General features: G+C 32.8%; 1 protein-coding gene across 2 annotated transcripts; it reads right to left on the reverse strand.

Moving 5' to 3' along the window:
* Nucleotides 1–6,509: 6,509 nt before the first annotated feature.
* Nucleotides 6,510–58,039, reverse strand: LOC143239179 (uncharacterized). 2 transcript variants are annotated; one of them, XM_076480044.1, is made up of 8 exons: nt 57,938–58,039; nt 34,101–34,306; nt 25,775–25,910; nt 24,636–24,769; nt 23,863–24,073; nt 19,250–19,395; nt 17,813–17,959; nt 6,510–8,783 (listed from the first exon to the last, which is right to left on the reverse strand). In XM_076480044.1, exons 1-8 carry the CDS (start codon nt 57,972–57,974, stop codon nt 8,736–8,738), a joined length of 1,065 nt encoding a protein of 354 aa, XP_076336159.1. In that variant the 5' UTR covers nt 57,975–58,039; the 3' UTR covers nt 6,510–8,735. The 2 variants fall into 2 exon arrangements, with proteins under 2 accessions (XP_076336159.1, XP_076336158.1); XM_076480043.1 differs by having other exon boundaries at nt 6,511–8,783; nt 17,728–17,959.
* Between the last annotated feature and the right edge of the window lie 2,909 nt (nt 58,040–60,948).

Genomic DNA, 60,948 nt, shown 5'->3' on the forward strand with positions numbered 1-60,948 from the left:
GTTTTTGTTCCTTAGCTGTTATTCACTTTTAAGTCATATACCTGTCACTTCTTAATGAAACCATCTGTTATTTCTGGTAATTTAAATTTCATCTCAGAATCTACACTGGTTACGTACAATGCATTATTTGTGTGTCATTCTTGTATTAAATAGATAATGAAGGTTATTATGACGGCTAGTGCAGATAGTCCTTGTGTAGCTTTACGTGAAATTCAAAACAAACAAACAAATAATAGTTTACTTAGTAGTGAGTTTATAATTAAACTTTTTACTAACAAAAGTAGATAGGTATTTAGTAGACGTTCCAAAGAATAATGAAATTTATTACATTTAGTCGTGACACAATTATAAAATTAATGACACTATTACTGTCTAAATCACAACTGATGAACTGGAATTATTGAGTTCCTACTAATAAGAACGAAGTCCGTGAAAGTTGTGATAAGTCTAATCTCTTTTTAAAACGTTCTCTACAGAAGATATTATACAGGGTCGTCCAAAATCGTATTCCCTATTTTATAATTTAATAATTAATTAAATAAGGAAATACAGCCATGTAGTTTTCAACTTCTTGCAGTCCAACGTAGTTTTTGTTTACATGTCAGTAGACTTTTTCATGTGCATGATTAGTGGGTCTCAGTACATTTAAGCGATATTCGAGTCCACTCCCCGTTTAGCTCCGATGTGCGATTTCCTTATCATATCCCTTTCTTCTTTTCTGTACTGATGTCTGTAATTATGCTGCACCTCTATTAATACCTTGGTTTCATCAAACCAAGCGGCATATTGAGCCTTTTATTGTACGGATGCCATTTTATAGAGTAACACCACTCATGGGAATGAAAACAACAACAACACATAACAATAAGAACTATTTGAGTTGGCTACAAGATGTTGAAAACTTTTAAAATTGTAAAATAGGGAAGGTTTTGTTGTTGTTTTTTAATTTTGCGGAAAGCTACTCGAGGGCTATCTGCGCTAGCCGTCCCTAATTTAGCAGTGTAAGACTAGAGGGAAGGCAGCTAGTCATCACCACCCACCGCCAACTCTTGGGCCACTCTTTTACCAACAAATAGTAGGATTGGTCGTCACATTATAACGCCCCCACGGCTGAAAGAGCGGCCATGTTTGGTGCGACCGGGATTCGAACCCGCGATCCTCGGATTACGAGTCGAACGCCTTAACACGCTAGGCCATGCCAGGCCAAATAGGAAAGATAAATATTTTGGACCACCCTGTATTGTTAAGATATAGTGGAAACTTGATAACTAAGATATTAATAGTACATGTCTCTAAATCATTAAAGAAGTGACAATGGCTAAGTTGAGTTAAATTTAATCCTGTACTTCACCATCTTAAAAATTATTAGATCTAAACGAAACTCCAATACAGTATAATATAAAGTGTTAGTAATGTAGCCGTTTATGTCCTTTACTTGAAAGAAAAGTTAAGAAGAAAATAGAAATAGGATTCTTGTTGATAGCAAAAAATAACAATAGCTTTCATTCTTTCTATATGAATAATTTATTATACATCGCTGAAAATATGAAGACTCATTATCTAACCGATTTAAAATCAATATTTGGCTTCTCCATCCTCTAAATCTAATGTAGACCCAGATAACGGCTTTATCGTATGGTCCTAGCAGAACACCTCTTTATGGAGATAACCTAAGAAAGTCGAAACGTTGTCCTGTACTTTGTTTTAATTAAAGTTTTAACACCCATACCAGCCGTCTTAGAACATACTTTTACTTCAAGTGAGTTTCTCGTCATCACGAATTACAAAGAAAAATTTTATTGCAGAGATTTTACATCGACAGTTTCCAAGTCACTCTTTTAGTTACCAAAATATCCACTTGGAAAATTCTTGTTTCTAGGATTCCAATAACCTTATCTTTCTTTCTAGCAGCTATTTTGATGTAATATTAATTATTCTTTACAGAGAAATTAATTGTCAATGGCGATTGAAGATTGGTTTGGTTTGTTTGTTTGTTTTGAATTTCGCGCAAAGCTCCACGAGGGCTATCTGCGCTAGCCGTCTCTAATTTAGCAGTATAAGGCTAAAGGGAAGGCAGCTAGCCATCACCACTCACCGCAGATTCTTGGGCTACTTTTTTACCAACGAATAGTGGGATTGACCGTTACATTATAGCGCCACACGGCTGAAAGGACGAGCGTGTTTGGTTAGACGGGGATTCGAACCCGCAACCCTCGAATTACGAGTATAGTGCCTTATCTACCTGGCCATGCCAAGCCAGGATAAAGATTGAGCAATCCTCCATTACCTAGCTAGAAATTAAGAATTAAGATTGTAGAAAAATTGTTCGATTTTAGCCGAATAGGCAGATATTATCAACATGGAAGGATAGTAGGCAAAAGTGAAGGCAAAGACAAAACAGTGGGGCAGGTTGTTGGAGAAGAAGCAAGTTAACGGGTGTAATTAGAGCCGGGCAGGAATCCATTCGTACATCTGGATGCCATGGCTGGGATCTATAGATACAATGACTGAGGATTTGGATGTGAGTGGAAACCGGAATACTCCGAGAAAACTCACTTTTACTAGTCGGGAACGAATGATGCCCAGCTATTGTCCGATTGAACTAGTAAAGGTTCGTTCGTTCGTTTAGGAATTTCGCACAAAGCTACTCGAGGGCTATCTGTGCTAGCCGTCCCTAATTTAGCAGTGTAAGACTAGAGGGAAGGCAGCTAGTCATCACTACCCACCGCCAACTCTTGGGCTACTCTTTTACCAAGGAAAAGTGGGATTGACCGTCACATTATAACGCCCTCACGGCTGGGAGGGCGAGCATGTTCGTAATCTGAGGGGCGCGAACCCGCGACCCTCAGATTACGAAGCGCACGCCTTAACGCGCTAGGCCATGCCAGGCCTACTAGTAAAGGTGCAAGAACCTGAAAAGAGTAAGTTAAGGTTATACATATAATACAGTAGATTAAAGTTAGGGATGAAGTGGTGTGTCAGTATTGTCATGTATCATGTTGAATGAGGATAGGTATTTACACCATGATTTAGGGATGGCAGCGATTTTATGAAAATTGGATGTTAGCGAATTTCGGTGGATGGACAGTATGTAGTTGCAAGTTTAATTAAGTATTTTTGCACTGTTTGTATAGTGGTGTGTTTTTCCAACATAACATGTAAGCGTAAAGTGCGGAAGGCGGTAATCTAAGCTTTTGATACGGTTTTTGTAATGTAGGGAATTGGTGTTGGTTTATATTGCATGTTATCATCAAACCATAATCTATTAAAGGTCCAATGAATTTTTTGTATCTATACGTTATTATTTGAGGTCTACATTCGTGAGCGTATTGGCTAATTTTATAAAGATAAGTCATCCTAGATTTGACTATATTTAAATTATTTCGAATGCGTATGCAGATTAGTTTTTGATTGATGTTTGTATCTGCAACTTTCGCCGTTTTAGAGAATGTGATAGCTGTAATATAGATACTCCATGATGCTATATTGTCAATGTCAAGCGTATTGTGAAGCGTGCGTGAGAGGCGTGGTTGTTTGTTAAGAAAAAGTCTGTATAGTATCAAGCTTAAAACAGACTCTATGGCACACCCGCGGTGTATATAATTGGTTGAGATAGTGGCGTGTTAATTTTAACTTTCGCTGATCTGTTTTCTAAAAAAAAAACTGAACATCCATTTAGTAAGTGTGATCGATATTTTATTAGTTTGTAAGTCAATGATGCCAAACTATGTCAAAGGCTTTTTGTGTGTTTTATTATGGCAAAGTCACATCGGGCTATCTGCTAAGCCCACCGAGGGGAATCGTACCCCTGATTTTAGCGTTGTAAATCCGCAGACATACCGCTGTACTAGCGGGGGGCGTCAAAGGTTTTTTTTTGTACATCTAGGAACGTAGCATTGGTGGTTAAATCCATTGTATGTGGCTTCTATTAGTCGCACAAGGTAGTCTACACTTTGTCTGTTTTTGCGCCCTGTCTTCTAAATGTGAGATAATGTATTGTTATTTTCTAGCATCCAGAGTAATCTCATATTTACTATTTTCTTTTGCAGGTATTCTGAAGCTAATTTAGGCCTGAAGTCGCCTTTGTGTTTAGAGTTTGAACTTCTTTTAAGGATTAGAGTGGTTATTGTAGATCTCCATGTGTCTGATAAACAGCTTTATTTTTGAGTTTTTAAGATGGGTTTCACTTCTGATGTGATGATAGGGGTTGATATGTCATGTGGTGAGTTGGGGGTTTGATAATGAAGTAAGTTCACTGGGAAGGAATTGGAAAAACTGAATGTTGTCTTTAATAAACGAATTTATTTTGTTTGTTTGTGTTTTCTTATAGCAAAGCCACATTAGGCTATTTGCTAAGCCCACCGAGAGGAATCGAACCTCTGATTTTAACGTTATAAGTCAGTAGACTTACCGCTGTACTAGCGGGATGCAGTTTATTTTGTCTTCGTGTTTGTTCTCGAAGCCAGTGTATTGTGGGATTACGAATTTTACGGAAATAATGTGCGAACAGGTTCGACTTTTGTTTATCAGTGGTAGCAACGGAGTTTTCATATAAAATCGCACCTGTGTTAATGTTTTCACGACAGATGCTTTAAATGATCTTCCATAAAATGGATGGGTCGGATTTCAGATCATCAAGTTTGATAATTTTAATTGAAAATAGAGTCTCGATTACACTGTTGTTGTTAAATGTATTTGAAGGATGGAACTTAACATAGCTTTGCACTACGATTAATTTTTATTTTATCATAGTCATAGCTATCAACATGAAGTAATACTTACTGTTAACATTTAATTATAAAATTTACATTGTAAAGTTTATTTGATGATTTGCTAAAGAAACATAATCGAGTTTGTTTTGGCCAGTGAATATGAGAGATAACTTTACTGCTAGAGACCTTCATCTACAAGGATTCGGTTGGGTAACAGGGCGTCAATATTACTTGAACCTTGATAGAAATATTGAAACAATTGTACTTTAATAATATGGTTTCAGAATAACGAATGACTGCAGTCATGGCTATTATTTGCAAAGTCTGGTTAATTTAGGTTCATGTGCGGCGTTTAATAGCATAACCGTTCTTGGCTAGTAATTCCGTTGACTCTGAGTCCATACATATATTAGCAATCACATTATACTTCAAATCACGAAACATTTATCTTATGGCATTAGTCGTACAAAGATAAAGACCTTTAATGCAATTATAATTGCTTTCAAGAATGACTAAGCATTATTCGTCGCTTACTGAGTAAGATTGAACGAAAGATCACTAAATAACGTTTTTGTTCAATTTATGAGTGATAAAACATGAAATAAATAGTGACTCTTTCAGCCGAGATATTTTTAAATCTGTTATTTAAACATAGTTTGACAAGGTCAGTAGAATATGTGTTTTGTATTAATCATAAAAACCAGCCACTTTTGAATGATGGACTCGCTTTCTTCAGGAACGAACTGAAAATGAGGAGAAACCGTTTTTATTCAAATAATTAACGTTTGAGGCATTTATAAGTTTCTTCATACGATATGGAACATTACCGATTTATAATTCTATTTTAAGTTTCTAGAGACATCATGAGAAGTTAACTTGTATACGAACCATTTGGTCTCTTAGTAAATGTTTTTCTTTGTCGCCAGTAAACGACTTTCATTACTGATAAAAAAAATTAAAACAATTACATCCAAATCAAACTGGTTCTTTAGTGTATTTTACTCGTTTCATTTTTACATATCTCTTTGCCTCGACCTTAAGGGTTTGCTTGTTGTTAAGCGTAAAGCCACACAATGAGCTCTGTGTGTTATTCCCAACGTGGGTTGAAACCTCGTTTCTTAGCGTTGTAAACCAATAGACTTACCGCTGTGTCACTGGGGATTGAGATAAAAAAGAATTAGTTGAATAAAATGTGTAACATACGTCCAAGAAATAACTGGAATTTCTAACTTTAAACATGAACAGCACCTTAAGTGGGATAAGAGCCAAACAAAATTACGTTTCTCTATATATATTATTTAAGAAATATATTAAGATTGTGTTGGATCTATCAAGACGAGCAACTGGAGTCAACCGTTTGTTTGTTTTCTTTTAATTTCGCGCAAACCTGTTCGAGGGCTATCTGCGCTAGCCGTCCCTAATTTAGAAGTGTAAGACTAGATGGTAGGTAGCTAGTCAACGCCACCCACGGCCAACTAGTAGGCTATTTCTTTACCAACAAATAGTGGGATTGACCGTAACATTATAACGTCCCCACGGCTCAAAGGGCAAGTATGGTTACTTGGTTAGTATGAAGGGGATTCTAACCCGCGTCCCTCAGATGAGGAGTTGAACGCCTTATCCCACCTGGCCATGCTGGGCCAGACTCAACGCTATATCACCAAATCATTTGTAATAACCAGTCAAACGCTTCTCCTTTATTTTAATTCCCAGAAGAAATACACACTACTATTGTTTATTTTATACTGTTTATTATATTCAGTAATTATTTTGTAATACTAAAAAGTAAAGTCCTTATTTAATTATAAATAAAATATACATACGTATAATATAATAATTGTTTTAAGTACTTTTAAATCGAAACTGATTACTAATTATAAATACACTGAGATTGCATTATAGTTATAAGATACACTACAATGTTAATATTTATTTGTTATAGAACGCCAAGGTGGGACAATACAGCGCTTTTCTCCAAGACTCACGTGCTACGTTTACACTTTTGTTAGATACCCAATAACATGAGCTAAGTTGAATTTTCGACTCTCCAAAATAACTTCTCATTTCAATAGAAATGTTCAAATGTTTGTTTCCAGTATCAACACATAACAAAACATGTAAAGCTTCAAAAAATAGCAACAAACAATATCACAAAACAAACGTTACTATTACTTCTCGGTAGTAATTATTTAATTTACTTTCAACCAAGTACATTGTGTTTAATTGTTTCTAAAGTTCCAAGACAACTCGCTCACAATAACCAATAAGTTATTCCCAACGTTATCTAGTAGCGAATAACCTCGTATAATATATAACTTATTTTTAAAAGTAATGACTTGTTTCGTTTCACGATTGTCATTTTATGTATTTTTTATTGTATAATCGATACAGAAATTTCATTTGTAACATGACTACGATATTTCTTTCTTTTGTACTTGTTTCTAGTGAGGGATATTATAATAGAAAATTTGAATAATTTACATTTCACTTTAAAAAGACATTCACAGTAACTATACGAGTACATTTATTGGGTAAAATAGCATAATTTTGCTAAAGGCAAATGAATAATAGTTTCTCCTTTGTTACGAGACTTAACTAGATTAAATCATGTGTTTTCACCTTTACTTTTTAATTTACTTTTACAACACAATTCTCTTCTCCATTAAAGAAAGTTAATATATTTTTTTAAAAATCCAATATTACTTGTCAATCACTGGTAAAATGACCTTTACACAATAATCAAAACAAAAAATATGTAATAATTCCTCATTTTTAACAACAAAAACAGTATAATACTTTTGTTATGGCCTATTCACGAAAGAGATCCTTTAAAAGTGGATATAAATTTAACCTGTTTTATAAATATACAATAAAATATTTATAGTAGTATAATATAAAACAACTTTTGTTAATACTGGAGCATGACATATAAAAACTTGGGATTTAGACTAATGTAAAATGTAGAAATAAAGTAATAAATAGGCATCGGAAATTTGTTATTTTCATTCTTACACAGGAGCGTCTCACGTTAGTCCAAACAAACACTCATGTATTCATAAAGATCACTCAAGAATGTAGAATTTTGTTCTACCACACACGCGAATGCTTAAGAAAATCGGTAACGAGCTTAAAATTAGTTCAAACAGATTCTTGAATACTTATGAAAACTGGTAACATGCATAAGAGTTATTTCAAATACACACTCACGAACGAAAACCAGTAATGAACACAACATTTAGTCCAAACATATTCACGCGCATCTTCGTGAGAAACGGAAATGAGCGTATAGTTTATATTATAATGGCTCCGGATGCCAAATTAATTTAACAAATTAGAATCTTGTACAAGTATTTTTGTCAAATCTTTCTTAGTATGTTACAAGATATTCATATAAATAAAACTTTGTCTTTATACCAGCAGCACCAAAATAAGTATGATATATTTGGATAGAACTGAAAAAAGATGCCTAAATAATTTTTTTCAATTCAGTGTGAGAGATTACGTAAAAACCTCACAACCTAATCGCTAGAGTAAAAAAGCGTTTAATTTAGATTTAATTAGAAATATAAATAAACGATGGTGTTCAGAACGTGAGCCTTGTCTTAGAACTGTCAGACATTGTGATGTTATTACACCATTTACAGTTAAGATTGGTTTGCCAAAAACAGCGACCTCTAATGTATTTCAGAATAACTTTATTTTTAAGCGAACATAAAAAAAAACGCCTCAAGAAGAACAGATGCATAATAATGTCAACTAGCAAAAGTTAATAGCAGGAAAATTCACATCGGACGAAATTCTATACCTGTGTTTCACACTTGTTTGTAGCCATGTAAATCCAGGTTATTGATTTCTAGGTATTCTATGCATTGTGGTACCTAGCAGAAACATCAAGCCGTAGAGCTCTCCACCACGGCAAAAAGTCCAGATATGTCTTCTTTAAAAGGACGTGAAATAATCTTTATTAAGTATATACTTTCAAGCTCAAGAAAGAATTTGCGATGCAAACCATAAGTAGACCAATTAAAGTCCCAGAAGACACAAATTCATCTTCTTCTCCATTGGTTGGTTCTGTAAAGATAAAACAGTAATTCTATTGCTAAGACTATCTAATCAAAAAGAGTTTGAAATTAATTATTAATTTGTTTTTAATTCTTTGAAAAAATTAATATTCTATATATCACAAACGTGGTTAAAAATTTTAACTTTTGTATTAGAAATATTTGGTTTTGATCTACATTCGTTGAAATAATAGAGAACCCTAAAATACAATCAGATGTGGTTTCAAAAAGTGTTACAAATTTTAAAATATAAAAGAATTTACAACATAGGTTTATCGGAGTTAACAACTCAAACACAAATTTAACTTGCCTGAATTTAAAATCACAAGTCAATCAAAAACATTAGCTTGCCTTGATTTAATAAACCAACCACAGTTTAAACTGACTAAGAATAAAATTATAAAGTAATCTAAGATAATAGGTTTGTCTTCCTCTAACACGTCAGTTGCAGATTAACATGTTTATGGTTAGTTACTTTTCACTAATTTTTTTTAAAATAGGATTATATATACAAATAATTTCTAAGCCTTTTTACGAAGCCGTACAGGCCTGGCATGGCCTGGTGGCTAGTGTGCTTGACTCGCAATCTGTGGGGTGTGGCTTAGAATCCATTCATTAAAAATGCTTGCCCCTTTTAGTGTTAGGTGTGTTATAATGTGACACACAGTCCTATTTTTCAAAAGTGAAGAGTAGTCCAAGTGTTGGTGATGTGTGGTATTGACTTGCTGTTTTCCTACTAGTCTATAACTTCAAAATTAGAGGTGGTTGGTGCAGACAGTACTCGAGAAGATTTGTGCGAAATTCAAAAAAACAAAGGAAAACGCCGATAATATCTGTAGTGGATAATCCGTGATGACGAGAAAACCCACTTGTAGAGAAAATTATGTATTTAAAAGCAGCTGGTATGGATAGAGAAGGCACTAATAGAGGAGCAAATAACGTTTTGACCTTCTTCAGTCAACGTCAGGTTCACAAAGAAAGAAAGGGTTACTGATCAGTAGCTGACCATCTGTTTGAAGGCGGTGGTGTAATTGATATTACATATTACATATTGGAATTTCACAGGTATTGTATTTATATCAATAAAACTATAATAGCTATATTTAATAAAAAAAATAGTGTGTTTTTTTATAGAAAAGCCACATCCGGCTCTCTGACGAGCCCACCGAGAAGAACCGAACCGCTGGTTGTAGTGTTGTAAATGCGTCGACTTAACGCTGTACTAGCGTTGGGCGATAAAAGTAGCTATTCTTGTGCTACCTTTAGTTACTAAATTTTCAATAGCATAATATTCAACCTTTCTAATTACATTAACTGTTTTTTAAATGCACGTAAGCTTTAATGGCAGTATAGTTTTCTGAAGAAAGATCACTGACATTTAAGATTATTTTCTGTATTATCATTTCCTAATAATGAATTATTTTCCAAATAGTGCAGTTTTCTCGAAGTTTCAATACCAAAAACATTAACTTTTAAATTAATATTATTAATTGACTCTTTCGAATTTCTTCCTAATTCACGTATGTTAGTTTCTAATGTTTTGTCTATTTCTTATTGACTGTGTCGATTTTCTTTTATCGATTTTTTATATTTTTATTTTCAGCAACAAAATTATCTTCATCTAAAAAAACAATCCTTTTGGTAAATATAAACCGTCTCTATTTCTATTAAGAATATTATTCATAAATTTGTCATCGATTTTGGTTTTACTATTAACATATTCTTCTACTAACGATAAATTAATAGCATTATTATGATCACTTGTTTCTTTAATATTTTTAATTGTTTATTTTTAATATAGTATTTAACTTCATCAGTTAATTTAAAATCGTTCCTAGATGGAACTGTAGGATTATGAGCTGCTTCTTTATATAGTTTACTACATGGAAGCCGACAACTTAATATTAATAAAAGGTTCTCGTAATTTTAAAACTTTTATTATAAATATTCATTATTTTTTCCTCTTTTCAACTAATAAGAAGTAAAATCTAGATTGCTTTGCTAAGATTTTTCTGAGTTGCCAGAAAAACTCAGTCTTCAGATTCGGCATATTATTCTAGGAAACCTGGTTCGAAATGTCTAAATAAATTATAGGATAGAATTTTTCATAATTGTTATAGCTTACTTAACATCCTGTTTCAATATTGATATTGTTTAACCCGGGTTCTAACAACCTTACTTGAGCTTGGCATGATTCTCCAGCTTTGAAAAAAAAATGTAATTTTTAGTGTGGCATTTATCATTAGTTCTAACTCAGGTTCTTAATATAAAGACTATCGAAAATTACAGTGTCTTCGTTTTGATTATTTTACTTATCATGAAACTTCGAAACAACATAAATGTTTCTGATTTTATAGCCTGTTATGTTTAAGATGTATTCTTCTTCTGAACGTTACTTTTAATACTTCTTAAACCACTCATATCGATTTCAAAATAAGCATGAAAATGTACAGTAAAATTACAATATTCATTTTGTTCGGGGCTGAGTTTAACATCAAGTAACCATAACGAAATGTCGCTTATAACAACTTTATAACTTTTATTAGATACATCAATATAAATTATATCATTACATCCATTTCTTCAGATAACATGTCTCACATCGATATTTGAAATAATTTTCTGTAATCATTAAAGAATTCAAAGTATTGATTACTCGATATTTACAATTTGATTTCATTACAAGTTCTTTTTTGTTAAAATTCATCATGCGGTAAAACCTTTATTCTAAGAAGCAATATGGTTAAATGTTGATATTAATTTAAGATATAAAATAATGTTTTAGAGAAAAATGAGACTTGTTGGTCCATCTCGGCTGTTCCATTCTCTTAACTTAATTAAAATAATTTCAAAAAATCTTAAAGTCAGCCTTTATCATTCATATACTTACCAAGCTTTTGCTTACAATTCTTTAAATTTACTGCCTCTACAACATTTGAAAAGCAACCCATTCCAAAGGCTAAAACTCATGTTAGAAAAATATGACTTCTACCCTGCCAAAATGTATATTTGTGTTCCCTAGTCCTACCATTCTCACTTTTAAGTATGGAAAAAATGGTGCATAAACACTATAATTTCCCTTTACAATCATAAACATCTGAATCAGATTCCTCGAATTCTTCTTTTTTCAAGAGAAAACACCTTGAGAGACTTGAGCTTATCTTTGTATGACAACCTCTCCTTTTCTTCTAGTAACCCTTCTCCAAATCCTTTTCAACAATTTATTGTTTTTCCTAGAGTAAGTAAATAAGACTAAACATAACATTCGAGATGTGGTCTAACCTGCAACCTGTACAATGAAATCATAACCTTTTTTAGACTGTATTCAATATTTCTGTAGATACAATCTCAAATCTTATTAGTCTTACCACTTGCAACAGCATACTGGTTGGATGGTTTTATAGACTTAATCGACTATTACACTAAGATTCCTTTCCTTCATAACACTGTTAATGTTTTTCTCATTCAAATTATACTTCTAATTCAATTTTTGATAACGCACATGCAATATCTTGCATTTATTTTAACTCATATGCTATTTATTTGCCTAACTAACTAAATGATATAAACCATTTTCTAAATCAACAGCATCCTCTTCATAGCTGGCAACACTCAAGACCTTAATATCATCAGCAAATTTAAATAATTTATTGACTATTCCTTAATCTCTGTCACTGATGTAAATCAGAAAGAGCAAAGTTCTTGAGGTACCCCTTTCTTATAATGATCAGTTTAACTGAACTCCATTTGTAATAACTCTGCTTTTCCCATCTACACACTCTTCTATACAATTTGCTTACTTATCCCCACACCTATAGATATATATATTTTACAAGACTTATGTGGCATCTTATCAAATGCTTCCTGAAAATCCAGATATATAAAATGTACAACCTGGTCTCCATCTGTATAAGCAGTAACCTTTTCAAAAAATGTCAAAAATTTCAAAGGCAACATTTGCCTTTAGTAAAACCATGTTGACTACTCAATAAAATTCAAAAATTTGTTAAATGACTTCGCACAGTATTTGTTATCAGACTTTCCAAATTTTTTCCCACAATTGACGTAAGAATAATGACGCTAAAATTATTGGAAGAATTTTTATCATCTCCTCTGAAAAGATGTGTTACATTAGCTAACTTCCAGTCCTCTGGTACCTGCCTATTATTTGAGGACTGTCAAAAATAGTAGTAAGTGGCTCACATATCCAATCATTAACCTCCTTCAAAACCTTCGATAAAATATAATCTGTCCAAGGACCCTTATCTTTGTTTTAACTTCCAATTGTTTTAACCAGCTTTGAATTAATGCAGCCATTTTGTTTGATCTCATTTCCATCTATCAACTGTTCAAGATGTGGAATATTGCTTAAATCTTTAGTAAAAACCGAAAAAAAGCAAAATTTAATAACTCAGCTATTTGATAATTATCAGAAAGTGGACTTTCTTTATCAATCCTCAAGGATCTTACCATCCATTTAAAATTTATTTATCCTTAATGCATTTAAATAAATCCTTACTGTTAATTTTAATTTTTTCATCCAAATTTTTCTCATACATTCTTTTTAACGTCCTAATTTCCTGTTTCACCAAACTTTGTGATCACCTATACTATTTTTCTATTCACGTTTCACCAATAAGAAATGCGACTCTCATACAAATATTTTCTGTTTTAATGGGTATTACAATATTTGTTCCAACTGAGCAATCACCTTATTTTGTAATTTTAAATTCTGGAAAATATAACAATTGAAATATAGTATGTCATTGTTTATACTTTGTTGTTGAAATCATATTTAGCTGATTGTTTATCATCGATATTGTTTGTATTCAAAACGTTTTGTAGTTTAAAAAATAATTTATGTTGAAATAAAATGACTAGCTGAACGTGATATGATTTTAATACTTGAGAAATATATTCGTGTAGATATTAGTTCAGTGTTGATCTATTACAACAGTAAATTATGGAGTGGCTTCAAGAAATAGGAATTTAACTAAAATTCCAACATCTAGACATCCATTACGACTTTTTCCAAATTTAGTCCACTTTTAACTTCATTTTATTCTGGATAAAAGAAAAACCCTTTTCTTAAGTTTTGCAACAAATATATATTTCATTAAACTCCTAATGTTTCAATCTTCCTGTTTTTCTAACAAAAGGTACACAATAGGATATTTAATGTTTAATTTTACATTAAAATACGTACTTTTTGCATGTTTGAAACGACATTTTCTTCCCATCAAAATTATCAAATGTATTTATTTAGATTATGAAGATGCTAATAATCTATATCGCTGGGCAATGTGTCATTATTTACCCTACGGAGGATTTAAATGAAGTGATACAAAAATTGATGTAATGAAAGCAACAAGATTCTAAAATAAAATAAGATTTTGAAGTAGGTTTGGACTATTCAAATGAATTACATGACTGTCAATCAAATAAATTTCTAACCAGAGAACAAAACAGCAACCAAAAAGTGTGATGAGAAAAGTTATGTAACTCTCTATAGAAATCATAAACAACATCTATCACTAAGAATAAAAATAAGTAAGATTCATACAGTGTTGCATAGTTCAAACAATGTGATTGGCTTAAAATATATTGACCTAGATTAACAAATAAAAACTAAAGCCAGTAATGTAGTTGTTTCCAAACTGTATATCCTGGAAAGTTGCTAGAGGTGTCGCGAGACAGTTTCACCAAACGAAGAAAAATTAGATACATAAAATATCTTTACACAAAATATTGCATATGGCAGCAGGAGTGTCGCGCAAATCAATGTATGTGGGTTAAGACGTCGTCAATAGTAAAAGGTTTGCAAACTACAGCTCAATACCTTTGAAAAAGGTTTCATCACAAATTGCTAAACAATTTTTTATTTGGAAATTTTAAGGAAAATACTAGTAAACGAGTCTATATAAGTTGTGTTATAACGTAAATAAAGTTGAAAAATTAACAAATTAAACTTCAAGGAGAGATGAATATTTACAGAAGGGTTATCTGTGACTCATAAGAATAAAATTAAAGTTGTATTCAATAAACTAATTTACGTTGACATGCATTCTAGATCTTCCGAAAACATTATGATTTCCCTCTATGGATTCGCGAAACCAAAATATGGTAATGAATTAAAATTATTATAGAAATATGCAGATTCTTAAATTTACGAGACAAAAACAGATGACCTCTAAAATGGTATAAATAAAACAATAATTTATTCGATACTTCATAAGACTATCCAAAAGACAATTCCTATTATGTTCTATTAGAAAACAAAAGTTTAAGTAAAACGAAAGACGAGAACAACGGAAAAAGGACGGAACGTGTAAGGCATAAGTCTTAAGACAATACTTTAAGATCGCAAGATGATAAAACTTGTAGGAACTCTAAAGGTGTTAAAATCTTGTTATTAAACATATAATTACATTGGATAAATAACAAATACTGTTTGTTTAACCAAAAATAAATATAGAAAACTATAAATCTAATAAGAAATAGAAAAGAATGAAATATTGACAAGTTAACAAGAAAGCATTAAGGATGAATGATAGCAAAATATATACATATTACCAGATGGTACTGATACTTTAGCTTGGCGTCATTTTACTTCGATATAACTGGAAGTAATAAACGGTTAACTCAATAGATCACTTCAGCATACTAAAGCTCGTAACTGGAATGAACTGAATCCAGGAGCTAAATTAAATTAAAATGAATTAAAACTCAGTTTGTTGATAGAATTATAGCTGTTATAATAAATGCAAATTTGAAGTAATTCCAAATATTTTTACCTAATTGATTTAATAAAATGTTAACTGAGAAAGATATTAAGGTAATGAAGAAGATATAATATCTTACCCTTGTTTATAACGGGATGAAAGACTGTGGATATAATGAAAATGATCTGTTAATTACATTTGAGATTCAACGTTAACCTTCGCGAGCATTTTATACTAATGTTGGGATATTTTGTAGTATTTTAATAGTTCTTAATATTTTAACAACTTTCATGTTTTATTTCTTATAATTTTCCACTCTTATAAATTTAAATGGATGTCGACATTGCAGATATCAAAAGTTCCTCTTTCAGATCGGTCTGTTATGTTAAACAAAATGTTTATATTTTTTACTCCTCCAAAGGAGTAGAATGAAGACAAACCCCAATGGCGCAGAATCCTCTTACTCCTCACACGACACAAAAACCCCAAACTTTTAATGGGTAGGCAAAATTTGAGACCTCGAAGGCAGGGCAACAAAAAGCAAACAAACAAATGATGATTGTCATTTTCGATATTTTTAAATATGTTACAATATTTTATGATGAGTTGTCTGTTTTTGATGATTTTTGGTTACTTTTAATTATTTTGGCCAATCTTTGGAGTTTTGGGGATATGACCAATGGCGTTGTTGCGTTGTGCTTCAGTTAGTCTTGGCGTAACTGTATTGCGTGTCGGTGGCTTAACACTGAGCTATGGAAACCGAGAACCCGTCACTTTTATAGGGATTTTGCACATGTTGCACTTGCAGAACATGCAGATCTCTCAAACAAATTTATTGGACACGCATGCGTTTTGGCGAAAAATCCGATGTTTTCCTCCGTTTTCAAAGTGCACAACTTTTATTGTCATTTTGGTCTGACAATCAGTGCCTTAACACGTGAAACATCACATACTCTGAGCTTGTTACGTTAGTACATATGTTTATCTTTAAAATAACAAAAATATTCCTTTTGCGTTTCTTTTTTTGAAGAGTATATCTCTAACGTCCGGACGCATTTCAAGATTACAGCTGAACGATGTTACTGATTGCATAATGATTGACATTTCATGCTTTGGATTCCTCATAATATTGTAGTTATTGTTACTTGTTTGTTTGCATTAAAAACAACAACAACATAGTTTTCTTACAAAACTACACAATAAGTGTTCATATTTATATTCTGTACTTACAGCAGAGTTACTAAGGCTAATTACCACCGTCCCATATGTTGCACTACTGACTACAAATACGCAGTCAGTTACAAGCATCTACCATCCATGCCAAAGGATTGATTATCACTCTTATAACGCACAAGAGCTTAAAGCTTGGGTGATATATTGTGATGTCTCAAATATTAAAACCTTGTTCGCTAGTATCGAAATCTTGAGCACTATCTCAGTGGTAACCCGAACCATGAAAAGGAAGTATCTTTCCTTATTGTTGAACTGATATATTGGAGGGAAAGCAATAGCACCGAGTGGTAGCTGACTGCCATTAAAATATAACACCCACGATCCCAAACAGCAAAGCGAAATTTGGCGACAACGGAGCAAGTCGTTGTCTTACACACATATATTTCTGTGAGGTGTTCCTTTACTTGTGTGTAACGTCATTTGTCCACGAGAAATACCCACTTCTGTGTGTGATTGCTGCATTACTAGGGTATTAAAACATTTTTTTTTCACATGTGATATCAGCAATGTCTGATAAGAAGTAAAACTAAGAGTTTTTGCTCACGCTGAAAGCTGTGCCTCTCGAGATTAAGTCGTATGTTAAATGTGATACGATAAATTAGTTAATTGCGCAAATGTGATGATAATAAAATATGTTTGTTTTGTCTTTTGAATTTCGCGCAAACCTACACGAAGGCTATCAGCACTATCTGTCCCTAATTTAGCAATGTAAGACTAGAGGGAATGCAAGTAGTCCTCACCACTCACCGCCAACTCTTGGGCTACTCTTTTACCAACGAATAGTGAAATTGACTGTCACATTATAATGCCCCCACCAATGAAAGGGCGAGCATGTTTGATGTTACGAGGATTCAAACCTGCGACCCTCTGATTACGAATCGAACGCCTTAACCCAGTTGGCCATGCCGGGTGAAAAAAAAAACTGTAACATTGTTATTTCAATAAAACAAAATAGTAACAATGTAGTGAATTACTGCTATGAAGAGAAGCACACATTACCTGCTTCCAAGTTCCCTATTTCATGAAGGCCAGAAGTTTGTTGATAACCTCCAATGAATACTTCTTTACTATTTGTATCAATTACCTTAGCAACCGTAGCAGTGCATCTGATTTTAAGGCCATCACCATGTAAGTGCTTCTGGGTGATAGTGAATCTCAGGCCCAGTTGAGAAAACAAAGTTCCATCTTCATGATGAATGTTCGGATGTATGATAAGATATGAGGTGTTGACCTTTGAGAAAGAAAGAATACGAAAGAATTCAATATGTCAAAGATGGCGATATTAATTTATATTAGAATATTTAAACTGAAATACTTTGTGTCATCCAACAAATTAACACTTTGAGCAAAACATTTCTTAGTCTTGTTTTGGTATATGATTGGAAACATTTTCGTTTTAATAATTGTATAATTTAACAGAACGAGAAGAGGTAGATACGTGAATGTTGTGTTCCTGGAACGTTCATCTGGCATGTGTAAAAATTCCTAAACTTATGTCGAGAAATATAAATCACATATTTTAAATATGTTTTTTCCGTATACATTTTAAAGATATTAAAAGATTTCAAGAATTATGCATCACAAAATAATTGAAGTTTCGGTCTAGGTAACTTTTAATGCAAAGTTTTGTAGTTTTTGTGTTTCTGAGGAGTAAATTTCCTACTGATTGGATAAGTTATATTATGGACAGTTTCTTTAAACTTGCCAACGCTTACAGTACTGTAATATAATCTGTTACTCATGTTATATATTAATCTCTTTTGTATCGTTTAAAAACAGAAAAAAATCTGAAGTTCACAGTAATAAAAAATAAGTATTTGGTGCAGAGAAAAGGTCTATGAAATTTTATCGAACTATTATAAAATACTTTAAAGTTATGAGTCTAATATTGTGTTTAGGTTTTGCCTAATTTATAAAGGGACTGTGGACAATGAAAAGATTTAAAACTTAATAAACCTATTCAGAAGCCACTGCAATGTTTATATAATTTCAGTATGTTTATGAACTCTTCAAATGAAATTGAAAAAATCTTATAAAAATGGATATCTTAGTGTAAGATATTGTGAAACTGTAAACTTAGTGTTAAAAATTGTATGTTTATTAATTTCATAAAACTTATATTTGCTAAGTAAAGCAAACGAACACATATCAGTATTATAACATGTCAATTATTTTAAATTTATAAATTAACAGTTAGGAGATCCAAAAAACTAGGCTCAGCATTTTCAGGTGGTTAAGACACTCGACTTGTAATTTGAAGGTCGCGGGTTCGAATCCATGTCACACCAAACATGTTCGCTCTTTGGGCCGTGGGGGCATTTTAATGTGACGGCCAATCCCACTTCGTTGGTAAAAGAGTAGCCCAAGAGTTGACGGTGGGTAGTGATGACTAGCTGCCTTCCCTCTAGTCTTACACTGCTTAATTAGGAAAGGCTAGAGCAAATAGCCCTCGTGTAGCACGAAATTAAAATAAAACACAAATAACTTAAAATGTCTAAATAATTTAAAATATATGAATTACCTGTTTCCCATTAATGGACCATGAAAGATTAAGGGACTTTGTAAGTCTTGAAGAAGAACAGTTCAGATTTACAATGTCTCCCACGACGTATCTCTCTTTTTCTCCTGTTATACGTGGAGCTATATTTTGAACAACAACGTTGGATGCTAAAGAAACATAGAAATAAATTATCCCTTTAACAAGAACAGAAAGCTCTTTGTATATAATCAAACTTATTAATCCCATCAGTCACTCAAGAAAATAGCTGTGTTATACAATCAAAACTTATTAAACCCTGTCAGTCGCTGAAGAAAATAGTTACGGTATATAATCAAAATTTATTAACCCTGTCAGCGCTGAAGAAAATAACTGTGGTACATAATCAAAATTTATTAAACCCTGTCAGTCGCTGAAGAAAATAACTGGGGTACACAATCAAAACTTATTAACCCCTGTCAGCTGCGGAAGAAAATAACCGCAGGATCTAAGCAAAATTCATTAACCCTTTCAGTCACTGAAGAAAATAACTGTTTCGCATAGTTTCGGCTGTTTTAATTAAAAGTTGTAAGCATACATATAACAACAAGTAAAATAACTAGTTAATGTTGTAGTTTTAAGCTTTTTCATGGAAGATTAAACAAGTAATAATGTATTATTTTGTACATTTATCTTAATCAGCTCGATATATTTATCTTCTTTAGAATATGAATTTTGAGTTAGAGGTTAACTTTATACAATAAGTTTTAAGGCTTGTAACACTAAAATCCAAAATTCGATACCCGTGGTGGGCACAACACAGACATCCCATTGTGCAGCCTTGTGCTTAATAACAAACACGTAACTTTATACAAAATGTCAAAGTATATCCATCATGTTCAAAAGAAAGTGCTTCAGTAGCTTGTTTAATGTACTTAACTATTCAATAATATAGAAAATCAAATTATTTTATCTAGTATTTGATATTTTCAATTCAAAAGGCACCTTGTCTGACGCATGAGCTCTAAACAGCCAGGTCAGAGACCACATAAATTAGACACCATCATTCTTAGTTTAGAATTTCTGACTATAGGGAAGACAACAAGCTAGAAGCATTCACCACCTACTCTGCTACTCTTAACAGTGAATGGTGTTCAGCGATATATTGCATTTCGAACCTTGGGCCATTCACATGGCCTAACACGATGGCAACTACTCCCAAAATTGTATCTCAGTCACCGTCGAATTATCAGTTAGTATCTATCTTTATGTATGTTTTATGTGTGGTGAAGTATTTGTTTGTTGAACACAAATTAAACAAATTGTCTGCATGTTTTTATTTCTTATTATCATCACTGCGTGGTTTCACTGGCGCATCTAATAATATGAACTGCATTATTATTCGTCAGTGTAATACAATTTTATAATTTAACTTGCATGAGTCTTAACTGACTTGAACTCACTTCTGAAAATTTCCTAATGGCCGCATTTCTCTACGAAAAAAAAAAATTATATAACTTATCATAGATGATTCCTACTTTTAGTATTCTTAATAATTTACTGTATATGAAACATAGAGTTTGATAATCACTAAATATAACATCTGGAGTTCGTACCAGTATAACTTACTGAATGAAAAATAGGACATCTCGGTGAGTATCTGTTTCGACAATTTTTGGCAGGTTATAGTTAACACTGCCTTGTAAAAGTGTCCATCCTCTACTATTAATGTTCCATTTTGATGAAATACAAAAAATATCTGTATTAAGCTTGCTTTTATTCAAAACTCTAATGATCAAACTTAATGTTACGTGTGAAGGAAGATAAATGTCAACAAAACCTGCATAGAAAGTAAATAAATGAAAATTTACTGATTGCAGAAGTATTCAACTCCTAACTCAGTACTTGGAAGAAACACTTTTGGCAAAAATACAGTTGTGAGTCTTTTTGGATGATTCTCTACCAGCTTTATGTAACAGAATGGCACTATTTTTGTCCATTCTTCTTGGCTTCTTCCCAGTGGCACACCGATACGTCTGTGGACTTCCAGTGCTAGAATCCGGATTTAAATCCGTGGTGGACAAGCACAGTTAGTTAACTGTGTTGTTTCGTGCTTAACTTCAAACAAACAAATGTTCATGGCAAAAATTGGTCCAATTCTGTGAATTTCTTGAGGATCGTTGATGGACTGCAATCTTCAAGTCTCGCCATAAATTTCCGTTGGATATAAATTAAGACTTTAACTGGGCCGTTGCAAGGCATTCACTTTTGAAACCATTATAGCATGGTTTTGGCCTTTTCCTTCGGGTCACTGTTCTGTTTAAATGTAAATTTTCGACACAGTTTTACATTCTTGGCTGACTCAAGCAGGTTTTCTTCTAGAATTTGCCTGCACTTCACGTCATCCATCTATCTCTCAATCCTGAAAACCTTCCCAGTCCCTGATGATCAGAAGCATCCACATAACATGACAATACCACCACTATGCTTGTCAGTTAGAATAATGATGAATGGGTGAGGTGCTGTGTTGTGCTTGTACCAGACATAACGATTTTAATTTAGACCAAAAAGCTTAATGTTTCCTCGTCTGACCACTAAACCTACTGCCACATGACTGCACTATCATTTTCATGCTTTGTTGCAAACTCTATACAAAATATAAGATGATTCTTTTTTTAGAACTGCTTCTTTCTTGCCACTCGCCTATACAGGCTAGCTTTGTGTAGGGACCAGGGTACTGACTGTTGTTACGTATTATAATTTACCTCGGACGAGTTTTCGATTTATTATGTTACGTATATTAACGTATTACGATATTAAAGAGCCGGAAATTTTAATTTAAATTTAAAAGTTAATTGAATGTCGGTATTATGAAATTTATCATATTTGTCAACAGGATGGATATACACAATTTTCTTTCTTGAGACAAATATATTTTAATATACAAACAAAAATACAATTTATAATAATGGTTTTTACACAAAAGTTTTACAAACGTACAAACAATACTGGATATTCTATCTGGTCTGGAACTGAATCTTTTATCGACGATTCACGAATAGTGAATTAATTCTATGATGAAATAGAGACAGATACAGTTCACTCGGTGAAGAAGCCAGCTTCACTGAGTTATTTTACCAACGAAAATATCTAATGTACTCGAATAAATACTTACGTCCGAAGTTAATCAGTTTGTAATGTTCGAAATCTATAAACGTTTCTGGTCTAATATTTGTAGATTTCTGATTAATATCACAGTTATAGCTTCTGAGGTTTATAGTATAGTTTTACGTCAGTATTTCTACAAAGACATTGTATAACTTCAGCTGTGAGAAGCTTACGTGAGGCCAAATAAAAATAAAATTAACTAGCATTCATGCCAAGTGAATTGTACCTGCGTATGAACGTAGAATTACTTCGCTCTCCATGAACTGTCGATAAAAGATTCAGTTCCAGACCAGATAGAAGACTCAGTATTGTTTGTAAGTTTGTAAAACTCTTGTATATGAACCATTATTTGTAATAAGTGTTATTATAAATTGTAGTGTTGTTTGTATATTATAATGTATATTTGTCATAAGAAAGATAATTCTGTGTATCAATATTGTTGGCAAATATTATAAATTTAATATATATTAACATTGAATTAACTTCTAAATTAAAATTAAAATTCCTCCAGATATTTGAAATCGTAATATCTAACGTACGTAAGACAATAAATCGGAGACTCGTTCGAAAGAAATTATAATAGGTAATACATTTCAAACATGGAATTTTCCAATTGGTTCAAAGTCATTGTTGGCTTTACAATGGCATCCTTAACCAGTTTTTTGCTTTCCCGCCTGCTTAATTTGGAAGAGTGTCTTGATCTGGGTAGCAATTGGTTGGTATAAAGCACATTCCACTTTTTAATGATGGACGTCATCGTACTCGATTAGATACAAGTTTGAAATTTTACTCTAATCATCTCCTAATCTGTGCTTCTCCACCACTTTATTCCTTTGGAAAGCTTTTTGGTTTTCATGGTTAGTTTGTCGTATCACTATGCGAGATGCGGCTTAAGCAGATGCATTTACTTTGAAGTCAAGTTAAACAACTTTGAGTACACACAGACAGAGACCATTACGTTAATTTTGTGACTTTTCAAACTAATTTTTTGGACCTGAACGGATTTAGAGTTGAGTACTAAAGTAATTAATAATATTCTAATTTTCTCTAAAAATCTAACTTACATAATACCAGCATTGTTTTTAAGCTTTCTCAGTTTGGAATAGATTGAGTAGATTCTAAATATAAAATCCTGTTTGAAAGTTTCATGATTGCAAGCTCTGACGGCAATAAAATATGGAAACTTTGCAGAAAGGTGAATACTTATGCAAAACTCTGAATTATCATTAATTTCGTTGTTGTAAGTTTTATTTGATATTTAGTCTCAGATCATTAACTTTTATAAACAAAACCATTTTCCTATTTAACAATGAGAAATTATTTAGTAGCTATACACTGTGCTAATTAGTACTTCCAACCAATTTAAATTCTATTAGTTACTAAAGTTTTAACAGCTGTAGGTTTCTGTGTCAAGTTATTCCTGTGGTTTTAGACATTTTAACCTCACAAGCATGTATTAAACAGGATGAATAGATGTTCTTACAACTTACAGTGAAAATTGTCTGATTTAATACTCTCTCCTATAATTAATTCTTTGCTGTGAGTGGAGTATTTTTGGATTACAGAGGCTGTGCAACGAAGTCCCAAGGAACCCAATGCGAAGTGACTGTACGTGACAATGAAAGTTAGGCCTACAGCAGTCGATTCCAATCCATCAAAGTGCTCTTGAACAGGGTAAGAAGTTAAGAATGATGACTTTGCCTGAAAGGTAGAAGTCAGGTATAAATGTGTAACTTTTCAAATTCCTTGAAAGTTATAAAATAATCTCTCTTTAACAGGTATAATTACAAAAAAATGTGAATGTTTATGATATTTAATATTTTCCACATATTTAATTCCATATACACTGTTTAGAATTCCTAAATGTACACATATGTGATTAATCCCGCTCTTAGTTTGTGCAAAGCTACTTAACTGCGCTAGTTGAACCCAATTCTGAACTAACAAATTAACAATAATGCTTACTGCCAATGACTTCAATGACTCGAAAGTATGGAGCACAATTTGGCAGCAATGGAATGACAAACATGGCGTCCCGAATCCGTAAACCTGCATATTAATTACTAGGTTACACCCACTCAGTACAAGTAATAACAGAAATTAAGTAATTTTAATAACGTTGATGGCTTTACGTACACATTTATTCGGTAATTATTTTCAATATCACTTGAGACGAATAAAGTGATAAAACAAGTTATCAATATTTATTATCATCGCAAACATCATACTGTTAGCGATCACAAGATAATATCTATTGTTCTACCTCTTTTCCATTGATGAACCACATGAGGCTAGAGACTGGTTTGGAAGGCTTTGAGAAACATGTGACATTTAGTTCTTCACCAATCTGATAAAGTGGTTCATTACCTTCAATATCAGGCGGTTCTTTTGGTAAAACTGAAGGAGAGAAAAAAACAAAAAACTTCTATTAAAGGTATTGATACAACTTCAAATGCTTTTTAAATAGTAACCTAAGAATATTGTTTGTTTGTTTTTTTAATTTCGCGCAAAGCTACACGAGGGCTATCTGCTCTAGCCGTCCCTAATTTAACAGTATAAGGCTAGAGGAAAGGCAGCTCTTGGGCTACTCTTTTACCAGCGAATAGTGGGATTGACTGTAACATTATAACGCCCGCACTGCTGAAGGAGCGAGCATGTTTGGTGTGACGGGAATTCGAACCCGCGGATTGCGAGTCGAGTACCTTAACCACCTGGCTATGCCGAGCCCCTGAGAATATAATTGAATACATTACTAAATACTGATTATATAATCGCATTCTAATCTTGTAGTTACGATTAATCTGATACAAGTTTTTCATGATTTGTTATCCACTACTGTTTACTTTTGGAAAAGGTGTAACCATTAACCTTGAAGATAAATCTTTATAGCGTACTTTTATTTGGGTGGTTAGGGTCATGTGATATTATTCAAACAGGTCCTAATAACTGGAGCAGGCCCGGCATGGCCAAGCGTGTTAAGGCGTGCGCCTCGTAATCTGAGGATCGCGGGTTTGTATTCCCGTTATGCCAAACATGCTCGCCCTTTCAGCCGTGGGGGCGTTATAATGTGACGGTAAATCCCACTTTTCGTTGGTAAAAGAGTAGCCCAAGAGTTGGCGATGGGTGGTGATAACTAGCTGCCTTCCCTCTAGTCTTACACTGCTAAATTAGGGACGGCTAGCACAGATAGCCCTCGAGTGGCTTTGTGCGAAATTCAAAAACAAAAACAAAAATAATTGGGGCAAGACAATAAAAACATATTCTTAAAGCATAAAACAGCTGGAACACAAACAAAATTTCCTATATTTTAACTTCATGATAGATCTCGTTGTTGAAAAGTTATGATCACATTTATTGACTAAAAAAGGAAGTTTTGTTCAAAAACAGCGAAATATAATTCACCATATATCTTCAATGCTTTATCAACTTGCACTGTCCTGTAGGATGGCGCTTCCGTCGATACTTCACACTCATATAGGCCCTCTGTACTAAGATCTGTCTTGGCAAGGAAGACATGAGTTTGGTTGGATCTTTCTAACTAAACAAAAAAGAAGTTCACAAGATGGAAAACATAAAAATGAGAAGCTTCTGGATAATTTTTAATGGATAATATACTCTCTGTGTGTGTGTTTTTACTAGTTTGTTAAAATTAGGAATATAAAAACAAAGATTTTTTGTTTTGGATTTCTCGCAAAGTTACACGAGGGCTATCTGCTCTAATTGTCCCTAATTTAGCAATGAAAGACCAGAGAGAAGGCAGCTAATCACCACCATCCATTCCCAACTCTTGGACTACTCTTTTACCAAAGAATAGTGGGATTGACCTTAACATAATAACGTTCCAACGGCTGAAAGAACGGGCATATTTGGTATGACTGAGATTCGAAAATAAAAGAAAAAATAGCATAAAGCTGTGAATGTCGACTTTAGATTGACTTTTGCAGGCATACCGCTGTACCACGGGGGGAAGGGGGGCAGAAATATTTGAAGTACTAACGAAATCCTAGTTTCACTAAACTGCGTAAATTACAGTAAAATAGCACTAAACAAACAGCACTAGATTTATGATGTGAGGTATTGTTAGACATTACATTATCACAATTGGAACACATAATTATACTGCACTAATATTTCTTATTACCGCCATTAAGAGGTGTATAATTTAGAATAGCAGTAGTTAAAGGTTTTCTTAGTGATACTTTTAATGCAGACCAAGCATGCCCATACCGAGTTGCACGTACACCCCGTTTTTTACTGGCAGTCCGATCAAAACCTTTTCTCATATTAAGAGAAATCTACATCGTGAAAGAAAAATAACTCGCGTAAAATACTAACACTCCTTTGTAGTGTGATTTTAAGTTAAAGCATTCAGAGGCATGCTTGGGTTGTAGAGTAAAAAAATAAATTTTCTGTTGGAGACAGCTAATTCTGGAAAACGTAATGAATAAAGCTGTAGAATGTGTAAATGTATACATATATTAAACTCTTTGTCACGCGATTTTCGTATTAGCGAAACACTAGCTTCAACGTGTGTGAATTATGTGTAGGCTTAGCGAGCGTGCATGATCTATAGCGAAACACTAACTCCCGAGATCTGACAGACGAAATGAGTATGACAACCAAATTTATCGTTCATGTTAGACTGGAAAAACATATTGGCAAAAAATCATATTTCTGTAACGCTTTTTTTTACACTTACACAAAATATTTGAAGAACAAAAATATGTTTAAAAAACAATAATTGTTTTTGTTTTGAATTTCGCGCAAAGCTAAACGAGGGCAATCTGCGTTAAAAAATAATAACCAAACCAAACTTTACAACATACAGTAGTAAACTGATACTTTTTACATTTGAATAATCATGGGCTTATTCGACCGATTTCGATTTTTTTTCCTCTATGTGTATGTACAGTGTTCAGGGTGGAAACAATTAGATTGTTTATTACCCCATCAAGCAAGCCTTGCACTTGATGCCATTTAATTCACATCCAAGTCAACAAACACATTTTTATATTTTCAACTTCGATATTTAATGAAAGGCTTTGCTTAAAAAGTTAAAACAACGGAATAAATAGGTCACACAGGATAAATAGCATCATGTATCTCTTTGGACTGTACACTAAGCCGAAATGCATTATTTGATTATTTTATATGAATAAAGAAATCACAATATATGGAAAGGTTTTTTTAAAGAAATTATCATTTATATTTGTTGAAATATTGATTTTTATGATATTTGGTGAGGGATGAACGAAAGAGCGGACTATAAGATTGTGCAATTTTGGTTTTCATTTGAACCATTTTCAGACTAGCTACAGAACCGGTTACTATTTCTGAGTGCTAGAAATAAAATTATGTAAACTACAAATATCTTTTAACTTCTGTTGCCTTCACTTGAATTAGCTGAATAGAAATCCAGGCTGAACTATAAACTAGTTTAATAGCTAAATGCTTTGATTACTTATCATCATACATTCAATCTTGAGTTTATGATGTTTGATCTTATTACTCATTAGAAACTCATAGAACCAAAATTAAACCGTCGTCATCTTTTAAGGTCTTCTTAAAATGTTTCAGTAGAATGATATATCTTGTGATTAGAAAGACTGGATATAATTAGTGAGCAAAATATTCAATTTGTATTAAAGTCATTTAGAAACTTAGCTAGGTGTAAATACGAGTTACACATGGAGGGTGGGAGGAAGTTCTATGGGGTTGGAGAAAGTTTCAAAACTCTCACACGAAGGAGTGCGTGGTGCATTTTGATGAACTTTTCAAAAGATCATCTGTAAGAAATTGATCTTAAGCAACACAAAATATTGTCAAAATTTGCAATTTGATCACCGATATTGTTCTTTAAATTTTGTTGTAGAAGAAAAGCAATCAGGTTAAGATTTTATATCAAAGAGAGATTCGTATCTTAAAATAAAATTTCCATGTTACTCACGATTGTACGCCCTCTTTCGTCAGTTGTACTTTTGTATTAATATACAATGTGAGGGGAACTGATTGAACAGTAACCACAATAATGTTCTTTTCGTTTTTGTTGAGTAAGGTTTTAAATGGCACTACTTATTAATTTTATGAGTTGTAAGAAAAAAGAATAACACAAGTAAATATATATATAATTTATATAATATATATAAAAAATGATAATAAATTCATTAGTTGAATCTGTGAAGATATTTTCGACTTTAATTTGCCCACCAGTGGCACAGTGGCATGTCTGTGGACTCATACCGCTAGATACAGGGTTTCGATACCCGTGTTTGGTAGAGCACAGATCGCCCATCGTGTAACTTTGTGCTTACTTCCAAAGAGGCTGAGTTTTCTTCCAGCTACAAGGTCACACTTAAAAAAAAACACTTTCATACTAGGTGACAAAATAATTTCTCGAAAAACAAAATTATTGTAGAGATATTGAGAAATATTTTCCTGCTTTATAAATCATATTAATCCTCCCTGGTATACTGATCCCTATAATTCAACAGTAAATATAGGGGATCAATTTCCCATGGTGTACAGAGTGGAAATATCCTATTGTGTAGCTTTATGCTAAAACAAATATGACATACTGTACAGTCACCAAAACGTTGTTGCAAAAGAGTATTATATACACAGTTGCAGAAAATTATCAAATCCCTTGGAAAATAATAATTAATTTCAGATTTTTACAAAATTATTTATAATTGGTATTTTTGTTTATTCTAGAATTTTTCTATTTCTTTAAAAATACAATGAACACACATATTTCTTCTGATTTCAATTAAATTGATTTTGTTCATATGTTTGCTGTAAGAAGAGAAGTATTTCTCCTCACAAACCACACCATTTCATGTTTGATTTAGATTTTTAGGATTGTTATGTATTCTACAAATATAAATTTACACTTTTCAGTAAGAATTAAGATAGCCTGATTAGTGTTAATCTCGGGCTTGGCATTGCCAGATTGTTAGGACGCTCGACTCGTAATCTGATGGTCGCGGGTTAAAATCCCGTTCACACCAAACATACTCGCCCTTTCTGCCGTGGGGGCATTATAATGTGACAGTTAGTCCTACTATTTGTTGGTAAAAGAGTAGCCAATGAGTTGGCGGCGGGTGGTGATGACTAGCTGCTTTTCTTCTAGTGCGGTGGTTCCCAACCTTTTTTATGCCAGGCACCCCTAAAAATTTTAATATGTTATCGCACCCCTCACAGTAATTATTTATTTGAGAATAAAGATGAAGGTGGCCAAAATAAATGTTATCTCGCACCCCCTGAAACGCTATCTCGCACCCCTGGTTTAGAACCACTACTCTAGTGAGTCTAGCCTTACAGTGCTAAATTAGGGACGGCTAGCACAGATAGCCCTCAAGTAGATTTACGCGAAATTCGAAAATAACAAATGTCTAACCTTTATAGTTTTATCACTTTGTATTTGAATAACAATTTAATCTGGTTTGCTTTTATAATTCCTTGACTAACACTTTCAATGAAACCAAATACATACAGGAAGCCGTTGTTTTATAGCAGACTTCACTGTCAACCTTTATTCCTGATCCATGTTTGATTATACAATACAGTAATCAAACAGTATATATAAATATGATTCATGTTTGACTATACAATACAGTAATCAAACAGTATATATAAGTATGATCCATGTTTGACTATACAATACAGTAATCAAACAGTATATATAAGTATGATCCATGTTTGACTATACAATACAGTAATCAAACAGTATACGAGTATATAAGAAAAAGTAAATGAAATAATCAAGCTACGTTACGGTTTCAAGTTAACACATATAATATTTAAATACAGTGAAATAGTTTAGCAATAGAGAAATTGCTTAAGGCGCTGTAAAAAAAAGAAATAAAAACACGGATCAACATTTCACTCAAACAACGTTTATTAATAAATATTCTATGATTAGTGTTACTTTGTTTATTCCTCACAACGCCTTTAAAATATTCAAATATTCTGACAACTTTTAACTTAGTCGCTTAAACAAGTGAAAAAACAAAAACATATAAACATGTTGCAGTTAAGTTTTATTATGATCATACTTTAAGCTTAGACTATCATATTACGTAATTTAATCTAAAATACAATTGCAAAGCTAAATCTCTAAGTATTCCGATATTGCCCTCGTGTTCCAAAAAACAAATCAACAATCATAATAGTTTTATAACTATCACATATTGGGTTAAGTTCCTGCAGAGGACACAGTACAGATAACCCTATTGCGTAGCATAATGCGTATATAAAAACAGTGATTTTTAAAATATCTCCAATTCAGGACAAACTTGAATTGGCACTAATAGTAATTCATAGATTGTGTATTCAGTTGAAATAAAATTCCTCCGGTTAATGCCAAAAGAACTTATCAATTTCTACTTTCAACAAAGACTGAATATTCTGAAGTACAATACCATATTTTATTTAAATTTAGCTCCATTATTTAGTTAACCTTTCATAACGAACAAGTCTTTAAATTCAGTTATCTTAGATTAAGATTCCATAGAACTAATAGAAAACTTGATCTTAAAAACAAACCAATTTTATTATAACGTAGCTACGGAAAGCATAACTCGTACTAAGTAAAAAGTGTCTAAGCACACCTAAAAGACATGTTTTATTTGCTGCTTCCCCCTTACTGATAGCTGAGTGATAAATTCAGGTTTCGATACTGCAGTGAGCAGAGCCCATTTGGTAGTTTTGTACTTAATAATAAACAAACATGTTTTTCTATGACAAGTGATTAAAGATAATAGCCTTGGGTACTTAAATTCACCTCATATGTATATATGTGAAAGGAATTTTTTTCCACGTTCACATTATATATCAATATAACATTTGTAAAAGTACTCAGATGTTTAAGTTAGTACAAGTAAGGGTACCGTCTTAGATACGAAAATAAGATTATTAAAATATTTTACTGAGCAGACCTGTAACTAACGAGTTATAAATCTATGCACAGCTACACCGTAGCGATATTCCTACAACAAACAAAAAACAGGTTTATCACTAACACGAACTACTTCCAGAAAAAAAATGCTTTTAAAATCCTCCAAAATAGAGGTTATTAAAAATCAAAATACTAAAAAATAAATATGTTTCGTTTTATTATAATTGAGAGGGCAAACCATATTGAAACCTCTAACATTAAAAGTGAGTGAGCGTGACACCTGTCGTCTCTGGTGGCAGCGTTCATAAGTAAGAAAGACATTATTATTTTATCCAATTTCATCGCATTAGATTTTAACATTATATTTTACTTCTAAATATATACTCTAGCTTATTATATTACGCTTTATGTTTAAAGTAAATTGATACCCACGTAACTTCTCGCGTTAGAAACCAGTTTACTTATAGAAATGGACAAATTAAGTAACAGTAACTTAATGTACCCAGAGGAATAACTTATTTTATTTTGTTAGAATAGTGCATTTGTTTTATTGTTGAGGCTAAAAAATTAGTGAAAAAAACATAATCCAACAGCATACCACATACATATACTAAAGAACTAGTAATGTTTAACCTGAATGATATGCGCACTTGAGTTAAATTCCCATGGTTTAATGTATCGCTGTCTTTAATTGAAAACAACAGACCAGTTGGAAGATAGACCCACCACAAAAGAGTTATCAATGGTATTGAACATCAATGTTTATAACAATCTTAATGCATAATGACAAAAGTTTTGTAAGTTTTTATGCATTAAAAATATCATATATATACTTAGTCGTTAGAAATAAAGATGCAAGTGATGAAATTACACCTTTAAAATATGCCACTATTTATGTGTGTAACATTTTATCTTAAATCAACTCTGGACAATACATTTTTATTTCCAGACATATGTTGAAATTGTATGAAAAAAGGGTAAAAGGAGACGTTATCATTTCTTAAATATTGTTACTTCGATGAACGCATTTTTACGTAATAAATTACAAAAATTTTGTTTCGATTTTCACATAATTTTAAATGATTTTGGTTAATGTGTTTCATCAACGGTTAGGTGTGAATGGTGGTGCTTTACAGCACAATATTTGAACCAGGCAATTTATGGTTTGTAGTTAAGAACGTCTTTCATCTATTATATTCATTGGAAGTAATTAATCCCAAGTCGTTTTATTTCGAGTTGATATGCGTCAAGGACCTGCTGTAAATCACTAGCTTAAAAACATCACAAGGTCACTGTAAACGACCTGAAAGACCTCTTTATGGACGATTAAATTTGATATCTTAGAATATTTCAATTGTAGTTTCTTTCTTCTTTAGCCTAACAAGCGAGTGCATTAGTTTTGAAACAAACGTAATATGTACAATCCATGAACGTAATGATTAATTGCGAACAATATGAACTCATATAACTGGAAATGAATTCCTTAGTCAAACTTATTATTTAATAAATCATACAATATTATAAAGTAATTCTGTTCTTATGACCTTATGGGATCTTTTTATATTTTTCTTTCATTAATGTGACACTAAAGTCATAGTGCATACAGAAATAAGGGTTCTGTCACGCACATAAAATGCGGGTTGAAGGCAAGAGTGATAACACATCATGATTCTTAGTGTGCATTCATATAAAGTAAACGGCATCATAAAACCTTACTACAAAAGATTTAATGAGTGGGTCCTACCACAATGACTAACTTTACTACAAAATGCAGCAAAATGAACGTTACAACAACACTGAACATTAAATTAAAATCAAATGATAAAATTATATAAAACTGGAACTTCCTTCACACTCTAAATACGTTGTAAGTTGTACTGACATCCACTTTTAGTGTATTGAATAGTTAAGAATATATCATTAAATGATAAAAACCCTATAACACGGGCGCTTTCGAAAGGTGGGCCTATCTTCAAGAGCGAAAGCCTGACATGGCCAGGTGCTTAAGGTACTCGACTCGTGATATGAGGGTCGCGGGTTCGAATCTCCGTCACACCAAACATGCTCGCTCTTTCAGCCGTGGGGGCGTTGTAAGTAACTGTCAATCCCACTATTCTTTGGTGAAAGAGTAGCCCCAGAGTTGGTGGTGAGTGGTGATAACTATCTGCCTTCCCTATAGTCTTACACTGCTAAATTAGGGACGGCTAGCGCAGGTAGTTCTCGTGCAGCTTTGCGCGGAATTCAAAACAAACCGAACCAATTCTTCAGGAGCAATTTGCCCCTGGAGAAGAAAGGTCCACTTTTTGAACTCGCCTAGGTTATAGGGTTTTTGTCATTTTGTATTAAGACTTATGGAACTTACGTGTTTTTCTGAAGAATGAGAATAGATCGTTTGTTCTTGTAAAAACTTGTAGGTTCAGTCTCTCAGCTCACAAACAGAATAAATCATATAACAAAAGGTTTTAACGTTGAATGTTACTAACACGGTTTGATGTAAATAAAACTATAATGAAAAAATATTGCAGACATACGTTCATTATCATCACCTGACACGCCTCATTTGCTTATTCACGCTTTTAAATAAAAATATTATAAGACTGTAACAGTGCTGCATTGATTAAAAGAGACTTCTTTTAATTGCTTTGGTTCATTGTAATTATGAAATAAGGTTTATTTCTCTTTTAACACTCTTATCGTTCAAGAAAATACTATTATGAGTCAATTAACGGTCGTAGATTACAAAACACTGAGGGTTGAAATAGCTGTTCTAATTTATATGGCAACATGTCACTGTGTTTAAAGGAATACAAAAGTGCCAAGTTAAGCACTTACATCAATATGAACTCCTTGTAGGTCGTATTTCTGACCAGGTGGGTGGTCACTTGGGAGAAATCGGTAGAATTCTACATGATCTTTGTACCATTTAACTGAATACAGTTCGTCCCCTTCTAAGTCATAACCACAGTACAACCACACGGGGGCGCCACGTGCAACACCAGCAGGAACATTCAACTCCACAAGTTTTAAACTGGAAACAGCTAGAAATAGGAAAACATATAAGAAATAAAAAAGTGTGCACAGAAATATTGTTTTACATAGTCTAAACAATAATTTTTTATAGAAACAATCTGAGTTAGGCTTATTTTTAACTTGGCAATAACGCTACTTTGTAAAATATTTTCCCAAATGTGTGTATGTGTAAATATATATTATACATAACGAGGAAAATAACAAAGCTAACTTTGTTATTCTACGATCAAAGTTAAAAGGTACTAATTTGGTAGTGTATAGACAATAACGTTTGTTTTTTTATGAATTTTGCGCAAAGCTACACGAGAGCTATCTGCTCTAGCAGTTTCTAATTTATCAGAGAAAGACCAGAAGGAGGGCAGCTCGTCATCACCACCCACCAAATCGTCAGCTACTATTTTACCAACGATTAGGGGATTGATCGTCACATTAATACCCCCTCCCCGAGCTAAACAAGCGAGCGTGTTTAGTGAGACGGGGATTCGAACCTACTATCCGATTACTGGGAGTCGAGAGCTCTAACCACTTGGCCAGACAATAAAGTACTAGCATTTCAAGGCAGCTAGTATGGATATTAAAATTTTGAAAAATAAATTATTCAACAACGTTTCGACCTGAAGGTGACCTAAGAACCTCGAAACGTTGTTCTCTGCTTTATTTTAATAAGTTTTAATATCCATATCAGCCGTCTTGAGATACATTTTTATCTCAAGTGGGTTTCTCGCCATTACAAAGAACTGACATTTGTTTTACAAAGTGCAACCTCAGTGACATTTATCTCGTAATGTTCCAACTGAAAGCTGCAATAACTAACGAAGTTGAAACGTCTATTACAAGAACAGAGACTATCTGACAGAATAAGAGAATGGAGAGAAGTTAATGGAGGTTCTATCTTTTTATCAAACAACAACTGGAACAAACACCAGACAAACTTGATAACAACATTCTTATTTGTTGTTAGGAAGTTATAGCAATTCGGAGTCAAAGTTTATCCAAACAAATAGGAAAATTATACATTAAATCTTGAATTAATTCATACATGTGTATATATATTTGTGTGTATGTGTTTTAATATAACATTTATGATAACTCTGTTTCTTCATTATATGCAACATTAAAATTTATGTCGCTAAAACAATTAATAAAGAACGTTGTTATTGCTCTATTGGTTGAGTTTTTCGAATTTGTTATATTAACTCTCATTCACCCAGAAAGAAAAAAAAAGGTATAAATATACTTTGAGTCATTCTACCTAGTGAATCTCGTGCATTAACTATATATATTTTTTCTTTATTAATCTTTATTATTTCTTGGATAAATGATCTCGCTGGAAATGCAAAACGTTCGTCAAAATAGACATTATTTAAACTTATATCTGGAGTGTGGCTTTACTACATTTAACTTGAGAATATAAATCGTTGCACTGTAAATAAAAGTAACGAGTTGTTGTGCTATGAATATCATGCAAGATTAAAAATTATTGGTAGACTAAAGAAATTATAGAAATTCAGAAAAAAGAAAGGGGTACGTACTGCAAGTAATTTTAAGGTAGGAAAATTGTGGAAAGAAGGAAAATATTAACATCGATATACAAAAAAAAGAGACACTTGAGAAAGAATACACGTAACATGGTCTAAAGAGACGTACAGAAGTTGAAAAGTCAGTAGACAACTTGGAGCATAAAAAAAGACAGTAGTGAGAACAGAAGAAAAAAAAACATTAAAAAACGAAAGGATTTAAAAACAGAAGTAAAGTTGACGTATCAGCAAAAAAAACACAAAAACAGTACAGTAAACTTTGTAATGAAAAGATAAAATCTCTGAACAAAAAGAGAGAAATAAGATAACACAATGTAACACAAATTTTGGTTGTTTTTAATTTCTCGTAAAACAACACGAGAAATACCTGCGCTAGCCTTCCCTAATTTAACAGTGTAAGACTAGAGGGAAGGCAGCTAGTCATCACCACCCACCGCCAGCTCTTGGGCTACTCTTTTAGCAAACAATAGTGGGATTGACCATCACATTATAACGCCTCCAAGGAAAAGTATATGTGGTACGACCGGGATTCAAACCCGCGACCATCCGATTACGAGTCGAACGCCTTAACACATGTTAAGTGTCAATCCCACTTTGTGCGAAATTCCAAAACAAACAAACAAAACAAATAATTTTAAAGTAAAATAACTTAAAATACACCAAGCAATGATATAAGGAACTGAAGTTGATATTATATCAAACAAAGATTTACTGCATAAGGGTAAAAAATACAGGGATTGTAAAGACAGATATAAATAAAAGAGAAGCATAGCTAGGAGGACCGAAAAAGGTAAAAGTACAGAAATAGAAGATAAAGTGGGTATAAAAAATAAAATTATCAGGACGTATGTGAGAATGGTGATAATAAGAAATGTAAAACACTAAAGAGATCTGAGAAATGGATGAAAATAAAATCAGGTAGCCACCAAAATTAGAGCAGAATTTATATGAAATAAAATATATATGTCAATATCTCAGACCGTGGGAAAATAACGGGCTGAATGTATATTAAAAATACAAAGTAAAAAGTTGAACTATGAAAACAAGAAATGACAAGATGATGATCAAGAAAGATATTCCCCCGTACCACAGTGTTAGAGACCGGGTTTCGATACCCGTGGTGAGCTGAGCGTAGATGGCCCCTTGTATAGTTTTGTGCTTAACTACAAATAAACAAACAACCAAGAAAGACCATGAAGAAAAGAGTGGTGGATAGATTTTCGGATATAGGAATGTATAACAATCCTGAGAGAATTACCAAATGTATAATGAATGTGTGTTTTCTTACAGCAAAATCATGCTATACTATCTGCAGTTGTCACCGAGAGGAAATGAATCCTTAAGGTAGTAATGTAATCTTGATAACTTACCGTTATTTCAGCGGAGTACATTTGTAGGAAGAAAGATAAAACAGTGATATGGAAATAAGGCACAGAAACGAAGAATATAAACTGGAATGGCAGTGAGTGGAAATTGTGATATAAAAGGAGTAAACTGTTGTTCGTAATTAAGCACAAAGCTACACAATGTGCTATGTGTGCTCTGCCCACCACGGGTATAGAACCCCGGATTGTAGTGTTGTAAATACTCAGACATGCTGCTGTGCTACTGAGGGGTGAAAGGAGTAAAGATACAAACATGTAAAAATGCTCGAAATAAAAAAAAACAATGTATATACATATATATATATTCATATATTTTTTAAAAAAACGTACGAGGAGCGACAGAAACGATTCGTTTGAAATAAATAATAATGTTAAACACAGATGTTTGATAAGTAGATAAAGAAGAAAAAAGTCAGGAAATATACTTTTGTAAAACAGAGTTTAGATGAAACAAAGTTTAAAAAAATCCTCCAGGGCTAAGCAAACTAATTGCATTCTTGTGTACTTAAGTGGAATAACGTTGATAATGACAACGCCACCTGACACCTACTGATGCATGGATATTAGGACAAACCTTACACGTACTTTTATGAACAGATTTTAATGGCAGTTTTCTTGCCTCCAGCAAACACGTTCGAGAAGTCAGACCTGTTCGATTTCTCCAATTGATTTCTACTGTCGTTGGTAATTTGAAATAAAATTTAAAAAATTGAAATAGTCAAAGAACTGCAAAATATTCAGCAGCATTTTGGTAACTCCAGTTTCTCTAGATAAGAAATCTTTGGTTTACAAGATGAGTTTTATAAAACAACAGAAGAGAAAACGTCAAGTAAAATATCGAGGTTTGAAGAATGACAAATGGTTATAGTTCTAACAATACTGCTTTTCTGAGAAACGGATTATGGTTCCCTTTAGATACTTATTCCTGTTTTTGTATTAATACTTTCATGGTGTGAAGTAACTTATTCCTGCTTTTGTATTAATACTTTCATGGTGTGAAGTAACTTATTCCTGTTTTTGTATTAATACTTTCATGGTGTGAAGTAATTAGTCCAGATTCTATAGAACCTAGTCTAAAATTATTAATGTATCATAGCTTTATATATTAATGTTGGTATGGTATTCATAAGAAAGGAGAGGAACACCGTCATTAAAATGAATTTTTAAATTAGCACAATATTTCTTCAACTTAATTTAAATGCTAGATATTCAAAACAAAAATACTTAATTTACATATCTCACCCCTGACGGCTCAGCGGGATGTCAGAGGGCTTATTGTTTGTTTGTTTGTTTTTTGAATTTCGCACAAAGCTACTCGAGGGCTATCTGTGCTAGCCGTCCGTAATTTAGCAGTGTAAGACTAGAGGGAAGGCAGCTAGTCATCACCACCCACCGCCAACTCTTGGGCTACTCTTTTATTAACGAATAGTGGGATTGACCGTAACATTATAACGCCTCCACGGCTGAAAGTGCGAGCATGTTTGGCGCGACGGGGATGCGAACCCGCGACCCTCAGATGATGAGTCGCACGCCTTAACGCGCTTGGTCATGACGGGCCGCAGAGGGCTTATAATACTAAAAATTAGTTTTTAATATCTGCGGTGGGCACAGCACAGATAGCTCATTGTATAGCTTTGTGCGTAACAGCGAACAACGATGTCTTATTTATAGTTTTAAATAATATATTCATGATGTGTGGAGAAAATTTAAGAAATGATATTTTTTATCAGTTACTACAAGTTACTGTAAATCATAAATTTAATATATAAACTGTTGGTTAATAACGTACCCGTGAGTTAAATCATAGATTCAATATATGAACTGTTGGTTCATAACGTACGTGGGCTGGCAACCAGACTTAATGTCCAAATTATGGGTGCATAACTTTTCCTTGTTAGCAATCGTAGTTTTAACAATTATGTTAAAAATGTGCCAGAGAAAGTCAAACATTCAATGCGCCTGAGAAGGAAATGTATGAAATAAAGGTACGATTCAATTTTCAGACGCGCGCAAAATATATATAATATTTAAAATAGTATTACATTAATAACATAGTCATAAATTTTGCTTCTCAGCAGAACAAATAAGAAGTTTACAGTTTCGGATTGGAAGACCTCATGTTCGGTTATGAACTGACTGAAATTATTTGAAGGCCATATAGTACCTATTTCGGCTGCTTACTCGTATGAAGTATATATTGTTGTGCCTTACTTTACTTCAGGCAACTGCACAGATTTTGTGTTTAAAATTAGGGTAACAATTCTAATTAGCAAAGTTATTTACCTTGTACAGCTTCTAACTTGAAATCTTGTAGTATTTAATGGCGTCAAATATTTATTTCAATTCTATTAGTTACGGACGTTGTCTACGCAGATAAGTCAAACGTAACATTTTACTTCTTATACCAAGTGTAATTATTTTATGGTTTGACCTACTTAGCTTTTCTATTTTTAAAATTATCGCTGTTTCCGTTTTTTTCTTTGCCTAGCATAATGAAAAAAGTTGATATTAAAGTACTTGTTACCACACAGTTACTTCATAAAAATGCAGAACCTACACCTTCCAACATAGACCAAACCGAGTTCATCCATGAAACGGTGTTCATTGGTCGTAAGCCGTTTTAAGCTGCACATCAGGTAATCACATGATGAAATATTCATTTAGTTCCTAACGTTATTGGTATTCGGACCAGCCCAAAGTATATATATATATATATGATCTAATCGGAATGAATATATAACTTCTAGCGTTTTTACCGTAAATCGAGCTGGCTATAACTCATGCAGTAAGTGGCTCTAAGTTCACGGATGACCACTAAACGGTAGCCACGGAAGAGTTATAACTCAGAACAGGAAATTGGAGTTCTAGTGCTTCGTGAACGACAAAAGGAAGTATTTCTTTTAGGTTTACTAATCTCATGTTATACGTCCATTTCATCATCATTTTTAGTTGGATTTAGGGTGGTTGTCACTGGTAATGATGTATCGATGTTTTGTAGTAAACATTTTGTTTCGTATTTGTTTCTGCATTTTTTGCTACAAAAATTATGCTCTAATCATTTGAGTAGGGCAAACTAGAAGAATTTTTCTAATAAACTAAAAGTAAACTACAAAGAAATGAACAATTTCATGCATGTAGAGCAAATTTATCTTATAATAATAAAAAGGCCCGGCATGGCCAGGTGGTTAATGCACTCAACTCGTAATCTGAAGGTCGCAGGTTCGAATCCACGTCATACCAAACATGCTCACTTTTTCAGCCGTGGGGGCGTTATCATATGACAATCAATCCTACTATTCGTTGGTAAAAGAGTAGCCCAAGAGCTGGCGGTGGGTGATGATGACTAGCTGCCTTCCCTCTAGTCTTATACAGTTAAATTAGGGACGGCTAGCGCAAATAGCCCTCGTGTAGCTTTGCGCGAAATTCAGAAAACAAACAATAATGAAAATGTGCATTTTTTTTCTTGGTTTTTGTTAAAAACATGCTAAAAGCATGTAAAATGATTATGTGATAAGGTTTCTTCACTAGCTAAGGTATGATATGGCTTGGTGGTTAGGACACGTGGCTCGCAATCTGCGGGTGGCGTGTTCGAATCCCTTCAACAAGCATGCTCGTCCTTTCAGTTGTGAGAGCGTTATACTGTGACGCTCAGTATCATTTTAAGTTAGTAAAGATAGGCCTAGAGGGGCAATGGATGGTTTTGACTAACTGCCTTTCCTTTAATCTGTCACTTCCAAATTAATAATCCCATGAACAGCCTTGAGAGAAATTGAACAAACTTACTAGCTAACTGATATACCGGTAAATGTTCAGAAACAAGTAATAATTGATATCTGTTTCATTCAGAAGCTATCTAAGTTGAAACCAAAATACAATTGCAACAAAAATGATGGAAAATGCAATATAGAATTTAACTACTTTTTGTGCAAAATAATGAAATAAATAAACCACAGTTTTACAGGAAAAAGGGTGATTTAATAACAACCCTGTTAATATCCTGAATACATAAAAAAACTGAGCAAAATACTTAAACATAGCTAACACCTATTTGCAATTTAAGTAATCATTCGCGTAGGCACACCATAATTTATCAGGGATATATTGAAATGGTTTTGAAACTTACAGGTAACTGATACTAAAGAAAGTGAAACTTTTTAAGGAAATATTATTCAGTTTTTTTCTTATACACGTAAACTCAGCCGTATTCTGTTTTTGTGTGTGTTTTCTTAACGGTAGCAGCGGAACGTCTAAAAATCAGAGGTTTTGATATATACTGAAAACATGTGCTAGCTTTACGGAGCATTTATACTTTGGTAACTAAAAACAAATTGTGGTTTTAAAGGTAAAAGAAGCAAAGATGTTGGCCCTACATTTCAGTCCTGACGACAGAGATCAAATGTATCCACATCTGTCGTGTTCGATTCATTCGTCAAAAAAAAATTATCAAGATTTTCCACTCGACTGAGTGGTTAGAGAACCAAAACTGTGAATCTCATGATCATTTGTTGTTGTTTTTTTATTGATATCTTTTCTCAGTTGGGTGTGACCTAGCAGTTATCGTGCCCAGAGGATGACTCTTGCGTTCATAGTTTGCTCATCAGGATAGCTCCTTGGCTAAGTATAATATAATAGCGTATCACACCTGCGAAAGTGAGGGTTCGCGTCCTATTAATGAAAGAATTTAAGCTGTATTTTGAGATCGTTAATGTATCATATTTGACCAGAATTTTAAGAAAAAATAGTAATTGGTGAACTTTACAATTTTTTCTGACTAAACAAATGTATTTTTTTAAAAGATGGCCAGCGACTTCAGCTCAACGTAAATATGGCGATAGTTTCTCCTGATGATGACATGTTAACTTGTCAAAACAAATAGAGACATACTTTTATCTATTTGTACTGTTTTAACCCTTTTAAAACTATTTTATTATTTTTACATATTTTCTCAAGTTTGAATACTTTAATTAAATTTTCTCCATCTTTGAAAGTCGTTATTAAACCATTTGGTGAATCTCGTTGTCTTGAACAAATAATTTTTATGCCGGAATATAAAAGAAATCCATTGCTAATTTTTTAACAATATAAAAACCATAAATTGCAGAGTTTCGTAAATGAAAGATGGTAATTGTTTAAAAATTATTTCTTAAATATATTTTTTTCAATTTCAGTTGTCCCCCAGTTTCACAGCGGTATGTCTTTGAAATTATAACGCTAGAAACCGGGTTTCAATACCCGTGGTAGGCAGAACACAGATAGCCCATTGTGTAATTATTTTCAGTTACAAATAATGTCAGTCGGTCAGCTTTTGAATTCGTTTGAAAATAAGAGGCTTTGAAATATAAATTACAACTGCCTGCCCACGGTGGGCAGCGGTAAGTTTAGAAACTCACAACATTAAAGCCGGGATTCGAATCCTCACAGTAAACAGAACACTTAGCACAATGTAGCTTTATTCTGAAGGGAACAAACACACAGTCGTTTTTAGTAATCGATGTTTCGTTCTATCTGAATATATTCCTAAACATGAGTTCAATACAAGTCATTTGTAAATAATCAAAGGCAGATAGCTCATTGTATATCTTCGTGCTTCACAACAAACAAGTATACTTTATTTACTGTTTTAGCAATGTATCTATGATGTATAGAAAAATAACTAAATGTATCTATGATGTATAGAAAAATAACTAAATGTATCTATGATGTATAGAAAAATAACTAAATGTATCTATGATATATAGAAAAATAACTAAATGTATCTATGATATATAGAAAAATAACTAAATGAATGATTTTTGTTAATTACTAAAGGCACTTGATCAGAAAGCGTCCATATTACTTTAACACTTACTTTATGTGATAACCTGTGAGTATATAATATACCCGTGCTAACAGTCATAGATTTAACGTATAAAGTGGAAATCACAGATGTAACATTTAAACTATGGGCGAGAACAGATAACAATATTAATAATTTAAATAATACAAAATGTCCGTCTACTTTAATGCAAAACTGCACAATCTGTTCTCCGCAGAAAATACAGAACCACAAATTTCAGCGTTGTAAGCCTTGAAGTTGAGTGCTGACTAAACATGAAAGGTACTGTAGGTCACTGTTGTAATTACTTCAATCAGGCTAGAAGATGGCAAAAGCATAAGTACAAAAGTTTCTCTTGAAACCACATTTGAATGAAAACGTTTAATAAAACTTGTATATACAATGTATTTGTAACATTATATAAATTATATAATTTATCAGGTGAAAATGCCTCGAAGCTATAGAATGCTTCCGTATGTTCATATTAGCTAGGCATTATAACTGTTCATTCATAGAAACATATAGGCACTATCCGTTTTAATAACCTTTTATGCCAACATAAGCATTGAGTTTTAAAGTTTTCCTAACAGTTCGAACTCGGGAAGACTGAGAAAACCAAGTTTACTTGAAGCAACGCAAATTACTGCGTAACAGCGTTCACATGACTAATGATCAAAATTTTAGTTTTGTAGCAAAACTATACTGGTCTGTGTAGTGTATCCACCGTAAAGAATCGAACCCCAGATTTTGTAAACTCACGGTGTTCTAGTGGGGGGCCTTATATTAGTTACTAGTAGCCATCTTATGTTTAAAAAAAGAAAATGTATTTGGTCTTATGAAATATTATTTTTAAAAATATCAGAACGTTAAGCCTATTTACTGGAATCTAGGATTAACCATTTGTTGATATATGTAAAATTCGTAGTAGATTCTTTATTACAGAATAAACTTTTGAAATATTTTTAGTGTTAACTTTATTTTTGTATAAATTATTTTTTTAAACAAGTTGCTAACCGCTGTATTTTGTAACTGTGACAATAAATAAACGCCATTTTTAAACTGAAAAATGGAGCTTCAAAAATTAGTCTTGCAATTCTACTGTTTTAACCATCAGGACTAATGAACTTTAGTTCAATAAAGGCACGGCCTGACCCGGCATGGCCACATGGTTAAGGCACTCGACTCATAACCTGAGGGTCGTGGGTTCAAATCTCTGTCACGCCAAACATGCTCGCCCTTTCAGCCGTAGGGGCGTTATAGTATTACGACCAATCGCATAATTCGTTGGTAAAAGACTAGCCCAAGTGTTGGCAGTGGGTAGTAATGACTAGCTGCCTTCCCTCTAGTCTTACATTGCTAAATTAGGAACGGCTAACACAGATATTCCTGTGTAGCTTTGCACAAAATTCAAAACAAATCAGTCAATAACGGCTACTGCTCAAAATGTTGAGCTGTTCTTTCAGTAGTGGACTTTTGTAAACAAACCATAATGACGAACAGTACCATGTAAAGCATTAAATAAATGCGAAATATTGGATTAAATAAATATTTCCCCTCATGAACCATGCTTCTCGAGTCGTGTAAAATTAAATGTCAAATCTGTACATAATTCTTACTTCATACTTGAAAAGTAAAATAACTTGTTAGCCATTTTTCTAAGCTTGTTGTATTAAGATATTTCGTTTAAGCACTAATTTTCAATTTTCAAATAATTTATAACCCATGTTTGATCCAGTTTCAACGTGTATTTGAATTCCTATATTTTATTTTCCATTGTAACGAGTTCACATTCTGGATTTCTTAATAACTTTTTCATAAGCTGATATTTCACTTTTCATATTTGAATAACAATTTATCCCTGGTTTGATCTTTCTAATTCTTTCACTAACGCTTTCAATGAAACCAAGTTCATACAGGAGGCTGTGTCATTCTTGCTGTAATACCTCGTCTTGTTGTTTCTCCACTTCTCAGTGATATTATAGTTTTATTCATCGATATATGGACTAATAATTGCTTTGACAAACTAATAACTTGAATGTGACGCCCACGATGACACATTCAGTTACACTGCAGATTTCTGCCGTTGCTTTACACAATAATAGTAGCAGGCTTATTACTAACCGAAATGAAAAAGTAATCTTTTTCCAGACATAAGTTTAATTATAGAAGACAACGACCAAATAGTACAAGTGTCGTTTCTATTAATGTAAATAAAATAACAACCAGTAGTTCTTTAATAGCTGACTTTTCGATATTACATTTTCTTCACGAGCTACCGATACCTTATAACAGCGCTACTTCAGTACTAAACTTCTGCCTTGTCCATAGCTCCTGACGTATAATAGCTATAATAGCGAAACGTTGACTTAATACAGATAATTTCTGTAGATATAGACAAATGTCAGTAGGTGAAAGTCTCAGACTCCGCTCTGACGGTCATGAAAGTAATACAGATAAATGCAGTCATTATGGTTCATTTGATAACATTAAATGTGCTTAAAATGGTGTAATAAAAAGAAAAATAGGACAACGTTTCGACCAAACTACATTTATTAATACATACTATATTATTAATACATAATGAATGACAGCCATATTTCTACTACCAAAACTACAGATGGTTACTGTATTTACTTCAGTTTGTTTGTTTTGAATTTGCGCTCAAAACTACAAGAGGGCTATCTGCACTAGCCATCTCTAATTTAGCAGTGTAAGACTTGAGGGAAGGCAGCTAGTCATCACCACCCACCGCTAACTCTTGGGCTACTCTTTTACCAACGAATAGAGGGATTAATCATCACATCATAACGTCCCCTCGGCTGAAATTGCAAGCATGTTTGGTGTGACGGAGATTCAAACCTGAGACCCTCAGATTACGAGTCGAGTCCCTTAATCACCTGGCCATGCCGTGTTTTACTTTAGTTAAGCGTAAAGATGATGGAAAACTTTGAATTTAAATAAAGAGCTAATATTTGCAAGTCTCAGCTATTTTCGCTGCATTGTTAATAATGTAGACATACAACTTAGGATTAGGTAAAAATATTCACGAAATATAAGAACTATTTGTAAATATTCAAATATTTCTCGCCACTTCCAAATAATATAAATTCTTCTCAGGCGATTCATCTGTTTAAAAATGATTCCCCAAAATTTTAGAAATAAAATAAACCGTGTTTCAATAAAAATATTACTCATAGACACGCATAATAATAGTATCAAATATTATAACTGCTACTTTTGTGCCGTTGTTGGTGTTTCAAGACTTTGATACATATTTAACAAATGGGTAATTATATTCTTAAAAATTGATATTCCGTGTGAAGAGGCTTTTTCGACAGATTGTATCAGAACTAATCTTTATTAACTAAGAGCTCTCTCAGTTACCTCATTCAAAAATGAAGTTCGACACTGATAGAGTTAAAGTTTAATTTGTATGCTTGAAAAAAAAGTCTTATACCTATTAACTCAGCAGATAGCTCGATATGGTTTTGCTATAAGAAAATACAATATCTATTGTTGAGCTACTTCGTCTTTTATAACCTGAATTGATGCTTAGCTACTGAGTGTGTGTATTTTCTCATAGCCAAGCCGCATCAGACTATTTGCTGATTCCACCGAGTGGAATCGAATGCCTGATTTTAGCGTTGTAAATCCATAAACTTACCGCTGTACCAGCGAGGAACGATTAGGTACTGAAGAGTTTATTCTACGGTAAATGTGGAACAAATTATTTAAATTTCGCATTTTTCATGGTTAGTAATTTGATCGAAATACGTAAATGTTGGTAAGAAAAGATCCGAAATAAAATTACATGCTGCATTTCGTTTGTACTATGTAGGGTTAGTACTAAGCTTTCTATATAGATTTCCGTCGTGGGAGATTAATACTCTTATGGCAAGGTTTATTAATACCTTTAGCACTATTTGCAAACAAAAGTTTTAGACATTATTCTCTTCACTTAATTACATGAAAGCATTATTTTTATTAGGACAAAAGATACTGAAAAAAACTGAAATACAATTGTTCTTATGTATTCTAAATTTCTAGTTATATTCTTTCTCCAATTTGCTTTACTTAACTTGAATTTACAACAATGGTTCCCGAGTACAGAGTTAAGTTTTCTACATACTTATGGCTGTCATCATTGTTTCTCTTATCTCGCATTTTATATCCTTTTAATATATGTCATATTTAAATAAGATATTTCACACAATATACCTACTTCAAGAGAAATATGGCAAAAGTATCTGGCATAATATCAACGAAGTAAAACACTGCCAAGCATAAATCTTTCTACAACATCTCAGTTGATTTAGAATTATCTTTTAATTTCTAGAAAGTAAAATTCTGCAATTTAACATAACTAAATACTAAAATAAATTTTTGACAAAAAGTGCTATATGGCAATCGTAAGTGAGTGTTTATTTTCAAATACTTTTAAATAAGTTTAAAATGTACAGACGTAAGACGTTCGTTTAAAAAGTTTTCGATAATCAATAAAATATTTCAGCTATTAATTTTATGACTTTTCTCACAGTGTTCATAAATTCATGCAGATGTTTAATAACCTTTATTAGTTTTCAACAAATAAATGCCTTTGGTTTCTGTGCTATAAAAATGGGATTAATAATAGTTAGTTTTCATAGTTTAAATTTTATTCTATTAATTTCCTGTGAAACATCAAAAATAAATTGGTACTACGTATACCTTCAAATCATAACTTACAAAACTGATTATCTATTTTGACATGAATTTATTTATCAGTCTTAAATTAATGACTGCGATTGTTTTAACTTCAAATTATAAAATGATTAACTTGTCCTTTACGTATAAACGTTCCATACCTCCGACAGTAACTCACATTCTGGGAGCAGATACATTCAAGTGCTCTGTACTGCCTAAAGTTTTAACACCATGTTAATCACATAAAATACATATATCCAAAAATAATTAACATAGTTTAACTAATAATCTAGTAAGCACATCTTTTAATATACATACATATTAAAAGAAGAGTGGTAAATTTTATTTACAAATCTAGTGTATTTTCTCAAGTATTTACACACGTTGAAAATTAATCAACGTAACTTCATATCTGATGACAGATCACATAAGAAAATTAATTTTTGACAAGAGGATTTATTTCTGTTCAGTTCTTGAAATGAGAGATTTTTGTTTTTTACTGATTTATTTCATTTCACAAGGTAATTTTTGAATTCTTTACAAGACAAAATTCCGTAAAGACTTCTTTTATCTTTAGTGATAATCAATCGAAAATTAAACATATTGTACAATAAAAGGAAAAATCTTATTTGATAAATTCCCTAATAAAACCTCTTTAAAAGCACAGATCTTTTCCTCAGTTTATAAACCAAGTATCTAGCCTAACTCTACTTTACTACCAGGTTCTTTAATCTAACCAGCTCAACTCTACTATACTACCAGGTTCTTTAATCTAACCAACTCAACTATACTTTACTACCAAGTTCTTTAATCTAACCAGCTCAACTCTACTATACTACCAGGTTCTTTAATCCAGTCAACTCAACTCTACTTTACGACCAGGTTCTTTAATCTAATCAATAAACTCAACTTTACTACCAGGTTCTTTATTATAACCAACTCAACTCTACTTTACTACCAGGTCCCTTATTCTAACCAACTAAACTCTCATTTACGACCAAGTTTTTTATTGTAGCCAACTCATCTCTCCTTTATCAGTATACCAAAAATTTGCACGTTCTCGATTTACAGTTTATATGACTGAATGAAATTTCCAAATTACCAAATCATGAGATAAGCAGTAAACAATGTTTTGTTTGTTTTCTAAGTTTTATGGTCCGTTCAGTATTTCTCGACATAACTAGCACGATTTAGTATATCATCCCTTTCTTGGAACTTTTAATGCCTCCTTATCTATCAAGTATTTTAGTAATGTTTTACAGATCCCTTCAGGACATTAAATTATCCCACATTCTCAAAAATCCAAATTCCTTAGGTTATTCCTCAAATTAGATAAGCTGTAAAAGAGTTATGCGATTCTGTATCATTGGAAAAGCGGTGTTATTATGGTAGTCTCCAGTGTATTTGTTCACTGTGCTTAGCTTTATTATAACAAAACTTGTTTTCAGCCCAATGAAAACTTACTTAGCGGATACAGCAAAACATTTCTTTATTTCTCTATATAACATATAGAGTATTCATAACAATGAAGCCTATAAACAACCATCTAAAACATCATTATTACTCTAATAGGACACGGACGTTTGTGTTTATTTGCTTCCTATATATAGACGTTAAAAATCTTTAAAATGTTCCCTTCTTAGAACGGGCGTGTTCTTTGTGGTTTAATGTGCTAAAGACTTATAATCAGAAAATACGGTATTTCCATTCTGACAGAGATCTAAAAGTAGCCATGAATTGTATTTTCTGTTTTCTCTTTTTTCTTTGATGGAAATATCTAGGTACCACTACAATACATTTATATAACTATTGTTCCTTAAGAATATTTTATTGTCATTAACTGTCATTTTAGTAGAACATTCGAACAAAGTGAGCGTTTACTAGTCCTGCAGCAACATCTTCCTCAGATTATCTTTAATGGAATTTCTATTATAACATTATTTCATTTGGATAACTTTTCAAAAGTACCAGCCATGATTTAACTCCACTGAAACAAACGGTAATTTGTGATAAATTGTCCATGAACTCAAGGAGTAAGCAGAAGAAGAATGTCTTGAACTTTTCACCATCAACCAGATGACAGTTGCAACCAATAGTCAACAACCAGAAGGGTTATAGTATAATAAATCTTGTTTTCAAGTCAAATGGCATAGCTTATACAAGTTGAAGCTGCATGGAAAATGTTTTCACTGTTCTCTCAGTTATAGTTCTTTACAAAATCGTCATCAACTCTTTTTTTTTTCAATTCTATATCATTATTTCAGTTGGGGCGTAATTATCGGACCGTGTGTCACTTCACTCATTTTCCTTTGAAATTTGAGTTGTACGCTAAAAACTTTTCAGTAACATCTATAAACTAATAAAAAAAATTAAAGTGAGATATTTGGTTTTAAGATCATTAGTTAAAATATTGTTTTTTGGGTTTTCAATAAAATTAAACCATGTGAAATCAAACATGTGTAAGTATTTTTACGACACAATTTAATGTACTTAATATCTCTTTCAAACACGATAATTTTGGGTTTCATACGTAACTGTCAAGAAACAGAGTTCTATTCAAACTACAAAACGTCAATTCTGTAGCCATAAAATTAGATAAACGGCAAATAAACTGAGAATACTATTGATGATAGAGAGACCAGTATAAGGTAATTAACTGTATTTGCAAAATTCCTGGCATAAAATAATTTTCTACATTGCAAATATCGTTTAATTTCAAGTTGCTTATAATTGCGATTATATTATAAATCATGGAACCAAATTATATGTACATTTTATATATTGGATATTTATTGCTAATTCGACTTGATATTCTTGATTAATTATAACCTGACACAAAAGGCTTTATAACTGAACTTAACTGAAGACTCAGTTGCTCGACTTAAACCAGAATTTTTTACGTGTTGAAACTCGTATTGGGGGGAAAAAAAGGATTGTTGTAATATTAGTTCAAAATTCCACTGGAAAAAAGTTTAACTTCTGTTTTAATATAGAAAGTACAATCGGTATTTTAAACAAGAACAGCACCTTACGCACAAGTGGGTTAACGGCCAGATCAGAAACAAGAGTTCAGATGAAGCTTTCCATAATTTTAAACAATTGTATAAAAGTAAAGGAGCCAGAGAGCAACACCCGGCTCGATATGGCCAAGTAGTTAAGACACTCGACTCGTAATCCGAGGGGCGGGGGTTCGACTCCCTGTCACACCAAACATGCTCGCTCTTTTAGCCGTGAGGGCATTATAATGTAACGGTCAATCCCACTATTCGTTGGCAAAATAGTAGTCCAAGAGTTGGCGGTGGATGGTGATAACTATTTGCCTTCCCTCTAGTCTTACACTGCTAAATTATGGACGGCTAGCGCAGATAGCCCTAGTGTAGCTTTCCGCGAAATTCAAACCAAACAGAAGCAACAAGCGCTAGTAGATCGTTATCCTATTATGAATAGAATAACAAAATTAACTGGCACTTTAATAACTAATTCCCAGCCTGGCTCGATAACCACTAAATAATAAATGGTTCTATAGTCAATAATAGCATACCTTTTGTCCTAATTATAAAATACTGAAAACAAAATAACTTGTTTGGACGCCTCATGATCGAAACATTCTTCAAATTAAATCCTCATTATTGTTGAGAAACTTTACCACATAAATTAATTTTCCTTCATTTATTTAAATATATTTTGTGTCTCTAATATATCTTCATCAAGAACAGTTGAAGTTTATTAATTCAAGACATTTATTTAGTATCATTTATGGATTTAGCTCCCTGGTGGCTCACCACTAAGTCGGAAAACTAAAAACACTAAAAACCGGGTTTCGATACCTGTGGTGGATATAGCAGATATAACTCATTGTTAAGGTTTGTGCTAAACAAACATATCGATTTATAAAATAATTTGTTGCAAAAATGTGAATAGAAGTGTTTCTTTGAATACAAAGAATTATGTTACTTATTAAATTAAAAATTAATTTTATACTCAGTGCAATTGATAAATTTGTGTCGCTAAAGAAAAAGAAAGAAATTATTGAGTTTGTGACGTTTCAGTAACACTTTGTGGTTTAAAATCCATGTAAAGTGTGTACATTTAAAGGCTAAAAACCTCAAGCACTTGAGATATCAAAATTAAATAATTTAGTTTTAAAAAGATTTAATAAGTCAGCTACTTTTAGAGGATTAACATTTCATTTCGAGGAAAGAAACTGGAAACTTCTAGAATCTTTGATAACTCTTTTTAAAGGAAGAGCGGCTTTTAACAGTGATATTGTTTCCAGTTTATGTTGGGGTGATAGAGAAAATATTTTTTAACATCTTGAATGTCAAGGCTACTGTTTAGGCTACTTTATGTTAGTTATACAAGGTACATTAATAAATGTTATTTCTAATCTTCGTTTAGAGAAGTATGCATTAAACTTAAGCTCCCTAAAATGTCGTATGAAATATTTTTGTTTCCATGTTTATAAATTGTGAGTTTTACTCAACATGTTTCTATCTATATATAATCTGTGTTTAAGTCCACAGAATACAAAAACTACATTACTATCTCGACCATATTGTTTTTTTTCTTTGCGAAAAAATATTACAGAATTAAAAAATATTTTACATCTATTTAAAAAACATTTACGCATACAAATACGATTTATTTAATATTTAAGAATTAAACAGGATTTACGTTAATGAAAATATATACACTACTTTTAAAAAATAACTTAAACATTGTGTAGTCACAAGATTTATTTAGACAAACGTCACGTCAGAAATGACATTAAAAAAATCAATAGAACAATATCACACCGACTTGTTATTCTAATCATCCAATGATATATTTCTACTTTAGAATCTCTCATTATAAATGCTACCAATGCAAACGTATAATAAACAAAAACCTTGATAGAATAATTAAGTTTACATTAGATTCAAGTAAGTGAACCGAGTGATTTAACTCCACTGACAAGTGACAGAATACAAACATTACGACAGAGAATATTTACAAACTATGATCTTTTAAAACTTTTCTGAAAAGTACTCAGTATTAACATATTCTTCACTTTATCTGTAAACCTAGTTAACCTTCAGCCTGAGGATCTATTCTTGAGGTAAAAAAGCTTTGTCGAGAATAGGCTATAGTAACTTCAATCTGTGTCTCTTACTAGCAACGAGAACATAATTACATTTTAGTTTCTAATTAACAAAAATGTTTACATAAACAAGAAACACTATTGATGAAAAAGTATTAAACTAATTTAAAGTTCAAGATATAAAAGAATTAAGTCAAATTAGATTCACAATATAAAGAAGTTAAGCCAAATTAGTATAAGATCTGCCTGTAAATCTGATGTACATATTAAGATATTTCATGTTATTACAACACATGTTACTAAGATATATATATATATATATAGTAGAAGTAAATAGGTAGGAAACTAATGTTGTTGAAACTAGTTTACATACATACCTTTATATGTGTTTGCAAAGCATGAGATACAAGTTTAGTAACAAGGGTATAGGTTACGACTGGTTGTGAAAGACGTTATTAAATAATACTGTTATAGTGTCAGCTAAATAATACATAAATAACAGTAAAACTTTAAGCATTAGTAGATACTCGATGGAACTAAAATATTCTATGTTTAAGGTAATTTGTTAAAAAGCCTCAGACCCGGCATGGCCAGGTGGTTATGGCACTTCACTCGTAATCTGAGGGTCGCAGGTTCGAATCCCCGTCACACCAAACATGCTCCCCCTTTCAGCCATGGGGGCGTTATAATGTTACGGTGAATCTCACTATTCGTTGGTAAAAAAGTAGCCCAAGAGTTGGCGGTGGGTGGTGATGACTAGCTGCCTTCCCTCTAGCCTTACACTGTTAAATCAGGGACGGCTAGCGCAGATAGCTCTCGCATAGCTTTGCGCGAAATTCAAAAAACAAATAAAAACCTCATCGATTCGTTTAAGTTTAGAAATGGAAGGAGACACATAAAAAATAAAACCTATTAATAAGTAATTAGAATCACTGTAAAAACCTTGGTAACACTATTCGCCGAGTTTTGTATCATCGTTTTTTACTAATGTTTATCAACATAATTCTCTGCTATCATGTTTGATTTCACCCTAAAGTTTAACAGCTAAAACATTCACTTTCAACAAATTATTTAATACGTTGAGTTAAGGATTGTATTAACACAAGATATTTACTGTTTATATTTTTCTCCTTATATCTACTATTTTTGCATCGGTCTTTGGTTCGAAGATTGTAGGAAACATTTCGTTTACAAAAAGTACCTCGAAATTCCCAGAGCATAGCTGTCTTTTCACAACTCACTAAAGGTTAATAGGATGAGTAAAGAACGACACAGTGACACTCAATAGTGTAATTACAGTTTTAATATCAAATATGAAACTAAAACTCGTAAAATCCGCCCGGAGATTTGAAAGGTTCCGTTTTGAGGTGGAGTTAATAAACGAAAAAAGGAGTAAATATAGCAAATAATCATAAATTTATAACTACATTTTGTGTTAGCTACAAAAACAGTTCCGATTGGCAAGTTTTTCAGGAATTATTAAAAATATTTTTTGTTCGGTGCTTGGCCAAGCGTGTTAAGGCGTGCGATTCGTAATCCGAGGGGCGCGGGTTCGCATCCCAGTCGCGCCAAACATGCTCACCCTTTCAACGTGGGGGCGTTATAATGTGACGGTCTATCCCACTATTCGTTGGTAAAAGAGTAGCCCAAGAGTTGGCGGTGGGTGGTGATAATTAGCTACCTTCCCTCTTGTCTTACACTGCTAAATTAGGGATGGCTAGTACAGATAGCCCTCGAGTAGCTTTATGCGAAATTCAAAAAACAAACAAACTGTTCGGTACTTTAATAATGTTTTAGCTAATATTCTTGTAGTTTCATATTTATTAACGATTTCTTTTAGCGCCGTTTGTAAAAAAAATATGCAAAATAATCATTTTATATTCTATTCGGGCAATTATACCTCCATCACTCTATACACTGTCGTAATATGAGTCGTTCGTATTATTAAACCGATAAACTGTTATTGTATGAAAGTAATTACTGTATGATTTTTAAATATTTTTAAAGTGATTAAATAGGAAAGAGTTCTTCCTAAAGCTAATATGTTCCACTCTTTTCTCTATAGCTTTATTGGAAAGTTACCTTTCACGTTATCTAGTATAAAAGCCTAATTGTTAAAATACTAATATTTCAAACATTCAAATTGCACGGTTTAGTACCAACGTCAAGTAATTCGAAGTGCTTAGCTATAAATATCTAGTCCTTTGTTAGTAATTAAACAAGAGTTCACAGCACAATGTAGCTAATAAATTAAAGCACATGTTACAAATGTTTCACTATTAAAAATAATTATTAAAAAAAGCAAGTGAAGAAAATGAAACGAACAGATAAATTTCAAAATAACATGTTTCTTTTTCAAACAGCACCAACCCACATATTTCCCTCTGAATATTATAATTTCTTTACTAAACACAACTCTTGATCTGAAAATAGCCTATCCACCGTTAGATTTTCCTCTAAGCATAGTTTAGTTACTGGCCAAAAATTGTTTTAAAAACAATTTAATAATCTTATAATATCTATTTTAACATAATAGCTTGTTATGAGATACAATTTTCTTCCGAGAACAGACTATACATACAATCGTATATTTCACTGTAACAGTTCTACAGTGTCAGCGAATTATTTGTACGTACGCTTTTGTTGAACTAAATCTGTGGCCTGACTAGATGGTATCAAAAGGTTTAGCAAAGCATACTAATCGAAACAATTAAGCACGACATTTAAATGTTAAAGAGATTTTCTGTAGAAGATCACTCACGCCATGAACTACTTCACGCTGTCTGAGCTGACCTTTTCAGTAGTCGTCTAAATTACTTAAAGCGTTACTAAATACGGTGCTCTAATCATGTAAGCTATTGTGCAAGGTTTTCTTTTAAATGATACACGCCAAAACAGCATTTTCGTGTCCTTCAACCACTCTTGCTTCATTTAACAATAAAGCACAAAAGCAAATCAGAGAGAGTGGATAGGAGATCCCAGGTATCTAAGTACTCGTGTGTGACCTCAAATTATAAATAATATATGATTAACTGTTGACAACTAATATGATCAGTTATCAAAACTGAATCCAATAAGATAAGGATATAAAAACAACCCAAAGTGATAAGTTGTTTGACTGAAGGTTATGAATTACGGTTAAATTTTCCCATGATATTTATTATTATATTTGAAAAGCTAATTAGTGGATAATTAAGTAACTCAGTATTTAAACGGCTGTAAAACTAATGACTAGCTAATTCATCCTCCTTACTTGATCAGCTCCGATAACTTTCGTTAAATTTGAAATTCTCTCTCTATTTTGTCCGTCAGCACTCTAAAACTTTCCTCATTTTATATGAACAAAACTGTAAAATTGAAAAAATACGTCCGATAACTATTTGCACTTTTGAAAACCACCTGACAATCTCCTTCCTAATAAGAATCTTTCTGTTCTCTTCTAGTAAACACTATCTTTCTATCAATATTCTCTTTTAAAATTATTACGCATCAAAGTATCTGAAACTAATAACCTTACATCACGTTTACATTTTACCTTAACATTTTGTAGCAGAGCGTAGGTTTTTCAGACAGTACAAAAATCATTCTCATATTATGAAAAAAGAACAAAAGTAAATCAACACAATGCCTCCAATGAAGCGGTTTTAAATCAACATTTGCTTATTCATAACATAAAAATTAAATTAGATTCATTCGGTGCAAGCTCAGATCATATATTTTTGTAGAAAATGTTATTATATGACAGCAAAAGGCATTAACTCTGAAGAACACGAACTATGAACTTCTTTACGGCATGCAAGAAAAAAATGTAATCAAAAATCGATCGTTTTTGCAACAAAGTATTAGTGGACTACACACATACACACACAGTTTCATATGATCGTCTGCATGTTTAGACACATATCAATAAAGGATTAGGCCTAACAAATTAAATACTTGCGCTTCTTTAGTTGTAAATTATTCTTTTGCTATTAAACAAACAAGCAAAATGTATCTTAGACAGTATTTAATTTAACATATTACTAATGATTACAGATCACGCTTAAAATCAAATCAGATTTACCGTTACTTGAATAAAATTTCTTTGCTTAATGTAAAGTGGCAAGTACAAAATAACGAAAAGTTTAATGATAAAATCATTTTCGACACAATATGTGAAATAGATTACCTGGCAACAATGATAGGTCGTTATTAGTTGGACTGTTTGTAACATTTTTAACATCAGATAACTTCTCATCATCACCTTATGATACAGTAGCATTTTTACCTTTATTTTTTGCAGTGCTGTATACAGTTTATTTATTGAATTCTAAAGCGAAAATATATATATATACCTCTGGAGAGGATTATAGAGCTCAATATGAAATGTTTTACCATAATAAAAATCTGAGCTCAGGAGAACGTATCACAGCAAACTTACAGTCAACGAACTGAAATTCAAAATTAGTAGTACATTAACTTTATAATGCACAATAACATAGCTCTAGCAGAAAGTGCAAATGCACCGTGAAATAGCTAGTATATAGTACATAGTGTATATGTAGTTGCTACAATGAATATTTATCAAGTGGATTAGGTGATTTTCGATAATTTATAATCCATGTTCTCTCGAAATGCTTTAGTATTCTGAATTGCTACCTTTTGGAATACTCAAAAATAAAAATGCGGAGAAAGCACCATCCCTGAGCGTGAGTAGCCTAGCATGCTAAACTGTGAATCGTGTGTCAATAAATGAACCAGTCTTATGTTCCTGATGAATACTCACGAGTAACTTTTCTAATTTTTGCTAACCCTAAATTAGATTAATTATTTATTTAAACACGTGTTAAAATGGCATTTTTTTAGAATATTTATTTATTTAATATCTAACTAAGTTCTACATTAGTAAGATGAAATGCACACCTGTGGTAATCTTTCAGTTTAGAATTTCGTGTAATTACTATACACAGTATATCTTACCTGCTTTTATAACCACAATTAATCACTTTTTCTGAATACTTTTTGTAAATATTAAATACAAAGCACTTTAATTTAGTCAAAAAATAAAGCAAACATACAATCAGAAAAAAATTGCTAATTTTAAAACACCTTCACCCAATGCTTAAATAGATATTATATTTTAACCAAAGTGTAGTTACCTTGGAAGAGCAGTAGCCAGAGAACATAGGAGAGCATGGCGACTAAGTAGTTAGCGCCCCACTCTACAGCAGTAACACGCTTTGAGTGTCACCACTACTAGAAGTTTGTCAATTTTACCACTCTTCATACTTAATGACAGCAGTGCTCTCTACCGGCGAAGTACGCTGTCCTGATTATTATTTTTTAACCTAAATGCTACACAAGTACTTATTATACGTAATAATTATCCCAGTAATTTGAATAATGCATAAAGGAGTAAACTAGAAATGAGCATCTCTAGAATATAAAGAGAAAACCTGAGAGATTATAAAAGATATGTAACAGTTTGAGCTTCATTTGTCTTGTTATAACTTCACGAACACACACTCTTTTATTATTAGCACCCTTTTAATAAATCGTGTAGTTATTAACCCTCCATTTTCAAACGATTCCCTGGGCTCCAGGTATTTCTCATAGGAATTATTTTATCGTTCGTGGACAATAGGTGAAGGTAATTAGTCTTCCTATTGAAATATATGGGACAACTAATATAAAATCAAACACCTATTCATCAAAACGCCGGATGTTATGCCTCATTAGAAAAGGCAGTCTACTTTTATATAAAAAAAAAACAATTGTTCTAAAGTTTTCATTAAAAACAAAGCAATACAAAATAAAAGCGACTGATACAATATTATTATGTATTCCAATATCTACAAATAATTTATAAAACTACTACGTATAACACTATGTTATTAGACCGAGATAAATATTTACGTGTGATGAATCACATAAATCACTACTCTAAAGTAATCCTAAGATAATGCTGTGTGTGTGTGGCAGGCCGTCTGTGATAACTGGTTCCAACAGAAACATCCTAAACTTTTAACTCCACCTTCTTGCGTGCAGTCACCAGGGCGTATTCTTCCGTTGATTTCTACATTGCGGATTGATAATCCAGCTTATCTAGAGATTCTAGACACCTGTCAAGATAGCCACATATAAAATACACATACACGTAGAATTGTTATAATAGAGAGCAACGTTTTCTAGTAATGGAACACTAGCTCTATTGCGATTAAGTAATATTTTGCTTTCCCAGTTTTAGTCATTCTGTAGAATTTACTAACCTTATTTATCTTTAACATTACCACGTTGAGTATGTGTATGACAACAACACCAACTTTCTATATTCTCTTTTTTTTTTGTTTCGGAATTTCGCACAAAGCTACTCGAGGGCTATCTGTGCTAGCCGTCCCTAATTTAGCAGTGTAAGACTAGAGGGAAGGCAGCTAGTCATCACCACCCACCGCCAACTCTTGGGCTACTCTTTTACCAACGAATAGTGGGATTGACCGTCACATTATACACCCCCACGGCTGGGAGGGCGAGCATGTTTAGCGCGACGCGGGCGCGAACCCGCGACCCTCGGATTACGAGTCGCACGCCTTACGCGCTAGGCCATGCCGGGCCTCTATGTTCTCTAAAACACACTTCTTAGCTTTGTTATATATATATATACTGGTACGATGCACATGGATCAGTGTTTAGTTGAATTTTACAATTTCTGAAATCCATAACAGTAAACACCAGCGTAACTTACTAGTATCATTAAAAAGTTGTTAATAATTGACATGATTATATATATAGCAAAAGGGCAAAGGTAAATCATATTATATTGTGTCGTAAATTATAACATGGCACAGTCAAGATTGCAATGCTGTTGAAATAGCATAATGCCTTGTTTGTTATGGAGTCTTTTTGTTACCATATATTACTGCATGTTCCGAAATAACTTATCCTAGCTTGATTATTACCATAACAGCAAAACGTTCCGCCCTACAGTGATATTACCATAATACATATATATATATACATTCGATTTACAGTGTTCGCTCTAGATTGATACCACCCGCCTTTCGGTGTGATACTTAAATCTGTTGACAATATTCGTGCAGCATAGTTTTCATTACAAAGGGTTCCGTCATAAGGATGTCATGTTCAAAGCACGCCCTTTCCACCTTTATGCTTTCTATAATTCATCTAGTGTATGCAGAGACAGTTTTATAGTCTCATTGTTGCGTAGTGGGAGAAGCAAATAAGTATTTACGAGCCTCTGTGAAAAAAAAAAGAACTTCCAGAAGTATAATTTGACCTTAGAAATTCCCTGATTTATAATATATACAAGACGATACAATTGTCTCACCACAACTTGTGTGCGACTTGTTACAAGTCTTTTTTGAGTGGTTCTGGTGGTCCCAAGTTGATCTATATTCCTCTATAACTATTAAGTGATATTATGTTCAAGGATAATGCCTTCTTAGAAGATGTGTATATGGCCAGGCATGCCCAGATGGTTAAGGGAATCGACTCGTAATCCGAGGGTCGCGGATTCAAATCCCAGTCACACCAAACATGTTCGCCCTTTCAACCGTGGGAGTGTTATAACGTGACGGTCAATCCCACTATTCGTTGGTAAAAGAGTAGCCTAAGAGTTGGTGGTGGGTGGTGATGACTAGCCGCATTCCATCTAGTCTTACACTACAAAATTAAGGACGGCTAGCGCAAACAGCCCTCGTGGAGCTTTGTGCGAAATTCAAAACAAACTAAAATGCTTCTTAGAAATTCTAAGTACAACATGTAAACAAACCTTTATGATCACAAAGTATAGACATTTTTTGATGGAAAAGACTGTTACATACTCTTTCCTAAAGCAATAAACTTTGGCTACCATCGTCATATATACCAATATCCAAACAGTGTGAAAATGTTTTTCTGGTATATGTTCAAAACTTCAAATTACTGTCAGATATTTCGATTAAAATAATTAATAATCGTGATTACTCGAACATTGAACAATATTAAAGTCTGGTATATGTCATTCTTCCGCAACTTTATCTAGGCTGTTATAACGTGGCGTGCGATTTCGCATATTAAAATCGTTTTGATACATCGTACTCAACCCTCTGTACTGTACAAGAATATTGAACGTAGGATAATATACTTAAATATTTAACTTAAATAAATATCT

This window comes from Tachypleus tridentatus, chromosome 13 (assembly GCF_004210375.1).
Source record: "Tachypleus tridentatus isolate NWPU-2018 chromosome 13, ASM421037v1, whole genome shotgun sequence".
Lineage (NCBI taxonomy): Eukaryota > Metazoa > Arthropoda > Merostomata > Xiphosura > Limulidae > Tachypleus > Tachypleus tridentatus.

Excerpts from the sequence above, each read along its gene's own strand:
- LOC143239179 (XM_076480043.1), bottom strand. The coding sequence starts at position 57,974 with ATGCTCTCCTATGTTCTCTGGCTACTGCTCTTCCAAG. Across the intron at positions 24,770-25,774 it reads TAAAGCATTGAAGATATATG|TTTTACCAAAAGAACCGCCT; the intron begins GTGAATTATATT and ends TCTCTCCTTCAG. Across the intron at positions 19,396-23,862 it reads TAAATCAGACAATTTTCACT|CATCCAACGTTGTTGTTCAA; the intron begins GTAAGTTGTAAG and ends ATGTTTCTTTAG.